At 38.4% G+C, this 72,089-nt stretch overlaps 5 protein-coding genes and 1 pseudogene across 6 annotated transcripts; 3 read left to right on the top strand and 3 right to left on the bottom strand.

Annotated features, from left to right (window-relative positions):
* Positions 1 to 30,780: 30,780 nt before the first annotated feature.
* On the bottom strand, positions 30,781 to 31,695 carry LOC145089699 (uncharacterized). The gene is made up of 2 exons (XM_079028099.1): positions 31,456 to 31,695; positions 30,781 to 31,359 (listed from the first exon to the last, which is right to left on the bottom strand). The coding sequence occupies exons 1-2, from the start codon at positions 31,693 to 31,695 to the stop codon at positions 30,781 to 30,783; spliced, it is 819 nt and encodes a 272-aa protein (XP_078884225.1).
* A 63-nt stretch (positions 31,696 to 31,758) lies between these two features.
* Positions 31,759 to 32,580, bottom strand: LOC145089701 (uncharacterized). The gene is made up of 3 exons (XM_079028100.1): positions 32,175 to 32,580; positions 32,020 to 32,070; positions 31,759 to 31,928 (listed from the first exon to the last, which is right to left on the bottom strand). The coding sequence occupies exons 1-3, from the start codon at positions 32,578 to 32,580 to the stop codon at positions 31,759 to 31,761; spliced, it is 627 nt and encodes a 208-aa protein (XP_078884226.1).
* Positions 32,581 to 32,630: 50 nt separating this feature from the next.
* LOC145089702 (uncharacterized) lies at positions 32,631 to 33,290 on the bottom strand. Its single transcript, XM_079028101.1, has one exon. It carries the CDS (start codon positions 33,288 to 33,290, stop codon positions 32,631 to 32,633), a length of 660 nt encoding a protein of 219 aa, XP_078884227.1.
* A 2,009-nt stretch (positions 33,291 to 35,299) lies between these two features.
* Positions 35,300 to 38,445, top strand: LOC145090529 (uncharacterized). Of its 2 annotated transcripts, none has more exons than XM_079028691.1 (5): positions 35,300 to 35,421; positions 35,511 to 35,588; positions 37,605 to 37,731; positions 37,808 to 37,954; positions 38,055 to 38,445. In XM_079028691.1, exons 1-5 carry the CDS (start codon positions 35,399 to 35,401, stop codon positions 38,196 to 38,198), a joined length of 519 nt encoding a protein of 172 aa, XP_078884817.1. In that variant the 5' UTR covers positions 35,300 to 35,398; the 3' UTR covers positions 38,199 to 38,445. The 2 variants fall into 2 exon arrangements, with proteins under 2 accessions (XP_078884817.1, XP_078884816.1); XM_079028690.1 differs by having other exon boundaries at positions 35,300 to 35,405.
* Positions 38,446 to 65,821: 27,376 nt separating this feature from the next.
* LOC145090530 (L-type lectin-domain containing receptor kinase IX.1 pseudogene) lies at positions 65,822 to 67,995 on the top strand (annotated as a pseudogene).
* Positions 67,996 to 69,181: 1,186 nt separating this feature from the next.
* LOC145089703 (uncharacterized) lies at positions 69,182 to 71,757 on the top strand. The gene is made up of 4 exons (XM_079028102.1): positions 69,182 to 69,538; positions 70,185 to 70,468; positions 70,549 to 70,836; positions 71,373 to 71,757. Exons 1-4 carry the CDS (start codon positions 69,182 to 69,184, stop codon positions 71,755 to 71,757), a joined length of 1,314 nt encoding a protein of 437 aa, XP_078884228.1.
* The last annotated feature ends 332 nt before the right edge of the window (positions 71,758 to 72,089 follow it).

A 72,089-nucleotide genomic window follows, 5' to 3' on the forward strand; every position in this document is an offset into this window, starting at 1 on the left:
AAGCTTTTCGAGGTAAAAATATCATATCTTGAGCATCCATGATGCTAGATCTAGTTATGTTTTTATTTTATGCATTTTGAGTCCTTGGAGTGATTGATGAGCTTCATGGCTCACTCCAGAAGTATTAGTGTTAGATCTAAACTTCTTTTGTTCCCCTTGTTCATAAAAATGCAATATTTATGGTGTATCTTGAACCATGCATGTGTTAAGATCTTTGTTAAGCTTTTTTTTCAGCTCTTGAGCCCTATTAAGCCATGCATGTGTGTAAAGTTGCCAACTTTACATGATAAGTGGTCTTATAGAATCAAATCAGAGAGTTTGGCTTGAAGTCTCAATGGATTAAGTGTTTAATGAAGTGGGGTGACCAACTGGGGAGTACGCTGGGCATACCAAGCTAGTACGCTACATGTACTAGCCCCAGATGCTATACACTAAGCGTACAAGCTTAGTACGCCCCACATACTCAGCAGGTGGGCTTCAAATTTTGGGCATCTCGGTTTTGGGCCCATGATTGGACCTTAGGAGATTAGGGTCATGTTGGGTCATTTAGTTTCTATTTTTAGGCTGATGCTTTTGTATTGAATTCTTTTTGATGAAGGCCCACGAAGGTATTTGGGCCCAATTTGGAATATTGGGCCATATTTGGGCTTTGGGTAACCATTTTGGATTTGGACCATTTGTGTAGTTGGTTTGTGCCTTAGCCTTAGGCCAAGTTTGGTAAAGGGTAAAATGGTCTTTTACCCTAGTTTAGAGTATTAGTTATGGGTTGGAATCTAATTATTAGTTGGATGTTATTTTATGATGATAGCGTGAGGATTTTATCGGACTAGCAGACAGAGATTTATCTGAGAGACACTCAACAGCTTGAGGTGAGTCATCTCATTGAGATTAGCAGGTCAAAGGCACCAATGGAGGCCCACAGTTTATATATTATGATGCTAGATGTCTACGTGACTCTTGCATGTGTTATGTGATGGTATGCTTACCGGGCAAGGCCCAATGCCAGGCGGGGCAAGATGATTGTATGGCATGCTATTGTCTTTGTGATTATTGCATATGTTCGTATGATTATATGTTTGTATGATTATATGTGTATCGGATGACGCCTGATGACTGACATATTTGTATACCGAGCGGGGCACGATGTCGAGTGGGGGCCGATGAAGGGCGCGGGCCCAATATGTGGTTATGATGTATGGTATGTGGTATTTTGGAGAAGTTTTTAAGTTTTGTGCTTACGATTTTTATGGTTATGGTTTTTGGTACTTCTGGTTCAAAAGGGAAGGGCTCGACTTGATCGCAGCGCATCCACCCATATTTTCGCATTATGATGATTTTGGGATTGTACTTTGATAATTGTTCTCTTATAAAGTAATTTTGAATATTTAGAAAAAGGATATTGAATGTTGACTTAGATAATCAATGTTTTGGTTGAATTAAAAATGAAATTTTACCTCATAATTTTCGGGATGTTACAAGTTGGTATCAGAGCCTTGGTTTGAGGGATTCAGGCACACTCTCGGTTATGTCTGGACTCAAACTGAGGAATTGATAATCTAGAAAATGAGTTTCTAAAAGGATTTTATAAAAGGCAATAAATTTCTAAAAAGGATTTTATAAAGACATAGGGGGTGTGATACGTGCAATCGGCCAAGCTCAAGTAAGTGATTCCCGAAATAGCCATATATGTTGATATGATATATGATTTTGAGTTTGCATGATAGGATAAGGCTAGGGATACTTTCAGGAAGTTCATGATAGATTGGCCTGATATGTGATGCCTTGTATCCTAGGAAGCATGGGATGCTAGATTGGGAATATCTATTGGTATAAGGGATTGTTAATTATATGCCTTAAAATTTGTATACGGTTAGGATCATATAGCCATAGAATGATTGATTTGGCCTTATTTCTTGTTCCTCATCTGGTTTTGGTCCTAGGGTAGAGCCCTTTATTTGATAGTCTATTTGATCCTATATTGTGTATAATTTGCTTGCATAAGGCATCCCACAACGAAGTGGAAGTTCCTAGCATGAGTTGTAGTATGTGAGTTCGAATGTTATTTGGTTATTCTATGGATTGGAGTGCTACTACATGAATGATGCTTTCGTTGTGCTTTGTGGAACTCTTAAGTTGTGACAACCGTCAAATTCTAGTCAAGTCAAAGCCAACTAAAGTCAACAAGTCAAACCGATCGACTCAATTAACCTTTGTGTACTAGGGCTTACGTTAGGTAATTGTTATACAACTCGCTATGCTAATGAGAAAACAATGTTGCATACTCGTCGGAAGTGTGTAAGGTCCTTGAACATGGCTTAACGGGGCTTACGGACCTTGCGTTGCGGAACCAAACACTCACAAATGTCACACACAAAACCTCTCTCAATAGTTCTCACTCTATCTCTCTTTATCTCAAATCTCTTCAAGTATGTCAAATCTCTCCCAAATCTCTCCAAGAATGTGGAATCTCTCACAAATCTCTCTCCGTATGAGAAATCTCTCCAAGAATGTGGAATCTCTCCCAAATCTATCTCCGTATGAGAAATCTCTCCAAGTATGTCAAATATCTGCCAAATCTCTCCAAGAATATGAAATCTCTCCCAAATCTCTCTTTGTATGAGAAACCTCTCCAAGTATGTCAAATCTCTCCCAAATCTCTCCAAGAATGTGAAATCTCTCCCAAATCTCTCTCAAAAGTTCCTTAAACTTTTTGTAGTCTTTCGGTCCATCTCGACCCTTAACCAGGTCAAAAACCGCTTAAAACGGATAAAATAGACTTAAGGACCCAAAACCCCTCTTAAGGAGCCGAACCCTCTTAAGGACCCGAAACCCCTCTTAGGAACCGAACTTGTCAGAAGCGAAGGTTTCAGAAGCGAAGGCATCAGAAGCGAAATGTGATGGGTTTTAGCCATAAGAACTTTCCTATGTGCGCATGCAAAACCCTAATGCTTGGATCTAGGGTTTCTAATTAAACATGCTTTGAATCCAAGACTTCTAATGGCTAATTAGGTTAAATAACAACATTGAAACAGATCTAGAACCATACCTTTGAATTCCTTGTTGATCTTGTTGTCTTGGAGCTTCTAGAGTCACAATTGTCACTCCTCTAATGGCTTACAAACACCAATAGCAAGAAAGATGACTTAGGAGAGAGGAGAGGGGAGGAAATCGGCCAGGGTTCTCTTACTTTAGGTGAGGTGTCGATTTCCCTTGCCCATGGGATCTATTTATACTTGTAGACTCCTTAAGGGTTACAATCTAAACCCTAATTGGATAATCTTCTCTTAAGGCTATCCAAATCCATTCCATAGATAACCCCTTGGACGATTTTGAAGCTATCCTAGCTTCCAAAATTCGTCCACTATATATCTATAAGGATTTATAGTCTAAAGCATAACTATCAAACAATTGACAGTTTATACCCCTTTATTTAATTAATCTCTTTAAGTCACCAAATTAATTCCAATTAATTCTATGACTTATATTAATCAAATAACAATATATTATTCCCATAATATATTAATAATATTTACTCTCTCTTGATAAATCATCCTGTCAAGTTGCTATGGTGAAGGCAACCCAAAAGGACCATGCACAACCGGGTCAAGTACTTGCCTAATATAGTTGCAGCCTTAGACACTATTCCAATAGTCTCCCACTTGGATAAGTCTAGTAACTATATGCACAAGTACAATTTGGTTTGCAATCGTAGCTCTCAAAGACGTTGTCAAACTCTGATCTAATCAATCTTGTCCTTCAGATAAGGGATCGTACAGTCCTCTGTTAGATATCATGCTGACAATCCTATGGAATGGTTAGTCAAGCATTTAGGTTTCTCGATCTCTGATTTATTCGACATAGAACTTAATTGAACACATCAATTCAGTTCTGACCGGGCCCGGCACATAAGTCAAATCAAATCATCGAGCGGCCGAGATATCACTTTTACCTTCTTAGATAAAAGTTACAGATAAACTTCGACTTATATGCATTTACTTATTCAATAATCAACTATACACAACAATGCGTTTTATAACACCGAGTTACTAATGCATTTTCGCATTATCAATGTACAATCAATTAAAAAATAACAAACCATATATCTAGGTTTTAAGACTATATGATATTATCGTCTTGCGATCACCTTTTTATATCATATTCCATAAGGTGATTCCAGCAAGCGCGGGTTTGTTCCAATGCTCAAAACTAGTTCATAAGCACTCATGAACGTTCCAGCAACCCTTTGCTATGTCTAAAACCATTTAGACAATCTACACACCAATTCATGACAATCTTCATTCATATCTACTTCCAACATATGAACGATTGTGGATAATTTGAACAATTCGATTATTCTTAATAAACTTAATTATTCTGGAAGTCAAAACATGCAAAATGAAACAATAGTTAAACAATTAACATAAGACAGTAACATTACTCATAAATAAAACTCCTTTATTTAATCATCAAATGTTAATTATATTTATCTATTACACGTTTCTAATACTATCTAATCTATGCTAATATCATCCTTCAGCCCAATACTCCTAGCATGCTGCAAGTGCTTAACCCTACTCAGTCCCTTCGTAAGCGGATCTGCTGGGTTATCTTCTGATTATATCCTCTTCACTACGAGTTGTCCTTCTTCTACACGATGTCTAATGAAATGGTATTTTCTGTCGTTATGTCTTGATCTACCATGATCCCTCGGTTCCTTGTTCAAGGCAACCGCTCCTTCGTTATCACAGAAAATCTCCATAGGCTCCTTTATGGCGGGTACAACTCCAAGATCACCGATGAAGTTCTTTAGCCATATTGCCTCCTTCGACGCTTCGCTCGCTGCAATGTACACTGATTCGCACGTTGAATCAGCTACGATCTTCTATTTGGAACTCTTCCATGTCACTGCTCCTCCATTTAGGGTAAAGACCCAGCCCGACTGGGAACGGTAGTTGTCCCTGTCGGTCTGAAAACTGGCGTCACTATACCCTCGCACCTTTAAGTCATCACTCCCTCCGATGACTAAGAATCATTCCTTCGTTCTCCGAAGGTACTTAAGGATATTCTTCACCGCAATCCAATGTGCTCTGCCAGGATTCCCCTGATATCTGCTAACCATGCTTAAAGCGAAGGCTACATCAGGGCGAGTACAAGTCATAGCGTACATGATTGAGCCAACTGCGGAAGCGTATGGTACTCGGCTCATTTCTGCTATCTCAGCTTCGGTACTCGGACTTTGAGTCTTACTCAACTTGGCATTACTCTGTATCGGTAATTCTCCCTTCTTCGAGTTTTCCATACTAAAACGTTTTAGTACCTTCTCCAAGTAAGTGTTCTGACTAAGTCCAATTAGTCTCTTACTTCTTTCTCTTACTATCCTTATTCCCAAAATGTAAGAAGCCTCTCCGAGGTCCTTCATAGCGAAGCACTTCCCGAGCCAGGACTTAACCTCCTGCAGAGTCGGGATGTCGTTTCCTATGAGTAATATGTCATCGACATATAGAACGAGGAAGCTTACTATACTCCCACTCGCTTTGACATATACACAAGATTCGTCTTCGCTTCGTAAAAATCCAAACTCTTTGACTTTCTCATCGAACAAAGATTCCATCTGCGAGATGCTTGCTTAAGTCCATAAATTGACTTCTCAAGCTTACACACTCTATTTGGATGCTTCGGATCTACAAATCCCTCTGGATGATCCATGTAAACATCCTCAGCCAACTTTCCATTAAGAAAAGCGGTCTTGACATCCATTTGCCAAATCTCATAATCATGAAATGCGGCAATCGCTAGCATCACTCTAATAGATTTTATCTTCGCAACTGGTGAGAAGGTCTCATCATAGTCAACTCCGGGAGTTTGAGTAAAGCCCTTCGCAACCAATCGTGCTTTATATGTGTGTACTTTTCCATCCACGTCGGTCTTCTTCTTGAAGATCTATTTGCACCCAACGGTCTTACGTCCGGGCACATAATCAACCAAATTCCAAACTTGGTTATCATACATGGATTGGATCTCGCTATCCATTGCCTCTTTCCACTTTACAGACTTCGGGCCTGCCATGGCTTCCTTATAGCTATTAGGTTCATCAAGATTTATTAGTGTACCATCACTAATATACGTGTCCCCTTCGGTAGTAATATGAAAACCATAAAATTGGGGATGAACTCTAAATCTATCGGAACGTCTAAGAGGTAAGGATTCGTCAATCGGTTCAACCGGAGTTTCCTCCTCGGGTTGAGTGCCAGCGGTAGAGGTTCCTTCATCTATCGACTCTTGAATCTCTTCAAGCTCGATTTGCCTCCCACTGTCTCCTTGGCTTATGAGTTCTCGGTCTCGGAAAACTCCTCTCCTCGCAACGAAGACAACATTGTCCTTCGGTCTATAGAAGAGATATCCAAAGGATGTCTGCGGGTAGCCGATGAAAATACATTGCTCACTTCGAGGTTCAAGCTTGTCGTGAGTATCTCTACGAAAGCCTCGCAACCCCAAACCTTGATATGTGCCAACGAGGGAGCTTTCCCTGTCCACATCTCGTGAGGTGTTTTGGCAACCTTCTTAGTAGGGAGTCGGTTAAGGATATGGGCGGCAGTCTCTAAGGCATACCCCCAAAAAGAGATAGGTAGTGAAGCACGACTCATCATAGAGCGAACCATATCCAATAAGGTTCGATTACGCCTTTCTGCCACACCATTCAACTGCGGTGTCCTAGGAGGCGTCAATTGCGAAACTATTCCACACTCCTTGAGATAATCGTGGAATTCAAGACTTAGGTACTCTCCTCCTCGATCGGATCGAAGCATCTTGATTTTCCTGCCCAATTGATTCTCCACTTCATTCTTGAACTCTTTGAACTTTTCAAAGGTTTCTGACTTTTGCTTGATTAAATAGATATACCCATATCTACTATAATCATCGGTAAAGGTCACGTAGAAGCGGTTTCCATCCTTCGTGGTTGATCTAAACGGTCCACATACATCGGTATGTATTAGGTCCAATAGACCTTCACCCCTTTCACATGTACTCGTGAAGGGTGATTTAGTCATCTTTCCAAGTAAACAAGACTCGCATGTGTCATCTTCCCTAAGGTCGAATGACTCCAACACTCCATCCTTTTGGAGTTGGGCTATGCGTTTCTTGTTGACATGTCCAAGACGACAATGCCACAAGGATGCTTTATCCATACTAGTGGAAGAATCTATATTCAAAACATCATTTCCTAAGTTATCAACAATCATAACAGTTTCATATATTCCATTACACGGTATAGCTTCAAAGTAAATGACACCATTTAGATAAGCCAAAATAGAACCATTCTCATTATTAAAAGAAAATCTAAATCCTTGTCTATATAAACCATGAAATGAAATGATGTTTCTTGCCATTTCTGGCGAATAGCAACAATTGTTCAAATCTAAAACCAAACTATTCCTAAGCACTAAAGAATACACTCCAATCTTGGTCACAGGCGACGATCTTCTGTTCCCCATGATTAGATTTATCCTTCCTTGCTCCACATCCCTACTTCTTCTTAGTCCCTGCACATTAGAACAAATGTGGTAACCACAACCGGTATCAAGGACCCAAGAAATAGCATGATTAGAATTGTCAGATTTAATTGTGTATATACCTGCGAAAGATGGCTTGATCTTTCCTTCTTTGATTGCTTGCAGGTACTCTGGGAAGCTTCTCTTCCAATGTCCTATCTTGTGGCAGTGGTGGCACTCTGCCTCCTTCGGGTTAGGACAGGGCTTAGCGGGATCAACTTTGGTCCCACTAGAAGAGGCACCATCTCGGGCTTTGACCTTGCGATAGTTCTTCGATGAAGCCTTCCTCTTCTTTCCCTTTCCTTGACCAATAGCCAAGACAGGAGCAGCATGCGGATTGGGAGTTGGCACAACAGACTTGTCTTTGAAGTTGCTCTCAGCAACCCTCAAGAGACCTTGGAGTTTGCTTAGGGTGACCTCTTATTTGTTCATGTGGTAGGTCATCCTAAATTGGTTGTACATCGGAGGCAAAGAGTGAAGCACCATGTCGATCGCCAAGTCTTCTCCAAAGTCAACATTTAACTTACGAAGGCGGTCAACATACCTTTGCATCTTTTGCAAGTGCACGGTAAGAGATTCTCCATGACCCATCTTAGCGGAAATCATGTTAGTGAAAATCTCATAATGCTCTTGTCTCGCGTTCTGGTGGTACCTCTCCAGTAAGTCTTGGTGCATCTCGTACGGGTACATGTCCTCATAGGACTTTTGGAATTCGGAGTTCATGGTAGCAATCATGATGCAATGTACCTTCGTTGCATCTCGCTCATGAGTCTCAAAAGCGGTGATTTCGGCTGGAGTAGCGATTTCGGGGTTGATTTTCTCGAGCTTCTCATCAAGGACATACTCCTTATCCTCATAGCGAGCAATGGTGCGAATGTATCTTATCCATTCGCTAAAGTTCGTTCCATCGAAGGTGACCTTTTGGCAAAGGCTCATCAACGTGAAAGAACTAGCAGCAGCGTTGTTTGCGTTCGACATCTACAAAAGAAAAGGACAAAGATAGATTAGAATAAGAATCCCTAATTATCACCCAATAAGAAAATTAGGGCTAGGATCCAACAATAACATTTACATATTAGAAAAGGGATGTCGTAATCCAACATGCAAATAAATTGAAGGTAAGTGAATGACGATTCACTAATTCTCCATCACATAACTTAACTATTAGTCCTAAGTGTATTGAGAATTCCTAGGTTCGAATGAGATTCACTGAAACTATTCAATGGCATGTTTAAATCTCGATATGCCCCTCTTGTTTGTGACTGGGATACCGAGGATCACAAAGCGGGTGTGAATTACCATGCAAATTCACATGGTGCCTTCATTGTACGATCACCTATTCGATGTGCCGGTAAACCACACACGCTCCATCGAACTATGATAAACAATGAATCACCCTTTGCCACCTTTGCTTAGAACCAATTAGTGTGCCGGTAAACCACACACGCTCCACTAACTTCTTAGCAAGGGTGCAAAGTGTAATTTCATGGGATTGCATCAATTCACTTTTCCTAAAGTAACTAAGATTGGGAAATTTTTAAAATTGTGTAGTTACTTTGTATCACTTATTATACTTTTAATGAGAGGATGAGGTTGCCCTATCCTACCTGTTTGGCTAACGACCCTCCACCAATCAAGCAAGCGGTGGGTGTGAGTGTACACCCATTAAGCGCCATTTTATAGGCCACAACCTTATACCCACCTTATAGATCGGCTTCGTGAATGAGGCCTACTAACGGTAAGACTAGCATTTAGTTATACATATATATATATATATATATATATATATATATATATATATATATATATATTATTCTAGTAATATCATATTAGTATAGGGTTGTATTTTAAACCTTTTAAAATCTAGGGTTTGAAATTTAAGTTGTCTAAATTAAAACTTTTAATCACAAATATAAATTTCAAAACTTGAGGGAAAGTTTTAAACATTTAAAACATAGAGGATCAAATAACAAATAATTCCAATTAACAATTAATATCCTAATTATCTATATTTGATTTTATTCAAGATTTCTTTGAAAGATAATTACCAAAATAATTAAAATAATTAATTAATTATCATATAAGGAAATCAAATATTTTATTAGTTGATAAATACCTTTAACTAGATCAAGATAATAGCCATATATATCAAAAAATCGGATTTAGATTGATCTATTATGATTAAGGTAAGTTTCCATAAGATAACTATGAAAAAATCCCGAATCTGGTCATTCCTGACGCCTGGACTCGCCGAGTGCAGAAAGGGACTCGCCGAGTCAGGCGTACTCGCCGAGTCCATGACTTAGAAACCAAAAAATCGAATTTTGAAGGTTTGTTTCAGTTAATTAAGCAACAATTTAAAGAAAACCAAGCATGGCTTTGATACCACTGATGGGTTTTAGCCATAAGAACTTTCCTATGTGCGCATGCAAAACCCTAATGCTTGGATCTAGGCTTTCTAATTAAACATGCTTTGAATCCAAGACTTCTAATGGCTAATTAGGTTAAATAACAACATTGAAACATATCTAGAACCATACCTTTGAATTCCTTGTTGATCTTGTTGTCTTGGAGCTTCTAGAGTCACAATTGTCACTCCTCTAATGGCTTACAAACACCAATAGCAAGAAAGATGACTTAGGAGAGAGGAGAGGGGAGGAAATCGGCCAGGGTTCTCTTACTTTAGGTGAGGTGTCGATTTCCCTTGCCCATGGGATCTATTTATACTTGTAGACTCCTTAAGGGTTACAATCTAAACCCTAATTGGATAATCTTCTCTTAAGGCTATCCAAATCCATTCCATAGATAACCCCTTGGACGATTTTGAAGCTATCCTAGCTTCCAGAATTCGTCCACTATATATCTATAAGGATTTATAGTCTAAAGCTTAACTATCAAACAATTGACAGTTTATACCCCTTTATTTAATTAACCTCTTTAAGTCACCAAATTAATTCCAATTAATTCTATGACTTATATTAATCAAATAACAATATATTATTCCCATAATATATTAATAATATTTACTCTCTCTTGATAAATCATCATGTCAAGTTGCTATGGTGAAGGCAACCCAAAAGGACCATGCACAACCGGGTCAAGTACTTGCCTAATATAGTTGCAGCCTTAGACACTATTCCAACAAAATGCACATCTCGGACCGAACCCTCTTGGACCGAACCTCGGCCTAGGACCGAGAGGTCTCGCAGGAGGCTCATTTTCACCCGATTTTCGACTAGTTTTGCGTTTTAGGCCCGTTTTTAATTGTTTTAACGCGGGATTTTCACCCAAAACTTTATTTTAACATATAAGGCCCCATATTTATTAATTAATCACATTTTTGGGGATAAACCTTATCCAAGAAGAGTGGGTGAACTACAAAGGTTGAGTGTTGACTTTTCATTGTATTATGACACAAGCAACCACCATACCCATTCCATGACTAACCCACACTCCTCCCCACCATTCCTAGTCACTTCCTTGTACCTTTCCATCAACCATCAGCCATTTCCCATGTTCTTAGAGATGGAACATCCATCCTCTCTCCTCACACTTCATTCATTCTCTCATTTTCCACCAAAAGATCAAACACTTTTCTCTCAAACTTTTTCTCTCTATTTCGAGACTCCAAGGCTGATAATCAAGCTTTATTATACTCTTGGTAAGTATAATTCATCCTCCTTGTGATTATTGCACTTCATTCTACTCAAATCATTGATTTCTTACTCAAACTCCATCACTTTGATGTTAGAATCTCGAAAATCTTCAAGGCATCTTCAAGTGTTCTTGAGTTGAACACTTCCTTTCTCCAACATTCATCTACTGAAATCACTCAAGGTGAGTTCATACCCATATATTGTCATGTTTTCTTAAGTTTTTAGGGGGGGGGGATACAAGTTAAAACACATAGAACATAACTAAACTTTTCTAACAACCTTCATCAGAAAAGTTGGACTCCATTCACGGACTGTTTTGGACAACCTAAACATTTTAGTCTTCAAAACTGTTTTAGATGCAAGTAGTTCCAGTTCTTAGCTTTAAAATTACTACTTGCACATCTCCATACGATCTTTCTATAATTTATGGTGATTTTTACAAAACTGCCTATCATTTCAAACATCAATCCGGACCAGTTTGTGATTATGGACTTGTTCACACAAGTTAGAGGTCGTTAAAAATCATGAGAAAAATTATGGAGAAACTAGACTTATTTTCCAAACTCTCAGAAGTTTTGGATTCTGATTTGGACCTTTGATGATTTTTCTACAAATTTTCTAAGAACAGGGATAGAAAATGTTATCAACAGAAAAATACTATCAATTTCATTTCACCTTGTAACATGTTGAGCAAGGTGTATATATTTATGTGATTATATGTTATTGCAATATATGACAATATTGTCTTAGTATGTATACGTACATCAGTTAACAAATGGTTTTTTTTAGACAAAGCATAGAAATAACAAATTGTTATAATCAAAGTACATCTATTACATACAAACATTTGAATAAACTATGTTAAGTATAGTTTATGTACATTTCCACTTTTACCCTTGTTTTGATAAACTATAATAGGTATAGTTTATGATACATCACATAACACACTCATACAAAAAGGGTACGTTTATACAAAAATGTTTTACATTCACGCACACCACATGTAAACTTGTTAACTTAAATTGTGAGACATTCTCTCCGTGTACGTCCGAGTATGGGATCCAAATTCCTGTAAGTTATAACCAAAATCTCTTGTAGGGAGAGCGTGATAATTGTGTATAGATCTATATTGGGGTTGACATCCCACACCTCGCTGCTAGCTACAGCCGGACCGGCAGGTCTGCGGGTGACAAGAGTGATAGGATCAGGGCGTCTGAAGACGTTGTGCAGGTTACCTCTAGTCATAGTATGGTTATAGCGACTCACATAGGGAGCTAACAATACATAAAGTTTACGGGACTTTTTATAAATCAAAAGGGGTTTTATGTCGATTTAAAATCACTTTTATATCTTTAAGTATGGCAAATACTTGTTATTTCTCGGTCCTGGGATTTAGGACTACATATACATATTAAAGAAAATATTGGATTTTTTGGATACATACTCTATCGCTTTTACAAGGAAAACGGTTTACTTCTCTAACGAAATCTCTTATGAACTCACTAACCTTTGTGTTGACACTTTTTCAAACAACTTGTATTCTTAGGAATTCAGTGAAACAGGAAATCAACAGCGATTTGAGGATGGGACGATAAATCGTTAAACAGTTCATTTTGTCATCATAATGTAATTGATTTGAATCATATAAACATATACTTTGGTGTAACTTTTTCAATTATATTTATGATGGTTGTATTTACTTTGAGCACTATTATACTCGTTGTTGTGATACTATACATGAAGTCCACCACCCCCGGACGTTTCCACCATCCTTGGTTTGGGGGTGTGACATAAGTGATGTGATTTAGCTATTAAGTCAATATGTCAAGTCACATGTGACAAAGGTTGGATAATCTTAGAGTGACGAATTTGACCCTATTGCGCAGTTCTTATTTGAGTCTAACCGTTATAGGGATGAGTATTTTACTCGAAGGATTATCTAAGCTTTGTTGCATGTGATATTATTCATGAGGTGGGTAACTAACATTATGGGGAGTTCTTCAGCAGCTGATGGCAGGGTGAGGTTGGAAACCTAGACAAGCCTTGGAAGTGCTTCAGTGGGTTTGGTGGCACTTTTAGCGAGTATCTGGAGTATCGGTTTGAGAAGGTGACTTAGAGGATTCAGGATGATTCTTAAGGAAAGTATGGATAGGTGTGGAATGTAGTATTGGACCCGTACTACTGAAAGCACGGGATCCATACTCGAATCGGGGAAAGTCTTGGAGAATCTAGGAAGCCTGTAGGATGAGGATTTTTGGATATGTTCTGATCATTTGCATGGTAGTTTTTAGAATGGTGATGAGCACTCAAGAAGAAGGTTCGGGTTCGAGTTCAGGCTTAGGTGCAGGTACTGAGCCGATCAAAAAAACTGATGCAAGAGTTCATATTGTCGAAGATTACCCGCAATATTTTGCAGCGGATTCCTGTGATCCTTGGTTTGGTAAAGGAGGGGATTTTGGAACTCTTGGATGGTCGTCTCGGGGCTTTTTAGACCGAGATTGTAGCAGGACATTTGGGGTCCCATCAAGAGCTCAAGGCTTGTGGAGCTCTAGAATCCTTCAGAAAAGAGGATCCTACTGCTAGCTCTTGTTGTGAGGTACCGGAGGTGGGTTATGCATCATGCCTTCCGAGAGATTGATCCCATGATTGGATTGCCACCGAGGTTTCGTGAGCTTTATGCGAGGAGTTACCCGACATCATTGGTTGTGTCACTAATAAATTGGTCACCAAGTTCGAGGGTCGGATCTTGGCTGTTTAGGAGGTTGATGGGGTGGTCGAGGTGACTAAGGAGCAGGAGATTGGTTGTGAGAGGCGACCGGGGAAGAGAAAGCGGACTCATGGTCCAACTTGGATATCAAAATTTGAGCAGTTGGATGTTGCCATGTCTAGCATTAGAGGTCCGAGGGGCCACAATGTCTATGCGAAGGATGAATGAGCTCATGAGCGTGTGCACGACAAGTCTAAATGTGGCAGGTGCGGATGGAAGGGCCACCTCCACCAAGAATGCACCCTGGAGGTAGAATTGTGTCATCGTTGTCACCAGCCTGGCCATATCAGGGCAAATTGCCCACGCTTAGTGATTGGGGCAACTCGGGTTTCATCACAGGTGCTTCGGAAGGAAGGGGAGACCAGGATTTCATCAGATGCTATTTCGGGTATATTATCTTTTGCTTTCCACTTGATTATTATCAGTATTTATATTGCTTTGGAATCTTGTTTGGGTATAGGTAAGCATTATCTCTGGTTTATTTATCTGTTATTGCCTGGGTTATGTAATCAAGAATTGTTATATTCCATTTTGCATGCCAAGAGTCATTAGTGGGTCGTATCTTGCTGAGCGGAATTCATTTTATTTGGATGTTGTTCCGGTTCTTTGATGGGGTCAATTCAGGGGTATCGTCTGGAAGGCCTATGGTCAGATCAGCTGGTTAGTTCTTCAACGAAGTCGAAGTTCAGATGTGAAAGCATTTGTTCAGGTAGGATCATCAGTCATCTATGGCAGGACCTTTGGGTCCAATCTCTACCATTGCTAGCGAAGGAGCGATAGCAAGAAGATAAAGGTGGCAACCACATGAGTTTGTTTGGTCATTGGAAGTGCCAGGGGGATTTTATTATCGTAAGGGTTGAAGATGGTTAGAATTCAAAGATCCTTCTGAGGACAGGAAGTTGGAGTAAAGATTTGCCTGTTCAGAGCAAGGGTTATGGTCTTTGTCACCATCATAAAGGACTTAAGGATTTAGTGTTGTATCATGGGAATCAATTGGGGTTATCGAGCTTGTTAATATTTTGGGGAGTATTCATCTGTATTTCATGGGTTGTGAAATCATCGAGATTGAATAGTAATGGAACACTAGTATTGGTAAGCGCAGTTCGTCGGCGGTTTGAACTATAAGGAGGTAAGTCGGGTTGGGAATCCATCAAATTTTGTGGGCTGGGAGAGCTTTGACGAATCCAATTAGGGGAGAATGTTCCGAATTTCGGGAGTTGGTTCAAGTGTGAAACTAGGGTAAGTTTAACATCCCATTCGGGAGGAAACACGACTCAAGTGGTCGTCTGGATTGAAGTTGTGTAAGTTGGGATTTTAGGAAACTTCCAACAGTTGGTTGGCATCTTCTTTGTGATGTATAGCAGGAATGTGGATGGATCCATGTTGAGGGTTGTGTTAGAGCCTCGCTGCATGTTCTTGTTTAATGAAGGCTTTGGGTTCGAAGCATGACACGAACACCTGATTGGAACTCAGTTGGATGCAGGTTCAACTCAGGATGATTGGGGTTGATATGGTACAAGTGTGGTAAGACAATGGGTGGTAACTAGGGATGGCTAGACATGTCATAAGATGATGGCGTGGTCATATCATTCACTAGATTGGAAGATAGTATGGAAGTGTTGTAAGTCTGCGATAGGATCGTAGCATTCACCAAATTGAGGTAGAATATAGTTGGGGGTGGTCATGAGGATAAAAGAGAATCAGCTCGTGCCTTGGGCAAGGCAGACAATGGGGTCGGAGAGCATCTCTCTGTTATGAGAGGAGGGCCGTTTGAGGCCCGGGGTGAGGTTGGTCCTGTGTAGCTCTCGATGGGGTGAGACCTAGAGGCGTGGCCTGTTCGTTGGTATAGACTGGGTGAGACCTCTAGGCGAGGCCCACCTGATTATGGAAATGCAGGTGAGACCTAGTAGAGACCAGTTGGGTCAAGGTATTGGATCATGGTTTTAGTTGGATGCGTATGTGGTCAATGAGTGGCAAAGGGTGATGCATAGGCTAGGGTAGCCTTATCAATTGGACTCTCAAGAACCTGGTGGTTAGACCAGATGTGAGATTGCAAGTCTTAACGGTGGTTTGGGGATTTTTACCTCCTAGTTTAGTGAATGGTTGTCGTGAATCATAAGATTTAGGGTGAAACGTAAATGTAAATCATTGGATCTCAAGTTATGAGTTATGTACCGAGTTGGATTTTGGTTGAGACTCGTCATGAGTGTATATGCACAAGATCTTTATTGCAACAAAATATGGATTAAGGAATCTAAATGCCAAGGGCATCAGCTGAAGTCAAAAAGAGATGTTTTCAATTCGGATGGTAGAAAAGGCCCTTGTGATTGTGCTTCAGAATGGTTCTACCTGTGTGTAGGTCTGGAAAGTTATGGGACTTCAGAATTATAGCAGTAGCGTATTGGTTCGGCAGTTAAGGAATCAATGACTTGTTCGACACTAGAAGGTTTAACTCCTAGATTGTCTCTAGTTGCTTATTGTGTTCATGGATTCGTTAACTTCAAGATGAGTCTTTTACTTGAAGGATTATCTAATCCCTTTTTATCAAGAGAAAAGTTTCCGATAACATAGAATGGTCGGTGATTTTGTTTTCTAGGAGAAACAACTAGGTAACTATAAGTTGGATAATCAGTTTGGAATGCAAAGTGGAGTTGAATTAGCATTGATTCAGTATGGGCTGCCTGTCGAGGAGCTAAACAAGGTTTTTTTTTTTTTTTTAAAGATTTCAGATTTCGGGCAGAGTAGAAATGGTTATTCTTCAGGGGGTTAATTTAAGTTGAGTAAGGATTCGTTGATCGTCAGGATTTGGGAGCCTTGCTAAGGCTGGGTTCGGTTGCATTTTGGAAGACTGTTGTATGCCCAGGGTTGCTTACTTGGTTCACATTGGAGTTGTGGTAGAATTATTCAAGTTGGCTGGCGTACCTGAGATGGTAAGTAATGATTTCGAGGACAAAATCTAATTTAAGTGGGGGAGAATTGTAACACCTGATTCAATGTATTTTTACCTTAGACCCTTAGTGTGTTAATGTTTTGTAGAATTGGTCCCTACGGGGCATATTTGCCAACTTCAGGAAAGCTGGAGTACGTTGGACGTACTCGTGCATTCTGGATTGCGGGTCTTAACTATGTACGCGGGGCGTACATGGAGTATGCATGGCATAAGTGAGCATGAGTGAAACCCTAATGTTTAGGTTTTGCACCTAATTTAAACCTTGTGATATCTGATTATGGTCATGTTTAGCCAGCCTCCACCTTCCTTTGTCTTGAAGTCGAAACCCTAGTGTGTTGTTGTGAGTATTGAGCCTTAAAGAGTGTTTATTAGTGGTTTGTGAAGGAGAAGAAGAAGTTGATCACTTGGAGAGGTGTCTTGAACTTGAAGATTTGGGGTTAGCTCATCATCTGCAAGCTTTTGAGGTAAAATGCTCACATCTTGATGATCCATGATGCTAGATCTAGTTATGTTGCTGTTTTATGCATTTTGAGTCCTTGGAGTGATTGATGAGCTTGGTAGCTCACTCTAGAAGCATTGGTGTTAGATCTAGACTTCTTTTGGTCCCCTTGTTCATAAAAATGCATGTTTTATGGTGTATCTTGAACCATGCATGTGTGTAAAGCTGCCAACTTTACATGATAAGTGGTCCTATAGAATCAGATCTGAGAGTTTGGCTTGCAGTCTTAATGGATTAAGTGCTTAATGAAGTGGGGTGATCAACTGGGGTGTACACTGGGTGTACCGAGTTGGTACGCTGCGCGTTCTAGCTATAGAGGGTGTACGCTAAGCGTACAAGCTGAGTATGCCCCACGTCCTCAGCAGGTGGGCTTCAGATTTTGGGCCCATGATTGGATCTTAGGAGATTAGGGTCTTGTTGGGCCATTAGGTTTCTATTTTTTGGCTTATGCTTTTTATATTGGGTTCTTTCGGATGAAGGCTCACGAAGGGATTTTGGCCCAATTTGGAAGATTGGGCCATATTTGGGTTTTGGGTGATCATTTTAGAACTGGGCCATTTGTGTAGTTGGTTTGGGCCTTGGCCTTGGGCCAAGTTTGGTAAAGGGTAAAATGGTCCTTTACCCTAGTTTAGACTATTAGTTATGGGTCGGAATCTAATTATTAATTGGATGTTATTTTATGATGATAGCGCATGCATTTTATCGGACTAGGAGACAAAGATTTATTTGAGAGATACTCAGCAGCTTGAGGTGAGTCTTCTCACTAAGTTTAGTGGGTCAAAGGCACCAATGTTGGCCCATGGTTTATACGTTAGGATGCTAGATGTTTGCCTGACTCTTGCATGTGTCATCTGATGGTATGCTTACCAGGCAAGGCCCGATGCCAGGTGGGGCCTGATGAGTATATTGTATGCTAGTTATCAGTATGTGTTTTTTGTGCTTACCTATTAGATTAGGTGTCTAAGTTCATAACTATTCCTGGAATGTACTTGACCCGGTTGGTATGGTCCATTTGGGTTGCATGGCATTGCGACACTTGGATAGACTAAACGAGAGAAATGACACTTAAGGTTTATTAATATATTATAAGTTCTAATATATTAATAATATTATTTGATTAGTATTGATCAAGATTTAATTAAGTGATCAAAAGGAGACTAATTAAATATATAGGGTTGATTGTGTAAATCATTTATTCTTGTATAGTGGGCTAATGATCCATGGTTTATATGAATTGGGCTAAAACCCATAAGGTGCTCCATTGATAGTCCATGGAGGTTACAAACCCATGGATCATGGAATATGAAAAGCCATGCACATTAGGGTTTACATGGAGTAACCCTACTTGTGGCACACTATATAAGAAGCTCCAAGGCAAGCAAAATCGGGCACTAAGAAGAGAACTAGAGGGCTAGCCGATTTTGAGTGATAAGTGTCTTCTCTCAAGGTTATTCCAAGTGTTGTGGTGTTGTGTGACACATTTGAGGCATCACACTTGAGGCACTAGGCTCACAAGGTTCTCAAGGAATCCAAGCAACAAGAAAAGTATGTTTTTCTTAGTAGCTTTTATGATTCAAGTTCCCCATGCCATGCTAGATAGGTTACGAACCTTGAAAATCAAATTTGCATGTATCTTAGTAAAACATAGATCCAAGGTTTCTAGGGTTACATGTACACCTTAGGAGTGTTAGAATACTCAAAACCCTTCAGTGGTATCAGAGCCTAGGCTTGGTTTCTTGATACTTGATGCAAACTTGTTGAAAAAACTCAATTTTCTGCATTCTACAGCATGAACTCGCCGAGTCCATGGGGGGACTCGACGAGTACATGAGTTAATTCATTCTACTCGTCGAGTAGGTTCTTACGCTCGACGAGTAGAAGCCCCTAAATGCAGTTTTTCGAGTCTTGCTGTTGGAAATAGAGTAGAGACATTACCCTAAACTGTTTTGTTCTTATAAAACTTGTTTTAGATGGTGTAATGGTTATGCTAATCCATTTTCAGTGACTGTTATCAAAATTTCAAGTTTTGTATGGTTTATTTATGATTCTTGAAATTGTTGATATGAATGTTCATGAACTTACGAGTTTAGAAGATCATAAGAATTATTTGCAACTTGATTGTTAGTTTAATTCTTGATCTTGATGTGTTTTAATGGAATCCATAATTTGTCCTCAAGTTATGGATTACCAAAAGTCTTTCTTTTAAAGTCCATTATTAAACACATAGGTTACATAAAATGAAAAGTCTCATTTTAATAAACCATTAACTCAAGAGTTATGAAAGATGAAAAGTTTTGAAAGTTACAAAACTTGCCCTCAAGTTTTGGAACATGTAAAGTCACTTTAAAAACTTTAGTTCCAACCCTTAGAATTTTAAAAGTTAAAATTCAAGCCTTTTACTTTATAATATTATAAGTTAATAATAATAATATATATATATATATATATATATATATATATATATATATATATATATATATATAGAACAAGTCGTTTTACCGTTAGTAGGCTTCATTCACGAAGCCGGTCTATAAGGGGGTATAAGGTTGTTGCCTATAAAATTGCAGCTTAATGGGTGTCCACTCTCACCCACCGCTTCCTTGACTGGTGGAGCTTCGTTAGCCGAACGGGTAGGACAATGACTTTAATCATCATTAAAAGTATGAAGGTTATAAAGTAACTAAATGTTTTTATAAATTCCCAATATTAGTTACTTTAGGAAAATGTGAATAAGGTGCTAACCCATGAAATTACACTTTGCACTTTGCTTTAGTCGTTAGTGGAGCGTGTGTGGTTAACCGACACATTAACCTGGACTTAACAACGTAGGCAAAGGGTGGCTTAAGGTTCATCATAGATCAACGAAGTGCGTGTGGTTAACCGACACATCGATTGATTGATAAACATTATGAGTACCAAGTAATTTGCATGGTTACTTCACACCTTGTTTTGTGATCCTCGACATCCCAGTCACAAAACTTGAAGGGCACACACGAGATTGAAACACACCATTTAAAAGTTCAATGAATCTCAAAGAATCTAGGAGTTTCAAAACCAATTAAAACCTAATAATTTATTTCATTTTTCATGGTGGAAATTGGTGAATCGTCATTCACCTACCTTCAAATACTTTATAGCTTGGATTACGACATCCCTCTTCTAAGTTATAAAATATTGTGTTGGGTCCTAGCCTTAATATTATCATTTGGGTGTCTTATTAAGGACTATCTTTATATCTAATCTAAACTTGTCTTTCTTCTTTTTCAGATGTCTTCCAACAATGTTGCTTTTGGCTCAAACCCTATCAACTCCTTCTCTCTCATGAACCTTTGTGGGAGAGTCATCTTCGATGGATCCAACTTTATGGATTGGATCAGGAACATCAGGATGGTCACTCGGTATGAGGACAAGGAATATGGCCTCGACAAGGAGCTTAAGGAACTTGATGAGTCAACTGCAACTCCTGAAGAGATCGTTGAATACCGAACTCATGAGAGAGATTCCACCAAAGTCGCATGTATCATGTTGGCCACAATGACAGCTGAGCTCCAAAAGTCCTATGAGGACTATTACCCTTTTTAGATGCACCAGGACTTGATGGACCGCTACCATCAGAGTGCCGTCAAGAGCGGTATGAAATCATCTCCTCCATGATAACAACCCGGATGAAGGATGGTGAACCCATCACGGACCACATGCAGAAAATGCAAAGGTATGTGGACCGTTTGCTGAAACTGAATGTGAGCTTCCCTGAGGAGTTGGCAATTGACATCATTTTGCACTCCTTACCCTCGTGTTATGATCAATTCCGAATGACATACCACATGAACAAGGAGGAAGTTACACTCAGTAAACTTCAAGGACTCTTGAAGACCGTTGGAAGTGGTCTTAAGGGTAAATCGGTTGTTACCGCTCCTACTCCTACCGCGACCCTTGTCTTGGCAATCGGGCAAGGTAAAGGGAAGAAGAGGAAGATCCCTTTTAAGGGTACCAAGGGAAAGTCCCTTGATGGATCCTCTTCAAGTGGAACCAAGAAAGGTTCTGTCACTCCTTCTGCCAACCCTAAAGAGGCTGAATGCTTCTATTGCCATGAAAAGTTGCACTGGAAGCGAAACTGCCTGAAGTACCTGCAAGATGTTAAGGATGGGAAAGTGAAACCCAACCATGCAGGTATTTACACTGTATTGTCTAATAACTCACCCTATTCTAATTCTTGGGTCCTTGATACAGGTTGTGGTATTCACATATGTTCTTATTTATAGGGACTAAGAAGAAGTGAGAATGTGGAGCATGGGAAGATAAACTTAATCATGGGGAATAGGAAAGCTTCATCTGTAACCAAGATTGGGGTTTACTCTTTGTTGCTAAGTAGTGGGTTTACATTAGATTTGAATAAATGTTGTTACTCGTCTAAAATGGCGAGAAATATTATTTCCTCTCATGGTTTGAACAAACAAGGGCCTTTTTGTTTGATAATGAATGTGGTGGTATTAATGTTTTCTTTAATATTGTTCTTTATTTTAAAGCATTACCTTTGTGATGGTATGTATGAAATTGTGTCGGTTGTAAATAGCCTAGGAAAAATTATGTTGTGTATCGATTCTTCCACTAGCTTGGATAAAGCATCATTATGGCATTGTCGTCTTGGACATGTAAGCAAGAAACGCATAGGCCAAATCCAAAAGGATGGAATATTGGAGTCATTTGACCTAAAGTCGGATGATAGTTGTGAATCTTGTTTGCTTGGGAAAATAACAAAGTCACCCTTCATTGGTTCTTATGCTAAGGGTGAGGGTTTGTTGGATCTCATACATACTGATGTGTGTGGACCCTTCAGAACCACCACAAGGGATGCTAACTGCTTCTATGTGACTTTTACTGATGATTTTAGTAGATATGGATATGTCTACTTAATCAAGCATAAGTCAGAAACCTTTGAAAAGTTCAAGGAGTTTAAACAGGAAGTAGAGAATCAGTTAGGCAGGAACATTAAGATGCTTCGATCCGATCGAGGTGGTGAGTATCTTAGTACAGAGTTCCGTGACTATCTTAAGGAATGTGTGATTGTCTCACAATTGACACCTCCCAGGACACCACAGCTTAATGGTGTGGCTGAGAGGTGTAATCGAACCTTGTTGGATATGGTTCGTTCCATGATGACTCGAGCTTCGCTACCAATCTCATTTTGGGGCTATGCCTTAGAGACTGCCGCTCATATTCTTAATCTAGTCCCTACAAAGAAGGTTGCCAAAACACCTCACGAGATGAGGAATGGTAAAGTTCCCAATCTAGACCACATCAAGATTTGGGGTTGCGAGGCTTTCGTGAGGCGCGGGACTTACGATAAGCTCGAACCTCGAAGTGAGAGGTGTATTTTCATCGGCTACCCACATAAATCCTTTGGTAACCTCTTCTACAGACCCAGTGACAATGTGGTCTTTTTGGCAAGGAGAGGAGTCTTTCGTGAGGGTGAGTTTATAAGCCAAGGAAACAGTGGGAGGCAAATTGACCTTGAAGAAATTCAAGAGTCAAGTGGTGAAGGAACCTCAAACCCTAGCAATCAACATGAGGAGGAAACTCCTGTTAATCCGAAAGATGAGTCTGTACCTATGAGACGTTCCATGAGAGTTAGGAATGCACCTGGGCATTACTATGGTTTCCATATTACTGCGGAAGGTGATACACTTATCAGTGATAATACATTGGTAAGTCTGGATGAACCTAACAGCTACACGGAAGCCATGGTAGGCCCTGAGGCTGCTAAATGGAAAGAGGCTATGGACAGCGAGATACAGTCCATGTATGAAAATCAAGTTTGGAACTTGGTTGACAATGTACCTAATCGTAAGACAGTCATGTGCAAATGGATCTTCAAGAAGAAGACCGACATGGATGGAAATGTACACACTTATAAGGCGTGACTGGTTGTAAAGGGCTTTTCTCAAACTCCGGGAGTTGATTATGATGAGACCTTTTCACCAGTTGTCACACCCCGGCCGTCGGCGGAAACACCGGGTGGTGTAAACTCATTTCTTGTATCATAGTTATGAACATCCTGAAAACACATGCATTTAAAAATACGTCAACATAAAGTTGGTGAGTTCACAGGTTTTGACTCCATTTAAAATAATACATTTTCCAAGTTCAAAAGTTTAGTTTTGATAGTATCATTTTGACTCTCAAACAATTAATATATATATATATATATATATATATATATATATATATATATATATATATCCAAGGTATAATGGTTTACTTACCAAATAAGTATATACCTATAAGTCTTATATATTAAAAATATAAATGTTTGTAATTCCATACAAACTAAGTTGCTACCTATAAATCTTATTTCAATTCTATACGAGTAAAACCGCTACGTATAAATCTATTTCAATTCTACACGGGTAAGTAGAATAGGTATAGTGGTCTACTTAATATACAAGTAATATACCAATCCGACTTTTATACTTAGAGTATAAGTCCTTGGGAAACTTATACTTAACATTTATACTTGTATATCAAAAAAGGATATTGCTTCTAAAAATTTGCTACCATGAGCCTGTAACCGCTGCTACGACACAATACCTCTGATAAAACACACTCATGATTTCCATGAGAAACAACACACTCATGATTTCCATGAGAAACAATACACTCATGATTTCCATGAGAAACAACACCGTACGCTTCATCGACGTTGGAACAATAACAAGTAAAAGGATAGTTCGTCACTTGCTTATGGTTGACTGTAGCTAACAGTCACAAGTGGGGTTGTCAACCCGTATACTAATTATACACGACTTTCTCGCTCACACGAGATTAACGGTTACAGTTCAGAGGATTTCCACTAAGATCCCTAATCTTAGTTGATGAATACAATTACTCATGTAGACTTCAACGACTTCCTATAGCTCTAACAACAAAAGCATATTCATGTCTAAAACCCTAAGTTACTAGACTACGCTTTTAAACATTACTCCTAACTTCATAACATTTCGGCAATATAACAGCTATAACTTGAAGTAAAACCAGGTTTTATCTTGACATAAAACTAGTAACAACAACAACATATAACATAACAAGTCTTATATTGACATAAAACCAACAATAACAACGTACATACTTTTTAACATATAGAACTTCCGAATATAACTTCGGAACTATATCGCGCACAACATATATAGAATCTTAAGTATAACTCAAGATCTACATTAATATATTTCTATAACAATAGCATGCTAACAAGTTGATAATAGTTGTATATATTCAAAATATTATATTTAAAACATCTATATCCTGATTAATATAACTATCTACGTTGATACTAATATACCATCATATAGACATAATACTAACGTATATATAATATTTAGCATGCATTTTCCCCCAAAAATATTAGAAAGTGGGGCTGTGAAACTCACCTTAATATCATGCTTCGATAGAATCTAACTGAAAACAGTCAGCGGTTCGCGATCACCGGGCTCGGGAAGCGAAACGGTTTCAGCAAACGAGAGAGAAGGAAGGAGATCAGGTGTGAGAAAGCAAATGGCCAAAATTGCTATTTATAGGAAGATTTTTGGCCCTCACGATGTGAGAATTGATAGGTTCACGTCGTGAATTATAGTAAGAGTTATCCCATAGCTTTAACGTGTGTTTTCTAGCCCTGATTCGTGTCCTACAGCGTCCTCACGTCGTGAGAAAACCTTGCTCACGTCATGAGCTTTTGGGTTATCGTTCCGTAGACTTCTAGATTCAAAATGTGGTGGTTTGACTCCTCACGTCGTGAGATTTTAGGCTCACGTCGTGAGTTCAGTCAAATTAGGGTTTTTGTCAGCGGCATCTTCGGAAGGCCATAACTTTTGCATACGAACTCCATTTTTGATGTTCTTTATATCCACGCGTAGGTATTTACGAGCACTAAAACTCTCTTTTAGACTCCAATAGCTAATTCTAAGTCTATTTTAAATTCCTCTTATTATAGAGATTTATAGTGTTCGGTTTATCATAACTTCTTCACGCGAAGTCAGATTTAGACGCTCTCTATATTTTTGGAATCGTATGGACGTATACTTTGAGTTGTATCATAAAAGTTCATACTTGTATTAGAATTTATCATGAATTACATAGTAAGTTTGTCACTTTACTAGTTAAACAAAATCACATTAGATGATTGGCATTATCACATGTGATTGTTATTGACCTAATTTTGACGGGTGTTACACCAATAGAAAGGATTAAGTCTATTAGGGTTATGTTAGCCATTGCTGCATTTAATGATTATGAAATATGGCAGATGGATGTCAAAACCGCTTTCCTTAATGGAATGTTTGTTGAGGATGTTTACATGAGTCAGCTTGAGGGTTTTGTCAGCACAAAGTACCCTAATAGAATGTGTAAGCTTGAGAAATCCATCTATGGATTGAAACAAGCACCTCGCAGATGGAATCTTTGTTTCGATGAGAAAGTCAAAGAGTTTGGCTTTTCGAGGAGCGAAGATGAATCTTGTGTATATGTCAAGGCTAGTGGGAGTATAGTTAGCTTTTTGGTACTGTATGTGGATGACATACTACTCATAGGAAATGACATCCCAACTCTGCAGGAAGTGAAATCCTGGCTTGGGAAGTGTTCCGCTATGAAGGACCTTGGAGAAGCTTCCTATATCCTAAGGATAAGGATTTTGAGAGATAGGAATAAAAGACTAATTGGTCTTAATCAGAGTACCTACTTGGATAAGGTGTTGAATAGGTTCAACATGCAGAATTCCAAGAAAGGAGAGTTATCGATCCAGAGTAACGCCAAATTGAGTAAGACTCAGAGCCCGAGTACAGAGGCTGAGATGGCAGAGACGATTCAAGTACCGTATGCTTCCGTTGTAGGCTTGATCATGTATGCTATGGCTTGTACTCGTCCTGATGTGGCCTTTGCGTTGAGCATGGTCAGCAGATATCAGGGGAGCCCTAGCAAGGCTCACTGGACTGCGGTAAAGAACATTCTCAAGTACCTGCGGAGGACTAAGGATTGTGTCCTTACCCTCGGTGGGAGTGATGACTTGAGAGTAGTAGGGTATAATGATGCTAGCTTCCAGACTGATAGGGATAATTTCCGCTCTCAGTCAGGCTGGGTCTTTACCTTAAACGGAGGAGCAACAACTTGGAAAAGTTCCAAGAAGGAGACAGTGGCTGATTCAACTTATGAATCAGAGTATATAGCGGCAAGTGAGGCAGAAAAGGAGGCTATATGGCTAAAGAACTTCATTGGAGACCTTGGAGTTGTACCAGCTATAAAGGAGCCTATAGAGATTTTTTGTGATAGTGAAAGTGCAGTTGCCTTAGCCAAGGAACCAAGGGAACACGTGAGATCCAGACACACGACATAAAATACCATTTCATCAGACATCAAATAGAAGAAGGACTCCTCGTAGCAAAGAGGGTATCATCGGATGATAACTCAGCAGATCCCCTCACGAAGGGACTGGGTAGGGTTAAGCATCTTCAACATGCGAGGTGCATAGGGCTAAAGGATGATATTAGTTTTAGAAATTAGATAGCTCTTGAAATTTGTAAAGTGTAATTGACACTTGATGATAAATAAAAGTTGTTTATTTATAAGTAAAGTGTTGCTATCTTCTGTCAATCGTTTACTATCATTTCAATTTGCATGTTTTGACTTCTAGAATAATTATGTTATGGTATATCATATTATTCAAATTCTCCACAGTCGGTCATATGTTGGAAGTAGATATGAATCAAGACTGTCATGAGTTGGCTTGTAGATGTCTAAGATGTTGGACATAGCAAGAGTTGCTACAACACTCATGAGTTCTCAAAAGTCTGAGTATTGGATTCAACCCACGCTCACTTGTATCACTTCACGGAATTTATCTCGAGTGATCGTGAGACGGTAATATCATATAATTCTTCAAACCTAAAGATATGAGTTGTTGACTATGAGTTGATTATACATTGATTGTATGAAAACGCATTGGTAACTCGATGTTATAAAACATGCCTTTTTCTATCATTCAAAAAGTAGTAGAACAAGCATATGAGTCGAAGTTTATCTGTTCCTTCTTGGATTAGGAGCGATATCTGGGCCCCTCGATGATTTTGTTGTGACCTATGTACCGGGCCCGGTCAGAACTAAGTTGATGTGTTCAATTAAGTTCTATGTCAAACAAATCGAAAACCGGGAAACAAACTGTTGGACAATAAGTAAGACATTGTTCCCTGTATTTGTCCAGCTGATATCTAAAATAGAGGGTTATATTATCACTTATCTTAAATGGCGTATCATCATCATCTTAGTTCCGCGAGAACTTGAAAGAGCTACGACTGTTGATCGGTTCCTGAAGTCATTCTTGCAGTTATAGTTATTAGACTTATCCAAGTGGGAGACTGTTGGATTAGGTGTCTAAGTTCATAATTATTCCTGGAATGTACTTGACCCGGTTAGCATGGTATATTTGGGTTGCATGGCATTGCGACACTTGGATAGACTAAACGAGAGAAATGACACTTAAGGTTTATTAATATATTATAAGTTCTAATATATTAATAATATTATTTGATTAGTATTGATCAAGAATTAATTAAGTGATCAAAAGGAGACTAATTAAATATATGGGGTTGATTGTGTAAATCATCTATTCTTGTATAGTGGGCTAATGATCCATGGTTTATATGAATTGGGCTAAAACCCATAAGGTGCTCCATGGATAGTCCATGGAGGTTACAAACCCATGGATCATGGAATATGAAAAGCCATGCACATTAGGGTTTACATGGAGTAACCCTACTTGTGGCACACTATATAAGAAGCTCCAAGGCAAGCAAAATCGGGCACTAAGAAGAGAACTAGAGGGCTAGCCGATTTTGAGTGATAAGTGTCTTCTCTCAAGGTTATTACAAGTGTTGTGGTGTTGTGTGACATATTTGAGGCATCACACTTGAGGCGCTAGGCTCACAAGGTTCTCAAGGAATCCAAGCAACAAGAAATGTATGTTTTTCTTACTAGCTTCTATGATTCAAGTTCCCCATGCCATGCTAGATGGGTTAAGAACCTTGGAAATCAAATTTGCATGTATCTTAGTAAAACATAGATCCAAGGTTTCTAGGGTTGCATGTACACCTTAAGAGTGTTAGAATGCTTAAAACCCTTCATTACCAGGCAACGCCTGATGTCAGGCGGGGCTTGATGACTGTATGGTATGTTATTGTCTTTGTGATTATTGTATATGTTCGTACGATTATATGTTTGTATGATTATATGTGTACCAGGCAGGGCCTGATGACTGACAAATCTGTATACCGAGCAGGGCTCGATGAAGGGAGGGGCCCCAATGTGTGGTTATTATGTATGCTATGTGGTATTTTGGGGAACTCACTAATCTTTGTGCTTACAGTTTTTATGGTTATGGTTTCAGGTACTTGCGGTTCAAAAGGGAAGGGTCCGACTTGATCGTAGTGTATAACCCATGTTTCCGCATTATGATGATTTTGGGATTTTACTTTGATAACCGTTTTCTTATAAATTACTTTTGAATATTTAGAAAACGGATATTGAATGTTGGCTTAAAGATAATCAATGTTTTGGTTGAATTAAAAATGAAAATTTTACCTTATAATTTTAGTGTTGTTACATTATGATATCCGATTCTCGGGTCACGACCCCAAATTAGGAAAAGATTCGGAACAGGGTGTAACAAAATATTACATCTGAATTATAATAAAATGATTAATAGATAAAAATAAACTATAAATGTATAAAATAAAAACGAGAGGGGCTAAAACTGGCACTTGATATTTTACCTCTATTTTTTGAGAAATTAATAGTGTTCCTTCATATTTGGGGGAATACTATTCATATATTCAAAAATTGAGATGAAAATAGGGTAGGGTTGGAGGAGAATGGGGGAAGAAATAAGGGAAAAATGGGATTTGGGGTGTGTTGGAGATGCTCTTAGAAACTTAATGAGAACTCAGAGAATATAGAAACTACTAGGTACAAGTTGGGTCTAGTTAGGGGTGTTCAAGAATATGCAAAATTTTTAGATATCCAGTGTTGAACACCCAACACTCCAGGGTCTAGTTGTTGTTAAGATTTAATTTTTAGATATCTAGTGTTGAACACCCCAAGGTCTTGAAATTTTTAGATATCAAGTTGTGGTCTTGTGTTTCTAGGGTACACCGTCATAGGTGTGGACGTTATGATTGATACTGTGAAATACGAGAAGAAACTGATTTCCCCAGAAGTGATGTTGGTTACGATGGGATATGACTATGAGAGGAGTCCCCTGATCTAAAAGCCATGCTCTCTTTTGTGGGTTTTGTTCATGGCCCTACGGAAGGCGTCAATGATGAATAAGTAGGTTCACGAGACGGTGGAAACAAGGAAACGTGCCACGATTTTCTCCTAATCTTGACTCCGGTGATACCTAAAACAATCTTGGGCGGGGACCTGAGACAACACTCCGATGATAAGGTCAGTTTCTAATGATAGTGAACGATACAAGCTCAAAGAAAGGTCTCGGGGGTTTTCTTCTCCACTCCTTTTAGGCTAGAAACCTTAGTTATTTATAAGATATGATTTACCTGTCATCCGATTTACATTGAAATTACGTTTAGCAATGTGAATCATGATAATCTTCTAGATAGAGACAACTTAGGATATACTCATATGTGCATACAATGCATTTTGATCAACAAATATAATATAATATAATATAATATAATATACTAATATTTTATGAGTGTGACCCAATATGTATAGTTAATGAATATAAATATACGCTTATATGTAAGGATGTCAAGGCCCTTTATCTTGTTGGGTTCAAATAGGTCATGCACTTAGGTCATGTACACGAGTCATGTATTTAGGTCATGCACTTCTTTATGTCACTTCTGTCCATCACTTATGTTTGTTCGTTACTTATGCCCGTCGCTTGAAATCTGCACGACAACTTTGACAAGGTTGAGAATTGACAACTTATTGGTTCAACAAATAAACCAGGTCCGACTTGCTGGTGCACAGGTGTGGTATATCATCATTTATAGTGTAAAGTAAATCAAATAATCAAATACAAAAGTGCAAGTAATGTGATTTGCGTTGTATATATAAAAAACTATTTCCATCTTTCCTAAATTTTTTTCGAACCGCACCTATCACCATCAAATTTCCCAGTTCTTGACGTCTTTAGTTTACCTTGTATACAGTGGCGAATCTAGAACTAAAAACCACGTGGTTCCTTATGTAAATGAAATTGAAAAAATATGAAAGATTAAAGAATACTAGTGGTAGCAGATCGGGTTGCATGCCTAAAATATTTAAACATCAATTCAATAGTTATAATAAAGTTATTAAAATTGAACCCTATGATGTCTTATATCTTGAAACATTTTCACAATTGTGTCATTACCGATGCCTTTTAAAACATTTTTTCCAATATATGACACTAAACCATCACTCAAAAATTGATCACTCATTTTGTTGTGTATATCAGTTTTTATTAACTTCATTGCTAAAAATGCACGTTCCACACTTGCTGTTGCTACGGGTAAGATTAATGCAAGTTTCACAAGAAGATAAATCTTGGGAAATATTATATTCTTCTTTTCTTGGACCATCTTTTTGGCAAGGTCTCCAATGCTCTTCAAATCATTAAATCGTTCGTCTTCTCGCACATCTTTAATGTAATTTCCAAGCTCCACTTCACGAACTCGAAGATCATATTCTGTTGGAAACTCTTCCGGATAAAGGGTAGCTATTTTCATTATTTTATCCAAATCAAAGGCTTTGAAAGATTCAGTGGGGCACAAACAAGCAATTGAAAGAAGTAAATTTGTGTTTACTTCATTAAAGTGATGGTTTAGCTCTTGAAGTTGCATATCAATTACCTCCTTAAATACATCAACTTGATAGTGGTGCAAGTTGTTAACCTTAAAAATATATATACAAGTATATTAGTAACTAATGATAAGAGACAATAAATTTATAAATCAATGTGATAGTTAGTAGTAACAAAAATTACTAACCTGTGAGCCTCTTCGACGACTGTATCCATTATAATATTCATCTTCGAAATCCACGACTTTAACTTCGTTTTTAGCACAAAACAAAGTAACTTTCTCTAAAAGTGGTTCCCATCCTACATCCCTAATTTCTTGAATTGCTTTTTTTGAGCTACTTACTTGATTCATGGCATTTACGATATCTTGGTCTTTTCTTTGTAGTATTGCATTCAAATGATCCGTCACTCCCGAGATATCAACCATCAAATGTAGACAAAACACAAAATCAAACGATTTTAACCACTTTAAGATGCGAATTGCTTCAGCTCAACGATCACGATCACTATCAAATTCACCAAGGTCTTCAAGTACATCACAAATGGAAACATATATGGTCTGAATATTTAATAAAGATGCAAAATGAGAACCCCATCGAGTATCAAATGGCCGTTTAATACCTACTTCTTGATTCAAACCAGTACCAATCTCAAGCTCACCTAAAATAAACCACATACGAATTTAATTAGTCAAACAATTAGTATAAACAACTAAAAATAATTATAATTTACAATTTAGTATTAACCATACCTTCAGCTAGTGCTGCCATAACTTTATCTGCTTGTTTTTTTCTTAATTTATCTCATCGTTTGTAACAAGACCCAATAATATTTAACAAACGAGAAACCACATCAAAGAAATCATTAACCGTCGTGTGATTATTTGCAAAAAACACTAGGGCTAACTGTAATTGTGAGCAAAACAATGAACAAAGTGTGTAGATTTTGTTTCATTCATAATCAAAGTCTTCAATCCGTTGAATGCACCACTCATGTTACTAGCACCATCATATCCTTGTCCTCTAATCCTACTAGGACTCAAATTCCATTTTGAAAGCATATCATGAATGGTAGCCTTTAGTGATAAAGCTAAAGTGTCATTAACATTTCTAATGCCAACAAACCTTTCTACAACTTCACCTTTTTTATTAACAAATCGCAAAACCAATGCCATTTGTTCTTTACATGACACATCACGTGACTCGTCTACTAAAATTGCAAAAAAGTCATTTCCAAGATCTCCCGTAATAACATTTAAAATTAAATCTGAACATGCTTGCATAATATCTTTTTGGATTTCACCGCATTTCATTTGTGCATTTTTGGTGCATTCTTTAACACAAGGCGATCTACAACATCACATCAATCGGCTAACCACTGTAATAGTTCAAGAAAGTTACCTTTATTGTCCGAGTCTTCCTTCTCGTTATGACCACGAAATGCTAACCCTTGTCGGAGTAGGAACCTAACACAATCAATTGAAGCATTCAAATTAGTACAATATTCTTTTTCTTGTAAAGTAGTTTGTTTTTCAAAAGCAGACATGATGGATTGTCTTTGGTTCATCAAACTTTGACACTTTTGGACATCAATTGTGTGTGGAGTTCCTTCTTTGTGTTTATCTATTCCTGATTTCCTATTCCAAGCTTTGAATCCAGTTTTCACAAAATGATCTGATCCACCTTGATTTGGTATACTTGATTTGAATAGATAACAACATAAACAGAATGCTGCATCCTCCTTTATACTATATTCTAACCAATATTTATTATCATCAAACCGAGATTGAATAAATCTTCGAGGTTTACCTCCAAAATCACGTGGTGGGAACTTATGATTTAGAGGTTGGAAAGGCCCTTTTTGCAAGTATGCTCTTCTAATTTCATCTCTTTGGTTTACATGATAAAATTCTATACTTGGTTTTTCAAATGGATAAACAGGTAGTGTGTTTAAATCAACCTTCTTATACTTATGTTGTTGTTCACCATCTTCTTTCTTTTTATAAAACTTATGTAAAGACATTCTTGAATGTTGATGCTTTATTCTGAAATTGAATTATGAAATTGAATGTTATAAAAAGTATCAAACTAATAACCATTATCAATCTTTTGTTATCAAATAGAGTAATAGACAAATCACAAAATCAAGACAATAACAATATAACATAAAAATCAAGACAATAGCGGTTGAACAAACAATGTTTCTATATCAAATAGACAATAACAACTCTGAAAATCTGAAATCTATTGACACTTACCATAAAGAATTCTCAAAACTGTTAACACTTAACAAAAACAAATTAAGAATTCTGAAATCTGATCAGTGATTCAGTGATAATGTGATATAAATCATGAAATCATACAAATGTACAATCATTAATCAAACAAAGGATTTTGATTTTGAACAACAAAAAGCAAAGAATTCTGAAATTTTAATATAAGTTGTAACACTTGTAACTTGTAAGTTACAAACTTGAGTGTTGATCGATGGAGTGATGGTCGATCAAAAATTACCGATAGGATGCTACCACCTGACGGGCAGACGAGGACGACGGCGACCTTTCCGGACGCCGGACGGCCGAGCACACAGGGAGTCAGGGACGATGTCACGATGATGAATGATCGATTCCAATTTCCAAACGCAAGGAGTCTGCGTCTTTTCCGTTTCTTATTTCTATTTCACTTTTTCTTTTTCTTTTTTTAAAAAAATAAAATAAAATAATGGATCAATTGAATGGGCTATAGCTTAATAGATTATGGGCAAATGATATGGGCTTCTGATATAAAAAAAAAGATATGTGCTTCTGATATGGGACGATGTCACGAGTCAAAAATAGATCTTTTATAAAAAATAAGGTGGGTTCTTATTATTATTATTTTTTTTTATAAATACTTCATATATTAAAAAAAAAAAAAAAAAAAAAAAAGATAGGTCCCACCTTCATCCTTACTGCCTACGCCCCTGCTTGTATACCTAACTATAACAGAAAACTATGACTTGGTATATCATGTTGAAAGTTGATAGTAGAGGAATCAATTTGTACATCTTGTACTACATCTTTGACTGAATTTTTGGTACCAAAACCACCTCCAATAATCACTCTTCTTAAAAGAGCACCACAAAGTGGTCCAATAAGATGCCAAAAATCGGAATACCCTCCCAATTTAGATCATTAATAGTTTTCTCGATAACCAATTTATTTTATTTTTCATTCCCACATCCCAAAAATTTATATCTTTCATATGATACAACTTGATCCACGTCATGAATAAAAAAAATATATAAAAGTATGTTTCATTTTTTTTTTGGGTAAAAAGTTAAGCTTAGTACTTAATTCATTGTGTATTTTATTTGATAAACTGATTTTTATGTTACATGTTGGGTAAAACATTCTATGTGAAGTTGTAGATTATTTATTTGATTGAAAATATGATTACAAAATTGTAAGTATTACTTTCTCCGTCTCATAATTGTTGTCTACTTTTGACTTTTGAAGAATTTATTCATCAATTTTGACCTTAATTATTTTTATTTATGTTATATATTACTTGATGAAGCTTATAACAATGAAAAGACATAAAACACAATTGATTCATATATTTTGCATCAAGTATCTAAAACAAAAATATTTAAGGTCAAAGATGAAAAATAAAGACTTCAAAAGTCAAAAGTGGACAATAAGTTTGATACGGTGATAGTATATCTTATTATGTTTATATTTTAAAATATAAATAAAAATAACTATTGTAAACAATTTATTACTTATTTTGATAAAACATAAATTTATATTAAACGTTATGGGAAAAAAGAGAACATGAAAATGGTATTTACCCGCTCAACATAAGACAAACAATTAGGACAATTTATATTTGCTTTTTACCAATGCATAAAGCAACAAGTAGGAGTTTTTTATTTTAACTTTCTATTTAATGGGTTTTACCAACCCATTGCAGTGAAATAGGACAACAAATTAAAAGCTACCATTTTGGCATTTTGGTTCGTTTTTAAGTAGTTGAGCTCCACATCATATTACTTGAGCTACAGAACACTGAATACCTCCTCCTTCTCAATTCCCATGGTCGAGGCTACAAAGGGATTCCGGTCTTACTTGGAGTCTCACACAATTACAAATGTTGGGTAAAATGCTAATAAGGTTTCCAATTACTTTTCCCCTATTTTAGATATTCATTCATATATTCTGATCCAAAAATCTAACATCAACTCTTGTATCTTGCTCTGCAGCTTGCAAAATCCACATAAAATGTGTCACTTCCCCTGCTATTGTGGTGTCTTTATTATTGGAATAGGTTGTCTCGGAAGGTAAAATCTGATTATATTATTATAACTTTAAATTTATTTGCAAGTTCATGATATTATTCTTTGTTTTCCCCCCCTAAAACAATAGAGATAGTAACCAACGAATTCATGATATATTCGCTACTACAAAATACATAATAGATTAATAGGACCCATTATATATAATCCCGGTTTTAAGGAAATCTGGGTTCTATTTAATATAAACCTAATCCTATTTGATATTTTCTTTATAAGACACGTTTTTATAAGTCAATAGGGCTCTATGCTGTCCTAAATTCATAAATTTTCATTTCCTTTGAATTTTTGATTTCATTGCTGCTCCGTAATCGCTCAAAATTTCATTCCCGCTCTACCAAAATTTTCATGACTCTTTCGAGGATAAAGAAAAAGATACCTTGTAACTTGACATCAATTTTGCCAGAAAGGTTTAGTTAGTATTCTTTTTTTTCTGATGTATTGTTCAGTTTAGTTTAACACTTCATTTACCGAATTTAAATGTTACATATTTTGGTTAGTCCTCATAATGTCCTCCAGTTAAAGATTTTGGTATTTAAATTGTTTATTTGTGTACCTGGAGGTTGATTTGAGACGATGATCTAGAGTTATTATGATGTATAATACAACATTAACCCCCTATGGCGACAACATTTTCTGACCCTGTACCAATGACATGTCGTCGTCATAGGGTATACCGACAACCAAGGTTGTTACTGAGTCGCCGGCATAGGTCAAAAAGGGTGTCAGCATAGGTGTCGTCGACATAGGTTCCTACTTCTCTGACGACATGTCGTCGGTATAGGTTTTGTCGATGATAATTTCGAAAAAAAAAGTTTTATTTAATTACCAGTGACGACGATATGTCGTCGGGATAATTTAGCGACGCTATGTCGTCGGGATATGTACAAGCTATCACGACGACATGTTGTCATTACAGGTTTTTCACAGTTGTCGATTAAATACCTATATCGACGACTTGTCGTCGGGAGAGGCACTGATTTTTTTTTTTTTACTGATTCTGTTCTTTGTCATTCCTATATTTTTAACAAATCCAAACACTTTGCAGCATAATCAATTAAGATACAATAACTAGCTATCATTGTTCAAATTGAAAACATCAAATTCAAGTTTAATATTAAGTACTTAACATTGTTCAAAATAATACAAAACATCAACCATCATTATCTTCTTCTTCTTCTTCTTCTTCTTCTCCTTCTTCTTCCATCCTCTTGGGCTCGCTTGAGAGGTACTTCCTTGTGTGTTAGAATTGAATAGAAAGTTAGGAAATGGTGGTGGTTGGAAGTTAGGAATACATGCCCCCAATGATGCATTATTATGTTGCAAGTATTCTTGCATTTGTTGTGCATCAAATTGGGATTGAGATTATGAAGATTTGGAAGTGGAAGGCCGTTCATTTGGAATTAAACCGAAGTTGACGGTTGGTCTCCTACCCACTCCGCGAGCATGCCTGTGTCTCATCCCAAGGGCACATTCTAGACATTCTTCCTCATTTACTTCTCTGCCTTCCCCGACCTCGCTTTGCATTTTCTCATATTCGTCTTGAATTTTCTCCTAAAATAAAGAAAACAATAAAAATACGATAATTAAAACAAATAACTAAATTTAATCATTAAAATAATAATAATAATATACCTTACACAAAAAACTATAATTAATAATAATAACATATTTAAAAAAAAAAACGCATTCATTTCGTTTATCACTTACCCAATCTTGTTGTGTTTGACTTGTACACCAACCCGAACCTTCTTTCTAGCGCATTTGTCTCCAACCCTCAATATGTTGTGGCTTCATTCCCATTTGATCCTATAAAAAGTCAAAAAACTATATATATATATATATATATATATATATATATATATATATATATATATATATATACTAATAAATTTTGTTACCTCTAAATAACGTCGTTGAGTGATATAATACAATAAATTTCTTATAATTATCATGGCTTTCTCTTTTATCATAAAACAACTTGTATTTATTATTACTACACAGATATAGGACTCATACTTGGAGAAATATATCCGAGAATGGAAAGAGAAATCTTAACAGTAGTGTTAATGGTTCAATCTTAATAGATATAGGTGGATCAATTACAACAGAACAACACCGCAAGAAGATGGTAAATGAATCTTGTGTATAAATTTTAGTAATTTGTTTTTTGTTTAGCATAAATTACAAGTATGTTTTTTTTGTAGAAGAATGGAAAGGAGGAATACCCTTTGTGGGGAGATGTTTTCAAGCAGACTCACCTTGAAAAGAGTGCAAAGGTGAAGTTGGCATCTGGAGAGTTGATTGGGAGCCAACCTGAGCATTGGGTTAATGAGAATTTTTGGACCGTATTTGTAAGTTATCTTTATCCTTTTTAGATTTAAGATTTGATGTATTTAATTATTTTCCATGTGTTTAGAGTGGTAACAATTTTAATGTTTTGGTAAATTGGAGGACAAATATGAGAAGACAATGTGTGAGAAATATGGCCCCAACCCTAGTCAGCATCCGTTGGGAGATGTTGAAATATGGGAGCATTGTGTTGGCGGGAAAAAGAAGGGGCGAGTTTACGGGGTAGGATCTGAGTTTAAGGGGTAGGATCATCAGATCCGGGCAACGTCGTGTCGGGGACACCTTACAAGTAGTCCTGACAATTTGATACAAGACACGATTAACACGAAACGAACACGATACAACTTTTCCGTGTATGTGTTTTAGAAATTCATGTTTCGTGTTTATTTGTATCTAACATATATTTTAAATCCGTGTTTCGTGTCTTATACATATCAAACACGATTTAACCAGTTTAAACACGTATAAGACATGATACAAATTCGTTTTGACACGTGACACGTATAAACACATATATATTTTAGGGTTAAAATTTATATTTATAAAATATTAGAGACCGATTGCGTAAAAGTTAATAATTAGTTTATAACCCTAATTGAATCGTTTCCAAAATCGCCGACATTCAGGGCCGTTCCAAACATATTATAGGCCTAGGGCGAGAGAAAAAAATAGGTCTTTTAAAAAACACAAATGTCATCAAGTTTTTTATAATAAACCAAAAATTAAAAGAAAATTATTTGTATTATCTTCTAAATATAACAATTTCCATAAAAAAATTTGGGCCGCTTTAAAAGATGAGCCATGGACGGTCGCCACTATCGCCCACCCTCTGGGACGGGCGTGCCGACATCTTACATCTCAAATTCTCAATTTCGTTTGTTGACTTGTCCTGAGTTCTCCATCTCACGAGTCACGAATCACAATCATCGAACAATTGGACATCCATTCATCAACAGATCAACTATCGTTGGCCGAATCGTCCCATATCATTGGTGCTTCTCCAATCTCCAGTCCTTCAGCCTTTCACCGTCGCTCGCCACTCTCATGCCATGTCTCTCATTCTGAAGTGAAATCAAAGCTGCACACAGCACAATCATACTCACTGATTCATCACGATCTTTCATTCGGTCACACAATAGTATATCGCAACCATAGCTTCTTCTGAGTTTATGGATTCTAACACAAACATGGTATATGCTTTTCCTTTGTGATTTTCTGTTTATTTTTTTTGTTTCCTTGGCCTCTCCTGTGATTTTTTGTTTCATTTTTCTACCTTTGAGTTGGGTTATTTTCTTGTATCAATGTAGTGTTAATCATGGCACAAAGTAGCTATGAAACATAAAATCATGTATAAGCGTTAATCACGTAGTGTTAAGATGCTAGGAAATTGCACTGTCAAAAATGTTAAAAATAAAACAACATGCTGCCCCGTTGGCTATGTTAGATTTTGAATAATTGTGCAGCCAAACATGATTTCAAGTTGTGTTTTGTAGGCTTTTGTTTCTAATTGACTCACACCGGAAGACAAAGCCCCTAAATTTGTTTGTAACTCTTTTGCCTAGATGCTACAACTTCCCTTAAATATGCATGTCAGTAGGTTAACTATGGATGGATATGAAAATCTTGTTTTTGGTTTGATTTGATTTTGAATATCCGTATGTATATGCAATTTTTTAGGCATGGTTGGTTGTTGTGTCTTGGTTTTAACTCACAAATGTAGCTCATTTGTTCGACCTAATTAATGTCCTATTTATTATTATTATTTTTTTATCATATTTATTCAATATTTTTAATGTTCTCATTTTACAAATAGGTGTTCGACTCGTTAATTACGAGTATGTTGTTTCAACTAAAAATTCTGAACTTGACCTATATTTGAAGGAGCCTCGGACGCCAAGAACAACAGAAATAAATATTTTGAAATATTGTAGATGGCATTAGGTTCAATATCCCGATCTTACTGCTATGACACAAGATATATTGACTATTCCCGTTTCCACTGAAGTTTCCACAGAAGCAATTATTTTTACCAAAGATTGGTTATTTGAAGAAGTTAATTATAATGTTGGTGATGTGGTGAACGAAGTTGTCAATTTGGATATCAACGATGAGCCTGATTCGATTAAAAGTTCAACCTCTTGCACGGTTAGTAGTTAGTAATTTAGTCGTTTACTTGTTTTAAAATATTTTGGGATTGTAATTTTGAGTTTGAACTTTGTACTTCGGATTAAGATTATTTGTATGTAATTGTCATCCTAGCTTAAAAAAAGGCATTAAAATCGTGTTTATTTGTGTTTTCGTGTAACACGGTTAAAACGTGTCTATTCGTGTCGTGTCACGTGTCAAACAAATTTTTTACGTGTTGTGTTCGTGTTTGATACCCCAAACAAGTTTTATAATTTGTGTCGTGTTCGTGCTTAACAAATTCGTGTCGTGTAAATTCGTGTCTGACACGAATACACGATGCGCAAACACGGATTGCCAGGCTACTTATGAGTGTGGCTCATCATCCCATGATTTCACCTTATATTAAAAGAAGGTATGTTTCTATATTGATTTACTTACTGTGTTATCATGTGTTATCAGTAAAAAAATAAAGTATGTTGATATTATGATAAAAATAGTAAAGTATATTGCTATTATGGATAAAAGATATGTTTCTATATAGTATGTTCTTATATAAATGTATGTACATTGTCTATATTGGTAAAAAAGGTAAAGTTCATTGCTAATATGTATAAGATGTAAATTCTTTATTATGTAAATTATGTTTTCATTGTGGATGCGTTCACTATATTGTGATGAAAATAGTAAAGTATGTTTCTATTTGTAACGACCCGAAAATCATGACATAAAAATTTTTGTTTTTAGATTAATAAATCGTTAATACATATCGTTTCCTAAAAATCAAAGTAGCTAAGTTTTAGCAAAACATCGACAAATAAGAGTAATTCACAGAAGGTGGAAACATGTGGTGTGTGCCCTACAATTATCCCAAGCTCTTCCATTTGAAAACCGAAATACCTGAAACATAAACTGAAAAGTATAAACACAAAGCTTAGTGAGTTTCTCCAAATTACCACACAACATACAACCGCAAACTATCATACAACATACATATAATTGCCATGGGCTCCCCCTATGGTCTTTATCTGATATGCAATGGGCTCCCCCCCCCCCCCCCAATGGTATTTAACTGGAATGCCATGAGCTATCCCACATGGTTTTATATCCAAATGCCACGGGATCCCCCCAAAGTCTTTCATGCAAGTATCAAAGAGACAACTAGCATACACATATCACAGAAACAACTAGCATACCACATAACACATAATGGGTTGGCATTTGTGCTTTTGACCCATGGATATAGTAAGAACATCGCACTACAGAAACTTGCTGAGAGAATCCCTAACTATTGCCTTAACGGCTTCCCAAACTATCGATACCAACAATACACCCAATTAGCAATTGGGCTCCAATCCATAATCACAATTCCATACTTGAGGTAAAAGGACCATTTTACCCCCATCCTAGCCTTGTCCAAATCTATGTCCCAAACTACAATCTGAAAGGCCTAAAGGCCCACTAATCAACCAATAGCCTAATTTTCAAAATTGGGCCCAAGCTCCTTACATGGTCTTGCCATAAGGCCCAACCAATATTTCTAGTCTAACACTTTGTATCCCGATGGCCCATTAATAACTCAGGCCCAAAATGCCATAAACTACTAGATCCATAAAAGCCCATTGATGGCCCAATTTTCCAAATCGGGCCCAACCCCATACGGGCCTTATCCTAAGCATGTACTTCCCTTAATTACAATTCAGATTACCTCAAGTACCCCTTGGGACAAACTTGTTCAAAGACATAAGTCAAAATTCAAAGTCAACAAACTGTGACGACCCAACTCGCCGTGTTGTTCTTCAACTCGTCGAGTTTCTCCATCGGTCAGTAAAATTGGGAAAACCCGATCCAACTCGTCGAGTTCACCAATGAACTCGCCGAGTTCACCAAGAATCTAACCTCTTAATCCATTAGGTCGACCCAATCGAAAGTAAGAGCTTAACCACTCAGATTTCCACTATAATGCCAATTAGAAGGGTAAAGTTTCTAAATTACCCCTAGGAACTACAACATTGGGTTCAAAATCCAAACCCCTAGGCTTAAAATGATAAGGACTTAATCATTAAGAAATAAATTACCAAAGGCATAGCCCCAAATTGCAGATCTAGCCATAAAAGTTGAATGACTACGTAAAGTTTCCAACTTTACACTCATGCATGACTAAGAGAGGCTCAAATGCTTAAAAGAGGCCAAAACAAGGACTTAATGAATGCTTGAAGCGCTTAAGACAATAAAGTTGGCACCTTTATGCCAAAAGAGCTCATGAAGATCATAGATCTGAAAGAACAAACACTTGGGACTTCTACTTCTCTAACAACCATCCATCCATGGCTAAAAGCATACAATCTAACCCAAGAAGAGATCTAAGCAAATATTAAGCAAGGTTAGAGCTTCATACCCGAAATGTGTTGGAAATAGAGTAGAGAATCAAGATTTGAAATCTCCTACTTGAACCACCACCTTGCACCAAGCTTCTCTTCCTTCTATGAGCTTCAAACACACCAAAACAGACCCACAATGAGCTTACAACACTCAAGGAGGCTCTAGGGTTTCGAGATTAGGGTTAGGGGATATGAAGGCTGGGAATTAGGCCAACATCTGGGACTTAAGGTGTTTAAATAGGGTGCAAAACCCTAAAAATTAGGGTTTCCCAACCGGCGTCCAACTCGCCGATTTGGTCCTTAAAACGCGCCCCCCAAAAAGTTTTAACATGTTGAGCTAATACCATCAACTCGAAGAGTTAGCCCCTAGAAAAAGGGAATTTATTTCCATAATTGACATTCTAGATTCCAGGTGTTACACTATTTCCTTCCCTATTTTCTACTAATTATATATGTTTGTTGGAACATATTTTAGATAAATGAATTAGAGAGCATGTTGGAACGGAAAGTGAAGAAACAGGAGGAAATAGAAGCCAATATTAATAGCAAGCTGAATTGTTGAGAGAAGATGGAAAGCCGTCTTCTTGGAAAAATGGATGATATTTTGAAGTAATTCATTGGAAGATAAAAGGTAATATTCAAATAATTGGGAGAATTTCGTATAAACCCTTTCTAAACTGCTAAATATGGTATTTGCTAGGCCTAAACTCCAAATATTGTATTTTCCCTTACTAATGTTTTTTAATATCATATATACACAAATCAATTATTTTGGTAATTTTTATTTATTTATAATTGTTTTTCATGATATTAAATCATTATAGTTAAAATACAATTTGAATGGACAAGATTGCCCTTGTTACTTGCTAACAAATCACGTTTTCCCCATCTATCACAAAATCACGATCGAGCCTTCCCTACCTGATACTTCCGATCATTGCGTCCAATCTTTGCTTCCAATCAGTGCTTCCCTTGTTGTCGTGCAAACACACACGCATCAAGTAAATAAAATGCTAATCCATTTCTTTTCCTATATTTCGATTCTGTTGTTGTTGTTTGATTTGTTCATCCGAGCAGTCTAGCTTAGTTACTTTACTAAAATTTTGTCATCTTTGACTATCAAATTCCGAGGAACATATTCATATTTCCCCTTTCTCCAGCTTGAAATCACCAAAGTGGATGCATTTGTTTGGTACCTGAAAGATCTTGATAAATTGAACCATTTGTTTGGTACCTGAAAGATCTTGATAAATTGATAAATTGAACCATTTCGGATACGACACAGGCCTTTGGGGTCTTTTGTTTTGGTCAATTTCTACTTTCTAACTTTATAAGGTATGTAATAACTGAGCCAGGTTAGCTAATGGGTTAACATTTTCTAGGTCAAATACAATTACAGAAGCTAATATAAAAAAATGAACCATTTTTATCAAAAAAAAAAAAAAACTTTTGGGCAACTGTAACGACCCGTCCCCGGTATGATGATTCCATAGTATTTAATTAGAAGTTTGCAAGAGGGACTCGGCGAGTTCATAGCCTGAATCGCCGAGTAGGGACGGGATTTCGAGCACGTGTTAGTCGGCGACTCGGCGAGTCCATATTCGGGACTCGGCGAGTCTGCCTGCCTGGGAGAAACCCTAAATCCCCGGGTTGCTCACTATTTAATCCACCTTATAGCCCCCAATATCGCCTCCTTCACCCTCAGAAAGTTGTGAGAAAACCCTAATTCGTTCTTGAGTGATTTATGTGATCTTGTGTGCATTTGTGAAGGCTTGAAGAAGGAGAAGAAGAAAGGAGCAAGGAGAAGAGTTGTAGAGCAAAGATTCAGGGGAAAACCAGAGTTCTTTGAGGTATTCTTCGGATTTCCTTCCCTTTTATGCTTTAAAAACCCCTCTAGATCTAGTTGATGCTATTCTCAAGCCTTATGTTGATATGGAAGCCCTATTATGTCGAGATATCCTTAGATCTGCTTATTTAGGAGTTGTAGAGCCCAGATCTATTGCCTTTATGGAGCTATTTTGCATCATAACCCTAGATCTACCCTTTTAAGTGCCTTTTCAGCCTTTATCCCCTTTTTCATGTGTTTGTACACGTAAAGTTGGAAACTTTACGTGGTAAATCAGCTTATTGGACTCAGATCTATCATTTGTATGTAATGGATTCAAGCAGAATCGAGTGTAGAATAGTTGCATGGTTGTGACTCGGCGAGTCGAGTCACGAGTCCCCGATTTCTTCCTTTTGAGCGATGTCGAGTGGGACCAGTGAGTAGTGGAGTGGACTCAGCGAGTTTGAGGGTAGAATCAATAATGGAGGGACTCGGCGAGTTGTTCATACAACACGGCGAGTCCAAGGCAATCTTCTTAGCTCGAAGAACAACTCGTCGAGTTGTTCATATGACTCGGCGAGTCGGATGCAGATTGCCTAAGTTTTTGATTCAAAAGAGAACTCGTCGAGTTGATGCCATACTCGACGAGTAGCAGCGAGTAGGGTCGAGGAGTGAGAATAGGGACTCGGCGAGTTGGCGACCCAACTCGGCGAGTCAGGTCAACTGTGAGTTGACTTTGACCGAGAGTTGACTTTGACCAAGGGTAAAAGAGTCATTTTACCCAATGCAGTGTTTAGTATTTGATTGAGTGTGTTTATGGACTTGTAGCCAGGGTGATACTGGAGCAGCAGCAGTTAGCTTCCAGAGCCATACACACAGCAGCCAGTTCACGAGGTGAGTGTTCCTTCAAGTAGTAACAGGTCTAAGGCCACAATGCCGGCCCGTTTAGCTAGCAGTCAGCTTCGGACCTCGGTCCGATGTAGTAGATAGTATGTTTGATGCCTTCGTGGTTCAGACAGGGTTATGTGTTTATGCTAGCTGATATGTTTATGCTATGTTCAGTCAGCTTCGGACTTCGATCCGATGTAGGGGACAAGGTCCTAGTCAGCTTCGGACTTCGGTCCGATGTCAGCTTCGGACTCCGGTCCGATGTAGGGGACGTAGGTCCCAGTCAGCTTCGGGCTTCGGTCCGATGTCTCAGTCAGCTTCGGACTTCGGTCCGATGTCCTAGTCAGCTTCAGACTTGGTTCGATGTAGGGGACGAAGGTCCCAGTCAGCTTTGGACTACGGTCCGATGTTTCAGCCAGCTTCGGACTTCGGTCCGATGTAGGGGGCAAGGCCCCGGTTAGCCGGACTTCGGTCCAATGCAGTGGGCAAGGCCCATTATGTGCTTTATATGTTATTGTGTGGTATGTGGTAGTTTGGGGGAGCTCACTAAGCTTCATGCTTATAGTTTCAGTTTTGGTTTCAGGTACTTCTGCAAGCAGAGGGAAGGGCTCGGGATGATGGCATTGCACACACCACCGCCACAGTTTTATCCTAGGAGTTGATCAGTTATCTTATATCTGTTTTGATACAGTCATGATACCGTTTTTCTCATTTGTATCTTAGTATGGTTTTGAGATTTGCAACGCATGGTTTTATTATGATATACGCCGTTTTATGATTATGGGTATATTAAAAAATGAAATTTTCGGGTCGTATTTTTGGGTCGTTTCAAGTTGGTATCAGAGCCCTGGTTTGAGGGACTCGGATACACCTCCTGGTGCATCTGAACTCAAACTAAGGGAAAGATAAAAAGATTTTCAAAAAGAAAAATGTTTTCGAATGAGATTTTAAAAAGCACTTAGAAAGGAAAGAATTTTTTTTAAAAACAAGATAAGGGTGTGGTGCATGCGATCAGCCGAGCTCAAGTAAGTACTCCCAAATTACAAATACAAGTTTTATTATTATGATTAATTGTTTCAGCTTCAGTAGAACAGCATGCTAGTATAGGACTAAGGATCTAGGAGGATGCCTTATGTGCCTGCTTTATGTGTTACAGCTTTATGAGAATTGCATGCTAGTATTGAGTAAACAACAGTAGGATAGCCTGTTTAGGTTATGCCTGGTAGCGCGAGCTTAGCATTGTATGCTAGAGTAGCTTCTCGTTATGAGAATAGTTTTGCCTGAGTATGTTTCCCTTATCCGAATGCTGCTTGCTTTGTGCTTTGTGGGACTCTGAGTGGTGGGAGTTAGCCATTAGGTGAATACGCGACATCACATGTGATCAGGGTTGAATAATATCAGAGTGCTGGATTTGGCCCTATTGCGCAGCTCTTGTCTGAGTCCAACCGTTGTAAGGACGAGTCTTTTACTCGAAGGATTATCTGAGCCTCATTGTATGTGATGGTATTCAGGTGGTGGCTAATAAACATTACAAGGAGGCCTTCGGCAGCTGAGGACTGGTATGAGTGGAGTCAGCGATTTCCCTAGGGCAAGCCTAGGATGAGAGTAGCAGAGATCAGTAGTAGTAGAAGTGACTTGGTGAAGTCAAGGCGGTTCTTGAGGAAAGTACGGATAGATGTGGAAGGTAGTATGGGCCCGTACTACTGAAAGCAGAGGATCCGTACTCGAATCAAGGAAGGCCGAGACAAGACCAGGAAGCTAGTAGTAGTATCAATGATCCCTTGAGATATTTCAGTTTTCTGATGTTGCTATGATGTGTTTCAGTATGGTGGTTTTACGTCCGAGGACAGCAGCCGGCAGTGGAGGTGCCGGGGAGGGATCAGGATCAGGCTCGGGAAACGAGCACATGGATGAGCAGACCAGAGAGTTTCTTTCTTCAGAGATTACTCGTATCATTTTAGAGCAGACTCCTGTGATCTTCGGTTCGATCAAGGAGGGGATCCTAGAGCTGATGGATGAGAGATTGGGCACCTTCCGTGCTGAGGTGGCGGCCATGATAGGGTCGCGCACACTTACTTTCAGGGAGTTCAGGGCATGTGGAGCTCCAGACTATCATGGGGCACGGGACCCTATAGCGAGTACTAGATGGTTGGCGGATGTGGCCAACGTATTCCGCACTAGCAGCTGTCCCGAGGGGGACAAGGTCAGATTGGCGTCCTGTCTTCTGAAGGACAGGGCACGGGATTGGTGGGAGGAGGTCGGACATACTATGGGAGATGATGCAGCATTGGATGCCATGACCTGGGCTGATTTCTCTACCAGGTTCAGGGCTGAGTTTGCACCAGTTATTGAGGTGCAACAGTTAGCCAGAGAGTTTCAGGACCTCACCCAAACTACAGAGACCGTGGCGGAGATCACCGCCAAGTTCAGGGAGAGGGCTCTTCTTGTTCCTCAGTATGCAGCCGATGAGGAGATGAAGAAGGCCCTTTATCATGAGATGTTGCGGAGCGATATCCGCCAGTTTGTGAGCCGGTCCAGCTGTAAAACGCTGGACGACATGATTTCTAGGGCTCGAGAGAGGGAGATTGATCTCGAGATGGAGAAGAAGAGGAAACCGGAGGCGGTTTCGGGTTCAGGCAGTTCGGGAAAAAAGCCCAAGGTTTCTGATCATAGGTCCAGGTCCCAGCCGAGCCATAGTCGATGTGGCAGGTGTGGGAAGATGCACGATGGGGTGTGCAAGGCAGGGAGTTCCGGCTGCTTCAAGTGCGGTCGGACTGGGCATTTGAGCAGGGATTGTACGGCCCCTGCTACTGTTGTTGCAGCATCATATCTGATTTGCTTTCAGTGCAATCAGAGAGGACACAAAAAGTCCTAGTGTCCGAGTTTAGCTGCAGTAAGGAAGGTGGTTGCACCTGCCCCTGCTACTTTGAGGATTACAGATGGCCGGCAGGGCCGAGCTGAGGCGCCAGTGGCGAAGAGTAGAGCGTTTCAGATGACAGCAGAGGAGGCGCGAGCGACTCCTGATGTGGTGACGGGTATGTATCTTCCCTTCATCTCTTTATTTTACTGATTGATTATTGCTTATGATTGTATGTTTTATATAGGGTCGTTCTCTGTGAACGGCATTTCTACTATGGTATTATTCGATTCGGGGGCTACCTGATCATTTGTATCGCTTGCGCTTAGCAAGAGATTTAGCAGAGCTCCAGGGGAGCTGGATTGTCCATTAGAGGTTGAGATAGCAGATGACAGGACCGTGAGGGTCGGCAGAGTGCATAGAGGTTGTTCTCTTCAGTTGTTTGATGAGCAGTTCTCAGTGGACCTGGTTCCTATTCCCCTACGAGGGAATAAGGTTATTGTGGGCATGGATTGGCTAAGCCCCAATGGGGTGGTGATTGATTGTGAGCTTCAGCTAGTGAGGGTCCGCACTCCCAGTGGGGGAGAGTTAGTGATTTAGGGCGAGAGGCCCCAGCGCGGACCGACCTTTTGTTCCGCCGTAAGGGCTAGGCGCTACTTTCAGCAGGGTTGCGCTGGTTATGTAGCTTATGTCTTGGATGCCCGGGAGAAGGCCAAGACGACAGTTGATGATGTTCCGATAGTGCGAGACTTCCCGGATGTATTTCCCGAGGATTTACCGGGGATACCTCCTGAGAGGCAGGTTGAGTTCGGGATCGACCTGATTCCTGGTGCGGCTCCGATAGCCAAGGCACCGTATCGCCTAGCTCCCCCTGAGATGCAGGAGTTGTCTACGCAGCTGCAGGAGCTGCTAGACAAGGGTTTCATCCGGCCGAGCAGTTCGCCTTGGGGAGCGCCTATCCTGTTTGTGAGGAAGAAGGATGGGTCGCATCGTATGTGTATAGATTATCGGGAGTTGAATAAGGTGACGGTGAAGAACCGTTACCCACTTCCGAGGATAGATGATTTGTTTGACCAGCTTCAGGGAGCGTCTTGGTTCTCCAAGATCGATCTACGCTCCGGGTATCATTAGATGCGGGTTAGGGATGAGGATGTGCAGAAGACTGCCTTCAGGACCAGGTATGGTCATTATGAGTTTGTGGTGATGCCATTTGGGCTCACCAATGCCCCAGCCGCGTTCATGGATCTCATGAACCGCGTGTGCAGGCCGATGCTGGATCGGTCAGTGATAGTATTCATAGATGATATCTTGGTATATTCCAAGATGCAGGAGCAGCACGAGGAGCACCTGAGGGAGGTGCTGGAAGTTTTGAGGAGGGAGAGACTTTTCGCAAAGTTCTCCAAGTGTGAGTTCTGGTTGCGCGAGGTGCAGTTCCTTGGTCACCTCGTCAACCAGAAGGGTATTCTGATGGATCCATCCAAGATAGAGGCCGTGATGCAGTGGGAGGTCCCGAAGTCTCCATCTGAGATTGGGAGCTTCCTAGGGTTGGCAGGGTATTACCGGAGATTCATTTAGGATTTCTCCAAGATAGCAGTGCCGCTCACCCGACTGACCAAGAAGTCGGTGGTATTTCGTTAGGGGCCTGAGCAGCAGGCAGCGTTCGAGACCCTCAGACAGAGGTTGTGCGAGGCTCCGATCCTTACCTTGCCAGAGGGAGTAGAGGACTTCGTAGTCTACTATGATGCCTCAATCACAGGTATGGGAGCAGTGTTGATGCAGCGAGGCCATGTGATAGCTTACGCCTCGAGACAGTTGGAGCCTCACGAGGCTAACTATCCTACCCATGATTTAGAGCTGGGGGCGGTTGTGTTTGCCCTCAAGATTTGGAGGCATTATCTTTATGGGGTCCGTTGTACTATCTACACGGATCACAAGAGTTTCAGGTACCTTATGGATCAGCCGAGTCTGAACATGAGGCAGAGGAGGTGGTTAGATGTGCTGAAGGATTATGATTGTGAGATCCTTTACCATCCAGGGAAGGCCAACGTGGTGGCCGATGCCCTAAGCCGCAAAGTGTCGGCAGCCCCTATCAGAGATTTGTGTTTGAGGATGACAGTGATTACTCCGTTGTTGGAACGGATCAGGGAGGCTCAGGTCGAGGGCCTCAAGGAGGAGAGGCAGAAGTGTGAGAGGATAGTGGGCTGAGCATCTTCGTTTGATTATGACAGTCGGGGATTGCTGACACTTCATGGGAGAGTGTGGGTACCGTACTGGGGAGGAGTACGGCAGGTGTTGATGGATGAGGCTCATAAGTCTCGATTTTCTATCCACCCAGGGGCGACGAAGATGTATAGAGATCTTCGACCCGATTATTGGTGGCCCTGCATGAAGCGGGATGTCGCTTGGTATGTTGAGAGGTGCCTGACCTGCAGGAAGGTCAAGGCGGAGCACCAGAGGCCTCACGGCAAGATGCAGCCGTTAGACATTCCCGTGTGGAAATAGGAGGACATCACCATGGATTTTGTCACCAAGCTTCCCAGGACCGCACGAGGAGTGGATTCGATATGGGTAGTAGTGGATCGGTTGACGAAGAGTGCTCATTTTATCCCGATCCAGGAGAGTATATCGGTAGAAAAGTTAGCCAATATCTATGTGCGCGAGATCGTGGCACGTCATGGAGTGCCGGTATCGGTGGTGTCAGACCGAGATGTCCGTTTTACATCTAGATTCTGGAAGCGGTTTCACGACGAGATGGGTACTCGTCTTCTTTTCAGCACCGCTTTCCACCCTCAGACGGACGGGCAGAGTGAGAGGACGATTCAGACTCTCGAGGACATGCTCAGGGCATGTGTTCTAGACTTCGGTGGCAGTTGGGATACGTACCTTCCGTTAGCGGAATTTTCGTATAACAACAGTTATCATGCGAGCATTGATCGACCTCCCTTTGAGATGCTTTATGGGAGGAAGTGCAGGACCCCGATTTGTTGGGGCGAGGTAGGTCAGCGAGTCATTGGAAGCACAGAGGTGGTGCTCAAGATGACCGAGTTGATCCAGCAGGTCCGTAGTAGACTGCAGACTGCGTAGAGTCGGCAGAAGAGTTACGCCGATAGGAGGCGTTCAGACTTGGAGTTCCGGGTGGGTGATATGGTCCTTCTAAAGGTCTCACCTTGGAAGGGTGTTATCAGGTTCCGGAAGAGGGGCAAGTTGGGTCCCAGGTTTATTGGTCCTTTCAGGGTTTTGGCCCGGGTAGGTCGGGTTGCTTATCGGTTGGATCTTCCTGAGGAGCTTAGTCAGATCCACAACACTTTCCATGTATCTCAGTTGAGGAAGTGTTTGGTGGATGAGTCAGCAGTCGTTCCCCTAGAGGATATTCAGGTTGATAGCAGCCTGAATTATATTGAGAGACCGGTCGCGATTCTGGACCGGAAGACAAAGACCTTGAGGAACAAGGAAATTCAGTTAGTGAAAGTGCAGTGGCAGCACCGGAAGGGGTCTGAGTGGACGTGGGAGGCTGAGGAGGAGATGAGAGAGCACTATCCGGAGATATTTGCAGATTCATCCGTAGCAGACTTCGAGGACGAAGTCTGAGCCAAGTGGGGGAGAATTGTAACGACCCGTCCCCGGTATGATGATTCCATAGTATTTAATTAGAAGTTTGCAAGAGGGACTCGGTGAGTTCATAGCCTGAATCGCCGAGTAGGGACGGGATTTCGAGCACGTGTTAGTCGGCGACTCGGCGAGTCCATATTCGGGACTCGGCGAGTCTGCCTGCCTGGGAGAAACCCTAAATCCCCGGGTTGCTCACTATTTAATCCACCTTATAGCCCCCAATCTCGCCTCCTTCACCCCCAGAAAGCTGTGAGAAAACCCTAATTCGTTCTTGAGTGATTTATGTGATCTTGTGTGCATTTGTGAAGGCTTGAAGAAGGAGAAGAAGAAAGGAGCAAGGAGAAGAGTTGTAGAGCAAAGATTCAGGGGAAAACTAGAGTTCTTTGAGGTATTCTTCGGATTTCCTTCCCTTTTATGCTTTAAAAACCCCTCTAGATCTAGTTGATGCTATTCTCAAGCCTTATGTTGATATGGAAGCCCTATTATGTCGAGATATCCTTAGATCTGCTCATTTAGGAGTTGTAGAGCCCATATCTATTGCCTTTATGGAGCTATTTTGCATCATAACCCTAGATCTACCCTTTTAAGTGCCTTTTTAGCCTTTATCCCCTTTTTCATGTGTTTGTACACGTAAAGTTGGAAACTTTACGTGGTAAATCAGCTTATTGGACTCAGATCTATCATTTGTATGTAATGGATTCAAGCAGAATCGAGTGTAGAATAGTTGCATGGTTGTGACTCGGCGAGTCGGAAGAACAACTCGGCGAGTCGAGTCGCGAGTCCCCGATTTCTTCCTTTTGAGCGGTGTCGAGTGGGACCAGTGAGTAGTGGAGTGGACTCAGCGAGTTTGAGGGTAGACTCAATAATGGAGGGACTCGGCGAGTTGTTCATACAACTCGGCGAGTCCAAGGCAATCTTCTTAGCTCGAAGAACAACTCGTCGAGTTGTTCATATGACTCAGCGAGTCGGATGCAGATTGCCTAAGTTTTTGATTCAAAAGAGAACTCGTCGAGTTGATGCCATATTCGACGAGTAGCAGCGAGTAGGGTCGAGGAGTGAGAATAGGGACTCGGCGAGTTGGAGGCCCAAATCGGCGAGTCAGGTCAACTGTGAGTTGAGTTTGACCGAGAGTTGACTTTGACCAAGGGTAAAAGAGTCATTTTACCCAGTGCAGTGTTTAGTATTTGATTGAGTGTGTTTATGGACTTGTAGCCGGGGTGATACCGGAGCAGCAACAGTTAGCTTCCAGAGCCATACACACAGCAGCCAGTTCACGAGGTGAGTGTTCCTTCCAGTAGTAACGGGTCTAAGGCCACAATGCCGGCCCGTTTAGCTAGCAGTCAGCTTCGGACCTCGGTCCGATGTAGTAGATAGTATGTTTGATGCCTTCGTGGTTCAGACAGGGTTATGTGTTTATGCTAGATGATATGTTTATGCTATGTTCAGTCAGCTTCCGACTTCAATCCGATGTAGGGGACAAGGTCCTAGTCAGCTTCGGACTTCGGTCCGATGTCAGCTTCGGACTCCGGTCTGATGTAGGGGACGTAGGTCCCAGTCAGCTTCGGGCTTCGGTCCGATGTCTCAGTCAGCTTCGGACTTCGGTCCGATGTCCTAGTCAGCTTCGGACTTGGTTCGATGTAGGGGACGAAGGTCCCAGTCAGCTTTGGACTACGGTCCGATGTTTCAGCCAGCTTCGGACTTCGGTCCGATGTAGGGGGCAAGGCCCTGGTTAGCCGGACTTCGGTTTGATGCAGTGGGCAAGGCCCAGTATGTGCTTTATATGTTATTGTGTGGTATGTGGTAGTTTGGGGGAGCTCACTAAGCTTCGTGCTTATAGTTTCAGTTTTGGTTTCAGGTACTTCCGCAAGCAGAGGGAAGGGCTCGGGATGATGACATTGCACACACCACCGCCACAGTTTTATCCTGGGAGTTGATCAGTTATCTTATATCTGTTTTGATACAGTCATGATACCATTTTTCTCATTTGTATCTTAGTATGGTTTTGAGATTTGCAACGCATGGTTTTATTATGATATACGCTGTTTTATGATTATGGGTATATTGAAAAATGAAATTTTCGGGTCGTATTTTTGGGTCGTTTCAGCAACTTTCAAACTCATCTAAAATTTCTGTTTCAGGAGTGTTATATCAGGTTCTCTTGTATACATTCGTGACGAAATTGAACCAGTTGATCAAAGTAGTTTTCTACAAGTACATCTTCCATTCCCAACTTAATCGATCAATTTTTCTCAACATTCAACTTGTTTATGATAGTTTCAGGAGTGTTATATCATGTGCTCTTGTATACATTCGTGACGAAATTGAACCAGTTGATCAAAGTAGTTTTCTACAAGTACATCTTCCATTCCCAACTTAATCGATCAATTTTTCTCAACATTCAACTTGTTTATGATAGTTTATATATATATATATATATATATATATATGTATATGTATTTATAGGAAACAATTGTAAGCATAGCATTAATTGGGGCAATGATTGGGGCTGCAACTAGAGGAGCAATAAATGATGAATTTGGGCAAAAAGCTGCAACTCTTCTTGAAGATGTGATATTTGCATTGGGATCTTTTGTAATGGCTTCTGCATGGAATCCATATGTGGTTATATTTGGTGGGCTTTTGGTTGGATTAGGGATAGGTGTTGCATCTGTTACTGCTCTAATGTATATTGCTGAAGCTGCTCCACCAGAAACAAGGGGAGGTCTTGTGAGCACCAATGTAATCATAATCCCTAGTGGACAGTTTCTTTCTTACCTTGTCAATCTTGCTTTCACTGAGGTCATATTTTTTAAACTTTTATCTTTTTATGTTATCTTCTTCATGATGAATTGCTTTTATTGATATAGAATAAGATAATTTAGGATAGAAATAATCACCATTATCAAAGATGGAGCAAAAGAACCTCTACAAGAATGCAAATAAGTCGAGCACACTAAAGAACCTTATTGTTGCAGGTATAAAATTACATTTTCGGAGAGTGGTTTTCGATGTCACATGAACATGACCAACGAAGAAAACATACCCTCAAATTCACTACACCAAACGGATTGATCCACAAAACCGCCGCAGAGTGTTATTTTGATTTGGACAATTTTTTCAATTTGTGCATGAACAAATCAAACAACAACAACAGAATCGAAATTGAGGAAAGGGAATGGATTAGCATTTTATTTACCTGATGCGTGTGTGTTTGCGCGACAATAGGGGAAGCACCGATTGATTGAACCAGAGATTGGATGTAATGATCGGAAGTATCAGAGAGGGAAAGCTCGATCGTGATTTTATGATAGATGGGGGAAAACGTGATATGTTAGCAAGTAACAAGGGCAATCTTGTCTATTCAAATTGTATTTTAGTTATACTGATTTAATTTTATGAAAAACAATTATAAATAAATAACAATTACAAAAATAATTGATTTGGGTATATATGATATTAAAAAACATTAGGAAGGGAAAATACGATATTTGGAGTTTAGGTCGGACAAATACGATATTTAGCTGTTTAGGAAGGGCATATACGAAATTCTCCTGAAATAATTTGATATTTTTAAGGGTTAACTGTGAGAAATAGCAATGTATTTTACCAAAGTTCTCGATTATGGCATCATACATTGCTTTTATGATTATTTGAAAGTATGCGACTATAATGAAGAATTTCATAAAAGTATGCTGCTGTTTCTCATCATTTAATATCATAATTGCTACTTGTTTATTCCCCTTTATGGTCAACATTTAAAGGGCATTTATGGTATTTGACAATATATTAATATCTCTCTAGCTAACAACTCTCAATGATAGGTATGAAATCCACGAGCTAATCAAGAAGTATACTCTCCATTGGTTGTTGAGATCATGAGAAATATAGATGAAAATTTTAGTTTGATGTATTTTTAAATATGGATTTAATTTACGTCAAATATGGATTTAATAGATTTAAATTTATGGATTTACTTTTATATTTTTTGGTTTTAAAATATAGATTTGATGTACGTTTAAAAATTTTACGTGCTGAGTATGTAATTATTTTTAATTTTTAACTTATTCATGAATTTATATATTTTTTTATATTGCCAAAATCCATCGCTAATTTGGCACAAAAAAGTTTGTCGGTAATCCATTAGTAAGTCATTTCGACATTCTGTTGGTAATTCGTTAGTACGTTAATCTAGATTCTGTCGGTAATCTGTTAGTAAGTTATTCCAGATTCTTGGTAATCCGTTAGTAGATTGTTCCGTTGGTAATCCGTTGCAAACAAATTCCGTCGATAATCTATTGCAAAAATATTTTTGTTGGTGATCTGTTACTATTTCCGATGGAAAAATCCGTCGCTAAAAATTAGTCGTAGCCGTCGGAAATCCGTTACAAACAAGTAGCGACAAGAATATACCGATGGATTTTGGTTTGTTACAATTCCGTCGGTAAACTGTATTAGCGATGGATTAATGACGTTTTAGCCGTCGGTAATGCTCTTTTTTGTAGTAGTGCTAATACCAAAGATATTTTAAATGATGAGCAAATTGCCTGTGAATTAAGCTTTGCACTTGAATGGAAAAATCCATCATATCATACTAATTTACCTTCATGGGATTTCTGGCCTATCAATGGTATTCATGTCTGCTCATCTGCTTCTTCAAATGTTAATTTGATTAGTTCAGTATGTATCTATATGCTTAGTTTAAGATTTTTGATATATTTACTTGTCATTCAGCACACATACATTATGCGTGGTGTATGTCTGTTCAAACTCTAAATTTGAAATGAAAATTCATATCTTTTTTTTATTATTATTTTTATTTTACTAATGCTCTATTGTTATCTGTTTTCTAGGAATGATGAATCTATTATGGTGAGGCTAGATTAAAGCTATCTATCATACTCATAATGTGCAGGGAGGTTCCTTCACTCTTCCAAAAGGTTATTATCACTTCTTTTTTCTTTTATTGTGAAAACTTAAATTGAAGGGGAATAGGGGATCATGGACGGATGTTGGGTTAATCTTGATGGTTCAAGTCAAGTTAAGATGGATCACGGTTATGGGTTTAAATGGGCCAATCCATGTTCTTTATGCACAACCTTGATAATAAAGACTTAGTCTAATGAAGACCTGGTTTGGTGGGGTTTACTAACGTGGACTTAGTAGTCCTATCTTTTAACGTTTCTTAGCTTATACTTATCCTTCTTCTTAGGATGTTAATCAGTATAAGAGTCCTATTTTGGACACACCACTCTACTAAAAACTACACCACTCTACTAAACACTAATCTAAAGGAAAGTGATATTTCCACTTAATAATTTGATCTATCCACATAAGGTATAAACCTTTGCAGCTATCTTGGTAAAACATACATTTCAAGTGGATGAATCAATTTATTGAGTGGAAATATCACTTCCCTAATCTAAAATAGAGTAGGGTTTATCTCCTAGCAGTAGTTGAATGTGTATGTATTAGGATGTAGCTTTGCTCTTCCACAATGTAGACTCGTATGTATTTTTCTGTTTTCTATGAATGAGTAAGAAATTGGTGTGTGCATGAGTGTTTTTCTTGGGCCTGGACCAACAACGGACAATGTCAAAGGCTTGTAATACTGCCTTGGCGATTTATAAACTGTATCGAATATCTTGTGGGCTTAACATCCATAGCTATCTGTAATGCTTTGGGTATATGCTATTTTAGATACCTATGATTGACTACAATGAATTTATGCATTCTATTTTTTTTTTGGCATTGATAGTGATATCACAGGTTTCGTGGTTGTTGGCTATTATGTATATAGTTTTTTCCTCAAACAAGGGATTTCTAATTTCAGCTGCTTGCAGTGCTTTTCATCAAGCCTCAATTGGGGCACAGTTTAACAATATGATGTTTTCTCTTGTTCGGAAACAGAAAGACCACACCGTAAGTATTTTGTAAATTAATTGTTTTGTAAAGTAATTGTTTTTCTTAAAGTAATTATTGTAAATTAATTATTTTTCTGAATTCACTCTGATGAAAATTTGTTAAATTGGAATTTCTGGTTAGCCTACTGCCATCTTAGATTTCGTTCTTACAAATTTAAATCGAGTTCAATTTCGTTGTTTTAAAGCTCTATTTTGGGTGGATTTTGCAGGGTCAATAAAGTTTATGGAACACTATGGTATGATTGGAAGGATCTATAGTCGACTTTTCTGTGACTACTGACTAGAATCATGGTGGAAATGAAAAGCCCTGGTATTTTCATGGGGATTATTAAGGGGGTATTTTAATGAAACTCCACAAGGAAACGAGAGAACATCTATGGATTTCGTGCCTGACGAACTGACCATTGATAAGTTGGTTGTCCTTTAGATGGGTGACCTGGAGTGTGAAGGTGGCAGTTGAGCTAAATTGTGGATGTTATAAAAGTTAAGAGGCTAAAGAATAAAAGTTTGACGAATATCATATGTAATTATATAATTATACTAGGCATGAGACCCATGTATTACATGGGTTTATTTAAAAAAAATTAAATATAAAATTTTAACAATTTGAAAACTTTAAATTTATAAGAAAAATAAGAAATTTTTTGAATTATTAAAATTAATGAGACTTTAATGCATTAGATACATTACATATATAAACCATTTTCTAATAAATACCTTACATATATATTACCTTATATATTAAATGTGGATTTTAATTTAATAAAATCAAAAATACAATAAAATGACAAGTGGAAAATAGAAAAATTTAAAATTTCTAGAAAATGCCATGTGTCCAAATAAATGAGAAGAGGACATATGGCAAAGTCATTTTCATTTATTAGGGTAGATATCAACCATTTTGGAGTATATGAGTTAGTGAGTTACTATCTATTTTTTAAAGATAATTTTTAAAGGCTCATTAGAAGTCGTATATAAATTTGTTTTTATGCATTTAGATTTATTTTAATTAAGGAACAAGGCCAAAATCGTTAAATAAATAAAGCATTATAAAAATTAAGATAAACAACAAAAAAAAACTTATTCTGTATAGGAAAGGGACTAAAAAGTTTAACAGACTAGGCTCCAAGAAGGTTACTTTTTATACCTAATCTAGAAAGAAATAACAAAAAATCAAGGACCAAAAATGCATCTTAGTTTGGCTGTTATTTTGCTTCTACCGGTCACCGCGATCATCTAACCCACCCAAGAATAGAGGTGAGTATTTGGACCTGTGGACTAGACCGGACCGGACCTTTTCTTGGACCCCCGGGCCGGTTCTCGGTTCAAGTCAGAACTAGAAAGAATAGTAAATAGCACCGCTGATAGACTTCATATGACAAAATGGGATGATTCCGGTGTTCTCACACTCCTAAAAAAGAGGTTTAGCACTCTACGGTGCTCTTCAATCTCATTTTGCAGTTGCCCCATTTCGGTAGCAATTGCAGAAAGCCGTTAGGGAGCATATGTTTCCAATAGCAAGAGTCAGTCTAAGCAGCAGAACACGTTACCCATTTCAACTAGGGAAGTTTCCAAACTCAAATTCGAAATGAGATCTTCCATCTTGATTAGCATGGTAGGTAGGCATGAAAGATGAGGCAAAGAATGTTCCGCATCTCTATGAGAGAAGGTTCTCGACGAACCGGGTTCCGACCGAATAGAGCGCGGGATTTTGATCCCCCGTTTAGTGAGTCGTGAAAGCACCTACCTTATGTTTAGACGTATTGGTTTCAGTGAAAAGCCAAATAGAGAGTTTTGCGTGTGCCTGCTTTAGTAAGAGTAAGGAAAAAGCATGAAAAGCGTCCTTGCTTTAACAACGGAAAGCGGTTCAGCTTTAGGTCTCGGTTCAGGTGCCAATTCTCTCTTATCTCCTTCATGCAATCTTTCCCGCATCTTGCGAGAAGGGAACAAAGTAGCAGATTCGCTGGCATCCTTTGCTCACGCTCATAGGGACAACATGGTGTTCTACTCAGAAGATCAGTTTCCCACTTGCTGCAAAAATCATCTGCTTCATGATGCTTTGGGCTTATATAGCTTCCGACCATCATAGGTCTTTTAGCTCTTTTCTTTACAAGTGGACAATCGAGTGGTTGTACCAGCCAAAAGTCATCTACGTAAAAGGCTGACTTGGTTGAAGTCCACCTCCTTCGTTAAGGTGATTAAAAAAATCCAGATCATAAAAATACAAAAAATAAAATATTTTTTTTATAGGATGCTAGTAAGGATGAACATGACGAGGTCTTATTTCATTACTTTTTTTTTATTGAAATTCAAGCATATCTATCTCAAGCTTGTGGAAATTTTATCTTCAAATAACATTTGAAGGAGTGGTTCTAGGATTTCAGCAAATCCGGTCTGGTCCGGGTAAAAACCGGTTTTCGACCGGCTTATTTAAAAAAAAAAATTGAATTCTTTGAAATTTTTTAAACAAACATATCTTATTCGTTTTAAGTCGGATTAACATGCGGTTTATTCCAACTTGTAATTTAGAGTTTGTAGATGATTTTATACTATAATTTTGTTGTTTTTTTTATATTATATTCGATGAGTTGCAATCCTAATTCAAAGACGAGGTATCAAAGCTGAAATATTTCAACTTTTCAACAAAAATTTAAACTTTTGTATTTTGTGAAGTTCTTTAAACAAACATATCTCATTTGTTTTAAGTCGGATTGACATGCAGTTTTTTTCAATGTTTAATTTAAAGTTTGTAGATGATTTTAGACTATAATTTTGTTGTTTTTGATGTTATATTCGATGAGTTACAATCCTTCAAAGATGAGATATCAAAGCTGAAATATTTCAGCTTTTCAGCAAGAAATTTAAATTTTTGTATTCTGTGAGTTCTTTAATTAAAAATATCTCATTCATTTTAAGTTAGATTGACATGCGGTTTTTTCCAATATATAATTTAAAATTTGTAGATGATTTTAGATTATAATTTTGTTGTTTTTGGTGTTATATTCGATGAGTTACAATCATTCAAAGATGAGATATCAAAGCTGAAATATTTCATCTTTTCAGCAAAAAAATTTATCTTTTATATTCTGTAAAATTCTTTAAACAAACATATCTTATTTGTTTTAAGTCGAATTGACATGCAATTTTTCTAACGTGTAATTTAGTGATTGTAGATGAGTTTAGACTATAATTTTGTTGTTTCTCATGTTATATTCAATGATTTACAATCCTTCAAACAAATGGTATAAAGTATAAACAATCAAAGTTTGATCGGTTCAAATGACACAAGAAACAGAAATATATTCATTTTTACGAGTTGTAACTTATCAAACCCAAAAAGTATTCATTTTAACGAGTTGTAACATATCAAACCCAACAACATATTCGTTTTAACGAGTTGTATCAAACCCAAAAACGCGTTTTAACAAGTTGTACCGTATGCATTTAAAGTTGTATCAATCCAAATGCTGGACCGGTAAGTCTCATCCGGTCCGGTCCACTGTCCATAATATTCTCCGAAACCGGTCCGATCCAGTTCGGTCTGGTCTAGTCCAAATGCTCACCCCTACCCAAGAAATAACTTAAACCCTAATAATTAGTTAAGCCTTTACCACCATTATCTTCTTCCACCTTAAGATTTACGACATTTGTAAAGAGATTAAAATGAGGACAAAAAGAGAAAAAAAGTCCCGCCAAAAATGGTTCTTTTCCCACCTTTGGCTCGACGGAGTGGGCATCGGCACAACTCAGTACGCCGAACACCAAGCCATGTCTTCGGCGAGCTTGGCGAGGCGAGGCAACTCGGTGAGAATCTACCGATAACAGAGAAGGAAATTAATATAATTTTTTTTACTAGTTATTCCACTTTCTTATTTTCAAAAAAAAAAAAAACTGATTTACAAAAAATTACACCCTTTTTAAAAGAAAACTGTTTTTTTTTTTTTTTTTTTTCGAATTTTCCAATTTTAAACACTCTATCTTTCACTATAAATAACAACATCAATCTTCATTATTCACCACATTCAAACCTTTTTCATTTTACTCTCCTAATCCTCTTATTTTCCATCTTCTTTAGAACTTCCTTACTAAAAATGGCTCATGTTTGATCACCTGAAAAAGAAATGTTATTGGCTCGTTCATGTGTTGATGTAACAGAAGACCCAATCAACATTAACCTTCCTACGACTGCTTTTTGTAAGAGAGTCGCTGAAAAATACAACTACCAAGCCGTTGTACCTCGAAGTCAAGATCAAATATTCTCCAAATTGATACATGCAAGCATGTCAACCCATGCCTTGTAAATGACAAAATGTTGAAGCAGTTTGACAAATGTTAGGTGGTGCATACTAGACTGTGGCAAGTGTGTCATCACTCCCTCCAACCTTAGGGTTTATGGCATTCATATAAACAACAAAACAAATACAATCCCTAACAAATTCATCAACCTCCCTGGCTATGATTTTTATTAATATTTTAAATATTTTTTATATTTCAATTAGAATGGGGTTATATATATATATATATATATATATATATATATATATATATATATATATATATATATATATATATACCACACCACTTTTTTCTACAACTTTCCTAATTAAAACCTTGAAACTATGAAAACAACTTATCAGATATCAATGAAAGAACAAAAAATTGTAAGTTATATTTACCAACCACTATCTCAAATCCAATGCATGTTCCATGCTCTCTGAATATTGGAAAAAAGAAAAAGTCAAATTACACATAATGGCCAAAATAGATAGCAAAAGAAGAGATAAACAAACCTACTTTTATTTCAACTAGAGTCTTCTTCTACCACTAGATGGTTTTTTGTTGTAGAAACGAATCTTAACTACAAGAAAAGTAATGGAAGTTCACATGGTATGCATTTCATCCAGGCTCAAATAGATCCAAGCACTCAAAACACAAACAAATTCAACTTTGGTGGATTGAATTTTGTTCAACATTTAATCAAACACATGGTATGCATTACAACAAACAATACATTTAGATGATTAAACATAAAAGAAATCGAGGTGCATCATTATGTGCATCAGGGGGTAAAAAACAATGGTTCTACATGCATGCTAGAGAAGATAACTTAAAGGAGAAAAACCACAGCAGGGAAAAAACACTCAAAGAGGAAAAAAACAATTGAATGTGAGACTTATACGTGCAGATTGAAAATGATTGAAGGTTATGAGCCGACGACTTGAGATTAATTGAAAGGAGTAGGTGGCGACGAACCCTACTGAAGGTGAGATCATACCTAAAGTTCGAACATTAGGTATCCCCGATATCGTTTGGGGTGAGGCAAAACTTTGACTCAATTTCGTTGGCGAAAAAGAGGAACTTTAAATGGGAAGACTCCAATTTATGCTTGGAGGGAAATGAATTTTCATGGTATTAGAAATTTTATGATGGAAGCCTAAAAGAATCAGTTCATCGGGTTATATCATATATGCCTAATTTTTCACAAACTCTGAACATTACACATTTTGGAATAATATAAAACTAATTATTTCTTTTGTGGCATATGAAAAGTGTCATTAAACACATAATAAGTGGCAAAAAAATTAAATGTCACTAAAAGTGTGTGCCATTGAATAACATTTTGTTTGTAGTGGGGGACGCGCCCCCTTCGGGGTTCGAAGGGGCAATGCCCCTTGGCGGCTGAAGATTGAGTAGATATACTAGTAATCCTAGTACTCAACATTGGCATGCTATTCAAAAAGTGTTCAAGTATCTTAAAGAAACTGTAGATTACCATTTAGCTAAATAAAAAACTCTAATGTAATAGTTGCGGTTGGGAAGTCAAAAACCTTACTTTAGTTGTATACCAAAGTTAAACACTCTAAGTTGATATCAAAGTCAAAATCTCAAAAGATGGAAAATGAATTGATTTATTTCTCATTTTTTTTATTATATGTATTCACCAACAAAGAGAAATGTAATCAATTTCATTTCTCTCCTTCCAATTTTATGTACCAAATATGAGGTATTAAACTAGTAATACCTTGATGCTCAAGACCAAACAAAAGATTTTATTGCTATATATCTCTATCTAAACTAACGAATGCATGTCCTTATTTATACTAATGAAAGCAGTAACCTAAACCAATACGTAATACTTGTTAAGCAAGCAGACAACTTCCTAATCTAAATCAAATACTTAAAATAAAAAGGTTTTTCCCAAAATACCCGTGCACTCATATATCTGATTAACCCAACAATCATCCCCTTAATCGGAATGGCCATACCTCTCGTTCGCTACAACATTTAATCACCTTTTCGAACCATCCTGACTTTTTTTCGGACACCCGACCTCCATCTTGGCCACATCCAAAGTCTTCTTTCAATACATTTGATTGTTCAAAACACATATGACATGTACCATGGCATCACGTTGGGCACGTTCATTACCATCTAGACTTTTCCCGAATTCACGAACTCTCCCCGGCCAAATCCAAAGTCATCCGATTTGAACGTCCACCGCCATAATGTTTACATCGTGTTGTTTCTCCAATCTCTTTGTTTGTTTCGATTACCATTATTCAAAGAGGCATCTCCGCTGACTAAAAAAACAAAGCCACATGCTTTACCGTTTTTTTTTCAATCTGGCAAACAACTGAATCTAAAGCTATCTGCTTTGACGGATCCTTCCCGCATGCTTTTCACACACCTACATCGGTATCCCCTTATCACGAACAAATCGATCAAGAACTATGCAACCCCTTTGACTTTTTTGCCTTCTGATTTCAACTGATCAACATCCTATTATCTCTTTTCACCACCCCGACCTCTTTAATCAAGCTTGTTCCGAGACCACTTTTCCACCGAACAACAAGACAAGGTCACGGCCACCTTTATCGTCTTCGTCACCTGCAAAACGAACCGAATCAAAGTCACCCGCTTTGACGTCTTCGCGTCCGTTTATTCCACGCCCCCGGTTAGTCTCTCTCTACCTTAGAACAAGCCCAATCAAGAAAAATTGGGTCTGTTGTCGAGATGCTTCGACTCGCGCTCAAAAACAATCCACACCCCTTAAGCCGAACCTGGTTCCCACTGCGTGTGCCCCGCAGCAAAGGGCTACAGTTTTCTTGAAACTGACTCTCAAATCGACACCGTCCTATGCCTTCACAAGCCCTAGGCTCATATGCCAAGTGTGAGATATTAAACTGGTAATACCTTGATGCCCAAGACCAAACAAAAGATTTTATTGCTATATATCTCTATCTAAACTAATCTAATGAATACATGTCCGTATTTATATTAATGAAAGCAGTAGCCTAAACCAATACGTAATACTTGTTAAACAAACAGACAACTTCCTAAAAAGGTTTTTCCCCAAATACCCCTGCACTCATATATCCAATTAACCCAACACCAAATATATGGGTGTTGTAGTTTGTTTAACACACTTTCTAGAACTCTAAAAAAAAAGCCATTAGATGTCATTTTTTTGTTCATTTGATCAATTCATATACACTCGTTCCCTTTTGGGGGATTTCAGCCCAATTGTAACCACTTCACATCATCAATTTTACAAAATCAATATTGTTTCTATGTGGTCTTTCGGTTGGTTTCCACTCAAATCTTCTTGTGTTGTTCGTGTATTGATTGTTTGAGTTCCAAGTATCCATAGCCTAAAACATTTTTCATGAGTGCTGCCGTTCTAAAAAAGATATATGTCTTGAATGCTAACTCCAACAATTATATATAATGGTTGTGTTGGCTATGACGTCGAAGTCGTATAGGTTTATGCATGCGTTTATTATAATTAGTGTGTGTGTATGAGACTACTAGCTATGTAGCTAGCATTGCAAATGGAGATGCGAGAGGAGTGGCTCTTTCTAAATGGATTAATGGAATATCTTAGACGGCAACCGGCCGGCCTCTTCTATTTAAAAAAAATTCTTTGGTCTTTACACCAAACAACATCAAATGTTGTCTCGTTCTTTATGTAGAACAAAAAGAATAATAAACAAAACCAAAATGATTACGATACCAGTGGCTTAGCAATGACCACAAACACGAAGAAGGCAATGCAATTGCCGCCCATCTATAATCTCTTACTTTTCAACAGTCAGGATTCTTTTATGAATAATGATCAGACGGCTATTAAGGTACCCTTCAACATAAGCTTTGCTAAGAGCTGACCAGGTTCCAACAGCAACTGGACAAATAAAAGGAACAACATAGTTTTGAACAACAGTTTATCCTTTCCTCAAACCTCTTCTATGTACGTTCCATTTCAATCAGGAAACTCCCTGTTGTTCAATGATGTTTCACCAAATTCAAAATGATAGAGCTTCAAATTTCCTGTTTCATCTGTTGATCTTATTGTTGTTTCTTATGACCAACGTGAACTCAGTTTCATTCAATTTTACAAGCTTTCAACCCAACAACCAGATGATTGTATACCAAGGGGATGCGTTTGCATCGAGTGGGATTCAAGTGACCAAGAATCAGCGTGACAAGTCGCTCAAGAACAGCGTTGGGAGAGCTTTGTACTGGGAGCCTGTTCAAATATGGGACAAGAAAACCCGAAAGCTAACAGATTTCATGACCCATTTTTCCTTCTCGATGAATGCACTTAATTCTTCTGAATATGGTGATGGGTTATCTTTCATGCTCATGCCATTTGAACCAGAGATTCCTCAGGGTTCATTTGGTGGGTATCTTGGCCTATTCAGTCCGGCTTCTGCTTTCAACTCCTCCAACAACTCCGTAGTTGCAGTTGAGTTTGATTCGTTTAAGAATCCATGGGATCCTAGTGACAACCATGTGGGAATCAATGTCAACTCAATTATCTCCGTGGCAAATCTTTCATGGGATAGTAGCATCAAGGATGGAAAGGTTGCAAATGCATGGGTGAGTTATAATTCTAGTACATATAACCTAAGTGTCTTTCTATCATATGAAGACAACCCAATATTTGGTGGGAACTGTAGCCTTTGGTATGTTGTTGATCTAAGGGAAGTTCTACCCGAATCGGTTCGTATTGGTTTTTCGGCTGGAACCGGGGACTGGATTGAAACACACACCGTTTACTCTTGGTCATTTAGTTCTAATTTGGATAAAACTCAAGTGAAAAAGAACATATGGTTGACTACTGGTTTAGCCATGGGTTCAGGTGCATTGAGCCTTGTGGTTGGGTTCTTCTGGTTCTTTTGCTGGAAGAAGCGATCCACATTGAGAAAAAAAGAAGATGTCTCTATACAATATGACTTCGGAAACAACATGGGGCCAAAGCAATACTCATTTCGCGAACTTAGTAAGGCAACTGATGGGTTCTCAGAAGAACGGAAGCTTGGTGAAGGTGGTTTTGGAGGTGTTTACAAGGGCGTACTATTGAGTGGTGTAAACTCACTAGTTGCAGTCAAGCGGGTAGCAAGTGGATCAAAGCAAGGGAAGAAAGAGTATGTATCTGAAGTAAAGATAATTAGTCGATTAAGGCACAGGAACTTGGTGCAACTCATAGGCTGGTGCCACGAACAAGGTGATTTCCTTCTTGTTTACGAGTTTATGCCTAATGGAAGCCTTGATTCCCATCTGTTCTACTCAAAATCGATGCTTAGTGCGTCCATCAGATACAAAATAGCCATGGGAGTTGCTTCAGCCTTGCTTTATCTCCATGAAGAATGGGAACAATGTGTGGTGCATAGGGATATCAAGTCCAGTAATATAATGCTAGATTCAAGTTACAATGCAAAGTTAGGAGACTTCGGACTTGCACGATTCGTGGATCATGATCTTGGCTCTCAGACCACTGTTATAGCCGGAACAATGGGTTACTTGGCCCCGGAATGTCTGATGACAGGCAAAGCAAGTAGAGAGTCCGATGTGTATAGCTTCGGGGTTGTTGCGTTAGAAATCGCGTGTGGAAGAAAACCCATTGACACGAAGGTTGAACCTAGTAAACAAAGGTTGGTAGAATGGATTTGGAGTCTTTATGGTGAAGGGAAACTGTTCGAAGGCGTAGACGAGAGGTTAAATGGTGAATTTGACCAGAGGGAATTGGAGTGCTTGATGGTGGTTGGTTTGTGGTGTAGTCATCCGGATAGTAGCAGTCGGCCGTCGATAAAACAAGCCATAAGCGTGTTAAATTTTGAAGCTCCTTTGCCTAGCCTGCCGGCTAAACATCCGGTGCCTGTCTACTATGCACCTCCGATGAGTATGTGTAGGTTCACGTATACGTCTTCAGTTGGTCTTAGCACCACGGTGTCAGAGAGGAAAGAGTCTGTGAGCAGTTGTGGCTCAGCAGGATCCTCAAAAGCGCTCTTGGAAATGGGCAACAGGGGCTTGTAAGTTGTCCCATCGACATGCTAATGTCGTAAGATATAGTTTCATGAACAGTTTTTTTTTGTTTTCTTTAATATTAATCCATGATGTAGTTTACATTGATGGAGTATTATATATATGTTATTAGCATGAGTTACTTTATACGGAAAATGAGATATAAGCCCAACCATTTTAGTAAACTGTTAAAAAAATCTTAATTATGTTTTGTTTATTTAAAAAAACCCAACCAACTTAATCTTGTGTAAGTTAGTTGGGTTTTTTTTGACAAAATGTTAGCTATGTTGGGTTTTCTTGAACATATAAGACATAATTGAAATTTTTAAACAGTTTGAAAATTTTGTTAGTCTTTTTCCTTTTGTTTATATGTAAATTTTGGATGGCTTTGAATATATCCTTTTTATTTTATTACTCTTTAATACGTGTATAAGAACTAGAACACATGTTGATTCTTCCCTCAAAGGAAACATAAAGAAATTACAAAGTCTTTATAGCATAACATGGAAACTCTTTCAGTAATTTAATATACCAAAATTGAATATTGCCTCTGAATTATTCATTGATAATTGAAAAGCCTCGGGGGCTATATAAGAACATCGGCGTCGGAGAACTTGAGGACATCACTTCCTTTAATGTGACTAACATACCAAACAAAATCAGGAAATTGTTAGTGATTTTAGTGTCATCATGTCATTTTAGGTAACTCGAACTAACATGTGAGGTAATAGATTTCTTAATTTGTACTCTAAAATATATACGGGTTGGTGTGGAGTGCACGCATGTATAAGATCGAATTAGAAACTGGTTCGACGATTAGTCGGGGGTCCGAGGGCAGCGCCTCTTTGGCGGGGTCCAGGGGCAGTGCCCCTAGCGGGGTCCAAGGGGAAGAGCCCCTACTTGGGGTGATTATAGTAAAACTAACGAAACTCGTTAGTTTTGGTAACCCTAAATCCTCATTAGATCCCGATTATCATGACTTGCTTCCAAAGTAACTAATAACGGCCCAACCCTAATAAAAAAAATCCTAATATTGTTTAATATATCAACGGTTCTTCTTTTTCAGAAGAAGGTTACGATCATTAGTTCTCGTTTTTCATCAAACTCTCACAGAATCTCTCTAGCAAATTGGCTTACGATTTTTGTGCCTAGAATCATAAGTGTCCGCTTGGATCATCCTAGACTTAATTTCTTGCAACCCAGGCATAAGGTAGAAATATCAGTTCGGAAAGTGTTCTCATGATCCAAGTTGGTATCCAGATCTCCACCATAAACCCTATATTTTCCTACAATCAAACTGATAACTTCTGTTCCTCGAGATGGGTGATTCAATCCTTGAGATGACCACTAAGTTTGCAAAGCTGGAGAAGTTCGAAGGTGTTGAATTCAGGCAGTGGAAGAAGAAGATGCACTTCATACTGACTACTTTGAAGGCAACATACGTGCTGATTACTCCTAGACCAGCAGAACCTGAGGAAGGTGATGTTGAGACGATTGAAGAGATAAGAAGGAGACAGAAGCGGGACAATGATGACTACATCTGCAAAGGTCACATTCTGAACGGTATGTCTAATGCTTTATTTGATATCCATAGTGAAGTCTTGTATGCTAAGGAGTTGTGGGACACCCTTGAATTGAAATATATCACCGAGGATGCTTCTAGCAAGAAGTTTCTGGTTAGTGATTTTAATAATTATAAGATGGACGATTCAAGGTTTGTTACTGAACAATACAACGAACTCCTTGGCATATACGGTCAGTTTAAACTGAACCGTATGAATATGGATGAATCCATTGATGTATCAACCATCATTGACAAACTGCCTCCATCCTGGAAAGACTTCAAACATAACTTGAAACATTAAAAGGAGGAATTTTCCTTGGTTCAACTTGCTAGTCACATTCGTATTGAAGAATCTCTTCGTGCAAAGGAAAAAGTGACAAATCAGAAAAAATAAATAAATAAATAAATAACCCAAGGGAAAAGTTGAATCTGGACAACCCTCGGTTCATATGGTTGAAAATAAACCAAGGAACCAGAACCACAATGGACATGGCAAACGCTAGCAGGAACATGTCCCAAGAAACTCCAACAAAAAGAGAAATGATCTGGTTTGTTGGAGGTGCAATCAAGTTGGGCCTTGCAAGCGTGGTTGTCGTGTGAATTTAGGCAACAATGGTGCTGGAAACAGTCCAGCCAATGGGAAAGTGAACGGGTCTTCGGCCCAAGTTAAAGGAGGTCAGTTTTTGACTAACTTTGATAATTCTAATCAGAATTATGTTTATTATGTTTCATTTATCCTTGAATCATTCTATGTGTAGGATGATGATGTTTCTTGGTGGATCCACTCCGGAGCAACAAACCATGTCTGCAAGGATAAACGGATGTTTGAAACATTAACTCCGCTTGAAGATGGGTCGATGCTGAAAATGGGAGACGATTCTTTTATTCCTATTTTTGGTTTAGGTGTCGTGTGTCTTGAGTTTACTTTTGGAAAGAAAATTAGGTTATTTGAGGTTTTGTTTGTTCCCAAGATTCGCAAGAATCTTGTTAGCTCTAGCTGTTTGAATTATGATGGTTTTAAACAAGTTATTGAGTCGGATAAGTTTGTTTTGTCTAGGGTGGAATGTTTATTGACTTTGGATATTTAAATAATAGAATGTTTCGTTTGAATATTGGTGACAGATTATTACCTATTCAAAATTCTGCATTTGTATCTTCTGCTTTTAATGTTGATAAATCTGTGCTTTGGCATGTAAGATTAGGTCATGTAAACTTTAGAAAGATGCATGAGATGTCAAAAGATGGATTAATTCTAGCCTTTGATATGACATCTGATAAATGTAAAACATGCATGCTTACAAAAGTAACAAAACAGCCCTTTCCTAGTGTCACTAGAAATTCAGCTATTTTGGAACTTGTACACAGTGACCTGTGTGATTTTCACTCCACTCCTTCTATGGGAAATAAAAAGTATGTAGTCACCTTTATTGATGACTGCATTCAGTTTTGCTATGTGTATTTGTTACATTCTAAGGACGAAGCCTTGGAGAAATTCAAAATATACAAAACTGAGGTGGAATTGCAATTAGGCATTCCGGTTAAACGTCTCAGGACTGATAGGGGTGGTGAATATATGGATCCCATATATTTTCAATGAGTGGGTATCATTCATGAGACCACGCCACCTTACACACCCCAACAAAATGGTATTGTTACACGCAAAAATCGAGTTTTAAAGGAAATGGTAAACTCGATGTTATCATATTCGGGATTGAGTGAAGGATTCTGGGGAGAGGTCATGTTAACGGCCTGCTATTTATTAAATAGGGTTCCAAATAAAGGGAAAAAAACAATCCCATACGAACTTTGGTTCAAGAAAAAGTCTAATTTGAGTTATTTTCAGGTTTGGGGATGTCGGGCAGTTGTAATACTTACCGAGCCCAAAAAGAAAATTTTGGGAGAACATGGAATTGATTGCATATTCTTTGGATATGCTGAACATTCAGGTTTTATCTAATAGAACCTAATGATTTGGTTTCAATTAACACTGTTATTGAATCACGGGATGCAATTTTTGATGAGATGTGGTTTTCATCGATTCAAAGGCCTAAGGATCTGACTTTTGGTGCTAATAAAGAGCAAAATTCAGAAAGTCAAGATGGTGGTATCGTGCAAGAACCACAAGAGCTTCGTAGAAGCAAAAGAGGCCAAATTGTGAAAACTTTCAGATCCAACTTCCAACCGTATTTGGTGGAAGGTTCAAGAGATGAAATTAATCTTGAATACTCTTATTGCTATAGCATTGAAGATGATCCTAAGACATATCAAGAGGCCATGGAGTCTCATGATAGTGTCTTTTGGAAGGAAGCAATTGATGATGAAATGTCATGAATTATTGTGAACAACACATGGGTGTTGTCTAATTTGCCTCCGGGTTCTAAACGTCTTAGTTGCAAATGGATTTTCAAAAAGAAAATGAATGTTAATGGGACTATTGACAAATTCAAAGCCTGGTTAGTTATTCAAGGTTTTAGACAAAAACTCGGTATTGACTATTTTCATACGTATGCTCCAGTTACAAGTATTTCTATTATTAGATTGTTGGTTGCCTTGGCAAGTATCCACAATCTGGTTATTCACCAAATAGATGTGAAAACAGCCTTTTTAAATGGTGATCTTGATGAGGAAGTTGACATGAAACAACTAGAAGGCTTCATTATGCC

This window comes from Lactuca serriola, chromosome 2, assembly GCF_051521515.1.
Source record: "Lactuca serriola cultivar US96UC23 chromosome 2, Lser_US96UC23_V15, whole genome shotgun sequence".
In the NCBI taxonomy this organism is placed as follows: domain Eukaryota; kingdom Viridiplantae; phylum Streptophyta; class Magnoliopsida; order Asterales; family Asteraceae; genus Lactuca; species Lactuca serriola.

Excerpts from the sequence above, each read along its gene's own strand:
- LOC145089702 (XM_079028101.1), bottom strand. The coding sequence starts at position 33,290 with ATGTCTTTACATAAGTTTTATAAAAAGAAAGAAGATGGTGAACAACAA.
- LOC145090529 (XM_079028690.1), top strand. The coding sequence starts at position 35,344 with ATGGTCGAGGCTACAAAGGGATTCCGGTCTTACTTGGAGTCTCACACA. Across the intron at positions 35,589-37,604 it reads GGAATAGGTTGTCTCGGAAG|ATATAGGACTCATACTTGGA; the intron begins GTAAAATCTGAT and ends ATTACTACACAG. Across the intron at positions 37,732-37,807 it reads AACAACACCGCAAGAAGATG|AAGAATGGAAAGGAGGAATA; the intron begins GTAAATGAATCT and ends TTTTTTTTGTAG.
- LOC145089703 (XM_079028102.1), top strand. The coding sequence starts at position 69,182 with ATGGGTGATTCAATCCTTGAGATGACCACTAAGTTTGCAAAGCTGGAG. Across the intron at positions 70,469-70,548 it reads CAAGTTATTGAGTCGGATAA|ATTATTACCTATTCAAAATT; the intron begins GTTTGTTTTGTC and ends TATTGGTGACAG. Across the intron at positions 70,837-71,372 it reads CCTTCTATGGGAAATAAAAA|GTTTTATCTAATAGAACCTA; the intron begins GTATGTAGTCAC and ends CTGAACATTCAG.
- LOC145089699 (XM_079028099.1), bottom strand. The coding sequence starts at position 31,695 with ATGGTTGATATCTCGGGAGTGACGGATCATTTGAATGCAATACTACAA. Across the intron at positions 31,360-31,455 it reads GTCGTCGAAGAGGCTCACAG|GTTAACAACTTGCACCACTA; the intron begins GTTAGTAATTTT and ends TATATTTTTAAG.
- LOC145089701 (XM_079028100.1), bottom strand. The coding sequence starts at position 32,580 with ATGAAATGCGGTGAAATCCAAAAAGATATTATGCAAGCATGTTCAGAT. Across the intron at positions 32,071-32,174 it reads TTGTTTTGCTCACAATTACA|ATAAATTAAGAAAAAAACAA; the intron begins GTTAGCCCTAGT and ends ACAAACGATGAG. Across the intron at positions 31,929-32,019 it reads TATGGCAGCACTAGCTGAAG|GTGAGCTTGAGATTGGTACT; the intron begins GTATGGTTAATA and ends GGTTTATTTTAG.